The sequence below is a fragment of the Macaca nemestrina genome, chromosome 6 (assembly GCF_043159975.1).
Source record: "Macaca nemestrina isolate mMacNem1 chromosome 6, mMacNem.hap1, whole genome shotgun sequence".
NCBI classification, from domain to species: domain Eukaryota; kingdom Metazoa; phylum Chordata; class Mammalia; order Primates; family Cercopithecidae; genus Macaca; species Macaca nemestrina.
The window spans coordinates 154946129-155018217 of record NC_092130.1 but is presented as its reverse complement, the minus strand read 5'-3'; positions in this window follow the sequence as shown (position 1 = coordinate 155018217).

Genomic DNA, 72089 nt, shown 5'->3' with positions numbered 1-72089 from the left:
GATGGAGTCTTGCTCTGTCACCCATGCTGGAGTGCACTGGTGTGATCTCGGCTCACTGCAAGCTCAACCTCCTGGGTTTACACCATTCTCCTGCCTCAGCCTCCTGAGTAGCTAGGACTACAGGCACCTGCCACCTTGCCCGGCTAATTTTTTATATTTTTTAGTAGAGACGGGTCTCACCATGTTAGCCAAGATGGTCTTGATCTCCTGACCTCCTGATCTGTCCGCCTTGGCCTCCCAAAGTGCTGAGATTTCAGGCGTGAGACACCACGCCTGGCCAACTTTCTTGTACTTATCTAAATAGCGATATCTTTACCTAAGCTTGAAAAGTTTTCTGTTATTATCCCTTTGAATGAACTTTCTATCCTTATCTCTCCACATTCTCTTTAATGCCAATAAGTCTTAGATTTGCCCTTTTGAGGCTATTTTCTAGATCCTCTAGGTGTACTTCATTGTTTTTTATTCTTTTTTCTTTTGTTTCCTCTGTGTGTATATTTTCAAATACCATGTCTGTAATCTCACTAAATCTTTCTTCTGTTTCATCTATTCTGCTATAAAGAGACTGATACATTCTTCGTTATGTCAATTTTTCAACTCCAGTATTTCTGCTTGATTCTTTTTGATTATTTCAAGCTTCAGTAAATTTATCTGATAGAATTCTGAAATCCTTCTCTATGTTATCTTGCATTTTGTTGATTTTTCTCAAAAGAGTTATTTTGAATTTCCTGTCTGAAAGATTATATATATCTGTCTCTTCAAAATTGGTTCCTAGATGCCTTATTTAGTTAATTTGGTAAGGTCATGTTTTCCTAGATGGTCTTGATATTTATAGGTGTTTCTCTGTGTCTGGGCATTAAAGACTTAGGTATTTATTGAAGTCTGTGTACTCTGGGCTTGCTGGTACCAGTCTTTTTTGAGAAGGCTTTCCAGGTATTTGAATTGGCTTGGGTTTCATGGCCTATGTTTTTGGTCACTGCAGCTGTGTCTGGATTAGGGGACACCCCAAGCCCAGTGATGTGGTGATTCTTCAAGACTTGCAGAGCAACCACATTGGTGTTCTTGGGTGAGATTTGGACAAATTATCTGGATTATCAGACAGAGACTCTTGTTCTCTTTTCCTACATTCTCCCAAACAAATACTGTCTCCCTCTCCGTACTGAGCTGCCTAGAGCTGGGGTAGGGGTGACATAAACACTCCTGTAGCCACCACCACTGGGATTGCACTGGGTCAGACCTGAAACCAACAGAGCATTGTTACTCTCCCAAGGCCCCCAGTAGCCACGACCTAGCTAGTGCTTATGTTTGCTCATGGTTCTAGGACTCCACAGTCAGCAGGTTGTAAAGCCAGACAGGCTAGTTTCCTTCCCTTCAGGGTGGTGAGTTTCTCCAGGCCCTGGGTGGGTCCAGAGTTGCTGTCCAGGAGCCAAGACCTGGAATCCCAAACGTTAGAAATGTACCTAGTGCTCTATTCTACTGAGGCTGAGCTGGCACCCTAACCACAAAATAGTCCATCCTTCTCTTCCCTCCTCTTTCCATAGGCAGCTCAGGAGTGACCACCACCACAATGGGCCTGTAAGAGTACTGCCAGACTACCACTGATGTTCACTTAAGGTCTAAGTGCTCTTTATCAGCTTGTGGTAAATGCTCCCACACCTTGGACTCACCCTTCAGGGCAGTGGACTCCCACTGGCCCTGGGTAGGTCTAGACATGCTGGTCAACTATGAGATAATTAGAGTTTTAGGGTATTAAAGCTTTCTAGTCATTAATATTTTGCAGTTCTGTAATGTTTCTTTATAGAATATAGTAGTTTTCTTCATAAAATTATTGTGCATAGATGATTATGATTTCTATGTATTTAAAATAATCTAGCCTTTCATACGTAAAGCATCTTATTATCTTTAAATAATGATAGTTTTACTTTATGATATTGAATTTAGCCCATAATTTATAGACTAAAACCTCCTTCTGTCTTTTATGAATCAATCAAATTAATTTTCCACCAGTTGCCCAGGATTTCCTATGTAATTAATATAAATATATATATATATGTCTCATAAAATCATACCAGCTCTCAGTTCCTTCACTACATTTTTTAAATGTATATGGTCTCCATTTCAGTCTAGATACCAATGGCCATATCCAAAACCTAGAAGTTTGGAATGCCACATGTAAAAGTGATAATAATTTAAAATATGACAATGGCTATTACCTGAGGTATCATTAGTTTCAATTAAAATGTCCTTCAAAATATATTAATTTTAAAAGATGAAGATTATCATAACTTTTCCTCATGCTGCTGACAAGGTCCAAAACTGCTTCTAATAAAATATTCCCCTGTATGCGGAGCTTACAGTGAGTCGAGATTGCGCCATTGCACTCCAGCCTGGGCCACAGAGCGAGACTCCATCTCAAAAAAAAAAAAAAAAAAAAAAAAAAAATTCCCCTGTAACTAGGGGAATCTGTAACTGCCACAATTTCAATTACCCATTACTGTTTCACTGGCTTTAACCCTAGTTCATAATGCACATCCCTTCACACTGACTTCAGCTTATCTAATTAAGAGTGCTTGTCTGAGCCTCTGGAAGTCAGTCTATAATGTGACTGAACATTCATGAATTGATTAAACATTAAGAGTTTAGAGGCCAGGCGTGGTGGCTCATGTCTGTAATCACAGCACTTTGGGAGGCTGAGGCGGGAGGATCACGAGGTCAGATGGAGACCATCCTGGCTAACATGGGGAAACCCCATCTCTACTAAAAAAAACTCATAAAATTAGCCAGGCTTGGTGGCAGACACCTGTAGTCCCAGCTACTTGGGAGACTGAGGAAGGAGAATGGCGTGAACCCAGGAGGCAGAGCTTGCAGTGAGCCAAGATCGCGCCACTGCACTCCAGCCTGGGCAACAGAGTGAGACTCTGTCAAAAAAAAGAAACAAACAAACAAACAAAAAAAAGAATTTAGATAAGAACTTAACATTTGGTATTAGGGAGATAATTTAGATTTGGATCAATTTCTCCACCTATTGTGACCATGCAACATTTGGTATTAGGGAAATAATTTAGATTTGGATGAATTTCTCCACTTATTGTGACCATGCCAATGTTAGTATCAGCGGAAAAAATTATTCTGATATTGCCTTCAACTACTTAATGGAGATAAGAGAGCAGGGATGGAAGAAAATAGTTCTGAAACTGCACAAACATATGTAAGACACTGCAGTACCTCCCCTTGGAGACAGAGTTTGAAGTGTGAAAGCAAGGTCTACACGATGATGTTGATGGAGTAGAGTTGCAGCCTTCTGGATGGGCAAGTCTGGAGAAATTTGTGATAATGAGGTATTTGTTAACTTGGAATATAACAAATACAGCAGGGGGATAATGGTTTGATGTAGGTGTCTTTATTTCGGTTAGCTAAGATAGAGCTAATCACTTATTTTGGTTAGCTATGATAGGGCTAATCATTCAGCTTTAAAAAATTCTGCACACGTAAGACTTCAGCCTTCTAGCTATAGTTTTCCACTGAGATTTAGTAAAGAATACATCAAAAAAAAAAAAAAAAAAAAAAAAAAAAAAGGAAAGAAAAGAAAACCTACCTTTGAACTTTAAGGTATACTCCTTCTTTTCTCCCGAGTTGGGAAGAGATCTCCAGCCTCTCTCTCTAGGAAGGAAAATGTTGGTATGAAAAATTTTAGGCATTCCAACCTCTTTTACATCCACACCCATTCAAAACATGTAGACCATCTGAATTTTTGCTTGGACCAAGACAATGATTGGACCATATTTTACTAGTAGGCAGAGGAACCACACCTCAAGGACGGAACAGGCTTTATTTGTTTTCTTATCCCTGGGCTTATACATACATTTGCTAATTGTATGCTACTTTCCTTTCCTTGTTGGACAACAGTAAAATATTTTATATAACCTGTAAACTTATGTGAAGGGTCATCTTATAGGAAGAACAATGCCATTTAATTTTGCCTTAATAAAGGAGACTATGAGCCGGAAGTATGATATGATGTGAAGCTGGTGAAATAGAACTGATGTTGTCTTCAGGTCTGTTTATATCTCTATGCACAGAACCAGGGAGAAAACATCATTGAACACATTAAAACACTAGGCATGAAGCTGGGTGCGGTGGCTTATGCCTGTAATCCCAGCACTTTGGGAGGCCAAGGCAGATGGATCACCTGAGGTCAGCAGTTCAAGACCAGCCTGCCCAACATGATGAAACCCTGTCAACTAAAAATAAAAAAAAATTAGCTGGGTGTCATGGTGAGTGCCTGTAATCCCAGCTATTTGGGAGGCTGAGGCAGGAGAATTGCTTGAACCTGTGAGGTGGAGGTTGTAGTGAGCCGAGATTGTGTCACTGCACTCCAGCCTGGGTGACAGAGCAAGAGTCCAGCTCAAAAAACAAACAAACAAACAAAAAAACCCTAGGCATGAAATAGTCATTGGCTAATCTCCAGAATGGGAGAGAAAATAGGTGAAAATTGTAAGTTCATCTCTGTAAATGACGAGCAGGATGAATTATTTGAGTGAATTTAACAAGGGTTTTAGTGTCCAAGGACTTAAATTTTGGAATGACTCCTCCAAAGCAGAGTTGGTGTTTATCAATTTTAATATTTTGATTTAAAATAAGCTGGCCAATAAGAAAAATAAAATTTAGATCACAATCTCAAATAACTTATTTTATATGTATCCTTTTATACAACAAATATACATTGTTAGTATTTTATATAACATCATCGATCCTATACATTTTCCAAATTTATAACATTTTTTCTTTAATGAATTTGGCATAATTTCTAAGTACCAAGCCTATTTCAAAGTGTAGTTAATATTGATAAATATGACTTTAAATAACATATAGTTTCTCAAAATAAATATATCCAAAACAGTTGTTTTTTTACTTATATTCACAAATTAACAAAAAATATTGCATTATAAAGTATTCAAAATTGTATATTTTTGAAGACTGATAATTAGTTTAGAAATCAAATAAAATCACTACAAAATCTGTAACTAATTTAAATCTTATACAAAGTTTATATTTTATAAAGAGATTACAGTAAAAGTCACCCAACCAGGATCTCTTTTAAAATAGCCTACAAATTGACAATAATTTAAAAGATAATGATAAACAGGTAGCCATAGTTTTGTGCCATTTACAGATGTTTTTCAGTCTGTCAACACTAATATGCCACGTTTGGTGGCTCAGACCCACAATCCCAAGTCTTTGGGAGGCCAAGGCAGGAGGGTAACTTGAGGCCAGGAGTCCAAGACAAGTCTGGGCAACACAGTAAGACCTTATCTGTACAAAACACTGTTTTAAAAAAATTATCTAGACACAATGGTGCATGCTTGTGCATGCTTGTAGTCCTAGCTACTCAGGAGGCTGAAGCAGGAGAATCTCTTGGTCCCAAGGGTTGAAGGCTGCAGAGGGCTATAGTCATTCCACTGCACTCCAGCCTGAGCAAAAGAGCGAGACCCTGTCTCAAAAAAAAAAAAAAAAAAAATTAAAATTAAAACCAACAACAATAGCAATGCCTTAAAGTATATTTAATTACCTTAACAAAGAGAAAATTCATTCTCCCTTTATCAAAGAGAAAATTCATTCTCCCTTTATATGAACTAATTCCTGACTTAAGGTAGATCCTTTCATTCAGGAGAGAGACAATATTTTCTCTTACTTGTCTGTGAGACCATGCCATTTAATACTAGTAAAATAAATTTGAAAAATATATATATAACCTGAAGATAATTAAGAAATAGTCTTCTCTTACAGATGACAAATCATATTCTATTAGCAATTGATGTAGTTATAAAACATTGTAAATAATGAATTTACTATGGAGTTAGTCCAAAGATTTTGTCCCAACAAAGGACGATTTACTGAAGTATTACTCTTCCTTTACTGGTTGTTTAACCACAACTTTATATATTAAGCATTAAATTGATCTCACAAGAAACCACATTTACTCCAAATATCATTAACTTTGCTCAGAACTAAACATTCCAAAGCAAATATTGAATCGTCTGCCAGACTTTCTCCATGAAAGCATCAAAACTCAAGATGTCCTGCCTCACCTACCTATTTATTTCATACTTTATCAAAAATTAATACTTTCAGATCATCTATCTCTCGGCAACTCTCATTCTCGTACCAATGTGTATAGCACCCAATTGGAACCATTTCCCCAAAGCTCTACATCCTAACAAAAGTTTCACTGTGCTGTTTGGAATGATCCCTAAGCCCCTCTGTATTTTCATCTTCTCAGAATGTTTCCTTTACCTACTGCTCCCAGGAGAAAACCGTATGCTATGGAATAGGCCTTCAGTCTTTCCTGCTGAGAGGTTTATCATCATTTTTCACATTTTATGGCAGAAGATAGACTGCTTATCTTAAACATTTCTCATTGGCACTTCTAAGGTACTCTTATTCCTTTATTTGAAGCTCAGACCATCTAATTATGCATTACCACTACTGTTATCTTCTCATGAAGTTTACAATCTAGTGGGTGGAGGAAGATGCTAAACAATGAAAATAAATTAATAGATTTTTAAGAAAATAACTGTTGTAGGGGAAAAAAGTAAATTATGGCAAGGTAAGATGTGTAGTTGGAGATGCATGTTTGAAATTTTAAGTAGTGTAGTTTATGTAGCTCTCAGAGAGAAAGTACCTTTGAGCAGAGACCAAAAATGGCCAGATATTTTGGAAAAAGCGTTTCAAGTGATAGAAATAGAATGAGGAAAGGAGTAGAAGAAGAAATCAGAGAAGTAATCAAAGTAAAGATCATAGCTCATTTTGGAACTCACTGGCAATTTAAAGAAGTTTAGTCACTCCCTCTCCTTTTTAACTCTTTTTAACTAATGTTTGCCCCGTGACTGATTAATTCTTCCTCCCTACTCTTGCCATCCTTCATAATGATTTTGGACTAATGTGGTTGGCCATTACAATAACACATCAGTCCATGTAATATCTTCACCTTTAATAATTGAGTTTTATCTTTTTCTTACACACCCACTGCAGGGGGTCTCTATATTCACCAACATCTGTGTCTCCTTTAGTGAATCATCATCCTTACTAGCTAATAAAGTGCCTACCTCTACAGCAAACTAATGTACTTCCAATTAAGAAAAAAAAGGAGAGAAGCTTCCATAATCCGTAGGACCTATACCTGTTTCTACTTTTGTATAGGCAAACTCCAGTGGCTTTTATTTAATTTTTTTTTAGATGAATTCTCACTTTGTCACCCAGGCCATAGTGCAGTGGCACAATCTCGGCTCACTGCAACCTCCATCTCCTGGGTTCAAATGATTGTCCTGCCTCAGCCTCCAGAGTAGCTGGGATTTAGGCACACACCACTATGCCAGGCTAATTTTTATATTTTTAGCAGAGACAGGGTTTCACCACGGTGACCGGGCTGGTCTCAGACTTCTGACCTCAAGTGATTCACCTGCCTCATCCTCCCACGGTACTGTGTCCTTCATCCAAGTCTCATTTGATGGTGACCCTTACTTTAGCCAACTGTTATTATCAGATTAACTGAAGGCTCTATCCTCACTGTCTGCTATTCTTTGTGGCATTTGTCCACCAAGAAGAGATAAAGAGGCAAAAGATCAGATTGCAATGCAATAAGATAAGGACTTTATTGTAATATTTGGAATTGCAACTTGGGAGACAGTGATTCAACTATAAACCTAATTGTATTCTTAAGAGACAGTGGGGAGAAGAGTCTTTTTAAAAGACAATAAAAAGGAGGGTGAGGGTGATTACACAGTTTTTTTGAAAGAGTTAGCATTGAGTGAGATGGCCAACTTAGTTCATGAGTTCATAGTTCATTGATTGTTGCTGTTCACGTGTTGCAGCACTGGCAAAATTCCACTGTTTCCAGTGTGTTGGGGTCATTGTGATTTGACCCAGTCAATGGTTCAAGTTTAGTTCCTAAATTTTTTGCAAGTTTGTAGGACATGCAGGAAATCCTTCTTAGAATGGGTTCCCAACTCCGTTTTAGAGCTCTGAACCACAGTGATGCCATTTTCTGTATCACACTTCACATATTCAGTCTCATGATTTAATGTGCCATTATGTGATGTATATGTTATCCTTTCCAGGTTAACTTTATAATGCTGTAATCATGTCCTGAAAGATTTAAAATTTTTGTTTGATGGCATTTTTGTTATGTTTAGAAGTGAATTTGAGGCCAAATGGACAATTTTCAGTAATTATTTATCCCCAAGGAAACATGTTATGATTTTCTATATTGTCAGGTCTTTTCATTTTTAGTAAGAAATAAAATCACTTAAATCTAGTCCTTTCATGTTACTGTTTCTCACACTTGCTAGTTTTATTATCATATTGGTTTTGGCCAATTAATTGAACTCGTGTAATACTTTCAATAAATTAGCAGTTGTTTTGTGTTTACAAGTTAGGTGATGATGTCTTCAAGTAAACTGTGGCAATATTTTCCTTTCCATTATTTACATATCCTTTTCTTAATATAGTTTAGTGATGAAAACGGAGTATTTCTGAAGCATATATATTAATTATGCTTTGGAAATCTCAAAAGTTTGCCAAGTTGTCACTGTATTGTGTTTGGAAATGTAGCATATATTTACTGGTAACATGTCTAATTTTCACAAAAGTATATTTACCCACAATGCTTTTTGAACAATGGGTAAATACAGTTTAGTCCAAGAAAATTAATTTTCATAATTGTAATACCTTACTTCCTATTCATAGACTTTTTAACTTTAACCATTTTAGTGAGTATATGTTTGACTTGCACTGTGACTAACTTGCATTTCCCGAAAGATTAATGTGTTTGATATCTTATCCGTACTTAGTTGTCATCCACGTATATTATCTTTGATGTGTGTTTTCAGATATTTTGTTCATTTATTTAGAATTGTTTTATTGTTGTCAGTGTTTTGCTTGCCTTTTTCTTGTAAGACAGTATTCATCGAAGAGAAGGAGATTCAAAGTTTGATAAAGTAAAATTTATGTTGTTGAGTATTGAAATTTGTTGTATCTTTCAAAGAGTGTTTGATTTTGTTCGAATATAAAATCACTTGGGATATGTTTAATCTTTTAAACGTGTGGCTTATAAGATTATGGCTTCCCTCTAAGGTTTGCTAGAGTGAGTCTACTACAATTTTTACTCAAGGATTAATTTAGACCTTTTATAAAAATTTACTATTTTGGATTCATCATCAAAATTTCCGTGTATTATAAGATCTCTCCACTTTCCCTGGTTGAACTCTGACTATTCCCACTATCTATGAACTCCAAAAATTGTGTAGTCAGTGTAAACAAAGAAAAAAAAAATGATAAAACCCGCAATGACTGAATTAACCCAAGCCTTCACCACGGGAACACAAAGAAACCTGAAACACTTTTTCAGGCCCTGATGGGAAGGAGAGGTCAAACATGCTTTATTTTATTCTCCTCACTGTAGAGTTCAGTCACAACTAACCAGCGTTAGCAAGAAAATAGAGATTTTTACAGAACAGACACTTTGTGGCAATAAGATACCAATTCCAACTTGACTCTGGTATAACATCTCATGAGGATAACACATCCTAAAAGAAAATCCAAGTATTTTACCCTAAAATATTTTTCTTTGACATCTTTTTAAATGGCCCTGCAAAACTTTCTCTTGTGGGAAAAATTTGCATTCTGTAGGGAATTTTCATTCCCTACTAGCTTTCTCCACAGAATCTCACACCTTTGATAAGAGACATTCAATCTGAAGCCTGCTACCTGTAGGCTTCCTCTACGTGACAAGAACTTTGTCTTCCACAATTCCTTCCCTTTTATCTTAACTTGAGCTGATTTCAACTCTTTAGGCAGAGCTTAATCCTTTCAACCAATTGCCAATCAGGAAATCTTTGAACTCACCTATGAACTGGAAGCTCCTGGCTACCCCACCCCACTTCAAGATGACCCACCTTTCTTGTCTGAACCAATGTATAACTTACATGTATTGATTTATGTATTTGCAAGGAACTTTGGTCTCTCTAAAATGTATAAAATCAAGCTGCAACCTAACCACTTTGGACACATGTTCTCAGGTGCTCCTCAGGCTGTGTCACAGTTCATGATCCTAAACACTGGAAATATAAACTTCTAAATTGATTGAGATCCATCTTAGATACTTTTCAGTTTACATAGACTGCTTACCGGTGAATCCTACACTATCATCATGGAGTTACTCTCCACATATGTACGCTTGAATCTATAGCCAACGATTCAAGGAGACCCAATAATTGACTTCTGTAGCTCTCTTTGAATCTCTCTCTTCCATGATATTCTGCTACACAAATTCTTGTCATGTTACCCTCCCCGAATCTGATTTCTGTCTTCTCAGCTCAGTGAGATCATGGGGCACTGTTTCCTTTCTTTCTGCTGTGGTTTGGAAATTGCTTTCAGATAGTAAGTTAGGTTAAACACAGAGCTTACATATTTCATTTATTTCAGATATCACAGACCTGCTCTGCCTGTTGAGCAAACTATAGGCCGATGAATACAGGATTCTCTGTAATTGACCTAAATTTTGGCTATCCAGATAACTTTACAATGTCTTTCTTATGATTACTGTTTTTCTTATAACTTTAAAAAATGCTTCTACTGAATAAACATATTCTAATAGGATGTGTAAATAAATATTAAATTGAAAATGGTAAAAAATTATACATATCAACTATTCTTTGAGAATTTAGATATATTTTTCATTTATAATTTTTAAGAAAATTATTCAAAACTTAGAAGTCAAATTGTATACAATTATGCTTTAAGTATGACAAAGAATACCTCAGTTCACAGAGCCTCCCCTCAAAAATTTAAGCCTCTAAGAACATTTACCAATTTTTTCACTTTGCTATTTATTATTTAATTATAACCTAAATATTACTTTGTGGATTTCTGTCTAACAAAGATATATCTCCAAAAATATTGATATTGTTACCTGGTTAGATATTAGCCAGTATTGTATTAAGCAAGTTAATTTAAACACTCTTTACAATTACTGAATACATAAATTTCTGTTCCTCTAATATATATTTGAACCAGTTCACAAATATTACCTGTTCCATAACCAATTAAAGGGTTAAATAAATTTCAACATTAGCTTCTTCTATTTGGTATGAGAGTCATGTTTTTAACTTTTTGAAAATTGTACTTGGGCAGTTTTACAGGTCATCTCCCAAGATATCCAAGTGGACTCAGCTGTCAGAACCAATTTTACCAGGAAAGTCAACCTCGTGGACTTTTCCAGCACAGATTCCCTCAATCTTTCTCTCTCTCTGTCTCTTTCTCTCTCTTTCTGCCTTTCTCTCTCCTTTTCTCTCTGTCAGTCTTTTATCTCTATCTATCTATCTATCTGTCTGTCTATCTATCTATCTATCTATCTATCTATCTATCTATCTATCTAGTGTCTTGATAGTTCAATTTAACTTCTTTTGTAGAGATAGCTAATTTGCTTATTTATTTATTTATTGTTTTGTCCCTATAAGTGAATGCCAAGTATTTTCAGTCTTGAGTCAAGATTCATTCTAATGTATGTTTGTACATAACAAATAATTTCATATAGGTGCCAGAATATTTGTGAATTAATATTTTTGGTTTGACCACATGGTGACCTTCTTTCTGGATGATAGTTATCTATTCTCTCTCAGAGGAAAGACAAAATGAAAGTGGTGTGTTAGACTTTTTCTGGTCTGTTAGTCCATTTGTGAGAAGAAAATATTTCAAGCGGCCCTTTAATATCTGGTATATTTAGTTTTTCCTCTCAGTTTATATTAAGCCATAGCTGAGGTTAAAGAAGTAGGTAGGAATGGCTGCTATTAAAAGTTTTTTTCTTGTGTGTGTATCAGTTGAGGTTTTTTACTTCTGGATAATATTGTTAAACTGATTATTTAAAAAATCTCTCAAAATAAACTTTGTTGTGACTTTCATAAAGATTAATATACACTTAGATAAATCTAATATTTACAGTATTTCCAGAAAACTAAAGAAATTAAATCTTTTATATTTACATATATTCAACATTAATAAAATTTATCCTCTGAGATAGTGAAAGTTTAGATTGATTTTTAATAAAAACACACGTTTTTAAAATTAAATTGAATCTTTGTACAAATCAGACTTTAAAAATTATTTTGTAAAATTCAATAAATACACACCTGTGTGTCTTTCTCTTATTTAATCATTGTAGGGAATAATTTAAAAACATATTTTTTATCATGTTATAATAATTGAATTGTTTTCTCATAAACACACTAGTTATGCTTAACTTCCAAAATTCTAATACTGGTTAATGAATTAGATAAGCTGAAATTACTATTATGCAATGTTTAACATTATAAAATAGTAATGTTGCACATGATAGATTTCAAATTGCACTAGAATGAGTGATATCAATAGTAGTTAGGTTCCAATGTGAGTCAGCTAAAAGATAATTTTTAAGATTATTAGTTAAATTTAAAACTTTAGAATAGTATTTCCTTTAGTAACAAATACTTTTTTAGATATTTGTTTGATTTCTAATTAACATAAGTGCCTGAATGTATTGGTCTGTTCTTGCACTGGTATAAAGAACTACCTGAGACTGGATAATTTAAAAAGGAAAGGGGTTTAATTGAATCACGGTTCCACAGTAGTCTGTAAAAGAGGCATGGCTAGGGAGGTCTCAGGAAACTTATAATCATGACAGAAAGGTGAAGGAGAAGCAAGCACATCTTCATATGGCAGCAGGAGAGACAGTGAAGTGAGAAGGCTACACACTTTTAAACAACTAGCTCTCATAAATACCTATTTACTATCATGAGAACAGCAAGGGAGAAATGTGTCCCCACGTTCCAATCACTTGCCTCCAGGTCCCACCCCCAACAATGGGAATTAAAATTTGACATGAGATTTGGGTGGGAGCACAGAACCAAATCCTATCATTCTGCCCCTGGCCCCTTCCAAATCTCATGTCCTTCTCACATGTCAAAACACAATCATGCCTTCCCAACAGTCCCCTGAAGTCTTAACTCATTCCAGTGTCACCTCAAAAGTCCCAGTCCAAAGTCTCATCTGAGACAAGGCAAATCTCTTCAACCTTTGAGCCTGAAAAAAAAAAAGTACATATATATATATATGTGTGTGTGTGTGTGTGTGTGTGTGTGTGTGTGTGTGTGTGTGTATATATAGTTACTTCCAGGATACAATATGGATACAGGCATTAGGTAAATTCCCCTAGTTCAAAAGGAGAAATTGGCCAAAACAAAGGGGCTACAGGCATCATGCAAGTCCACGACCCAGCAAGGCAGTCATTAAATCTTGAAGCTCCAAAATAATCTACTTTATATCCATGTCTCACATCCAGGCTACACTGATGCAAGTGGTGGGCTCCCAAGGCCTTGGGCAGTTCTGTCTGTGTGGCTATGCAGGGTACAGACCAAGCAGCAGCTTTCATAGGTTGTTGCTGGGTACCTGCAGCTTTTCCAGGCATACAGTGCAAGTTGTCAGTGGATCTACCATTTTGGGGCCTAGAGGATGGTGGCCTTCTCACAGCTCCAACAGGCAGTGCCCCAGTGGGGACTCTGTGGGGGATCCAACCACACATTTCTCCTCCACACTGCCCTAGTAGAGGTTCTCCTTGAAGGCTTCACCCATGCAGCAGGCTTCTGTCTGGACATCTGGGTGTTTCCACGTATTCTCTGAAATCTAAGGAGAGTGTCCCAAACCTCGACTCTTGCCTTCTGTGCACCCATAGGCCCAACACCATGTGGAAGCTGCCAAGGTTTGGGGCTTGTACCATCTGAAGCAATGGCACAAGCTGTACCTTAGCCCCTTTTAGCCAGGGCTGGAGCTGGAGCAGCAGAGACACAGGGGCACCAGGTCCCAAGGGTGCACAGAGCAGCAGGGCCCTAGGCTTGGCTTAGAAAACCATTTTTTCCTCCTAGGCCTCCTGGCTTATGATGGGAGGGGCTGCCACCAAGGTCTCTGAAATGCTCTGGAGGCAATTTTCCCATTGTCTTGGCTATTAACATTAAGCTCTTCATTACTTATGCAAATTCCTACAGTCTTGAATTCATCCCCAGAAAATGGGTTTTTCTTTCTCACTGCATAGCCAGGTTGCAAATTTTCCAAACTTTTATGCTCTGCTTCCCTTTTAAATATAACTTCTAGTTGCAACTCATTTCTTTGTTTATGCAAATGAGCAAAGGCTCCCAGAAGCAGTCAGGCTACATCTTGAATGATCTGCTGCTTAGAAATTTCTTTTGCCAGATGCCCTCAATCATCTCTCTCAAGTTCACAGTTGCACAGATCTCTAGAGCAGGGGACAAGGCCACCAGTCTCTTTGCTAAAGCATAGCAAGAGTGACCTTTGCTCCAGTTCTCAATAGTTCATTATCTCCATCTGGGAGCACCTTAGCCTGTACTTCACTGACCATATCACTATTAGCATTTTGGTCAAAACCATTTGGTCAAAACCAAGTCTCTAGGAAGTTCCAAACATTCCCTCATCTTCCTGCCTCCTTCTGATTCGTACAAACTGTTCTACCTTTGCCCATTACCCAGTTCCAAAGTCATTTCTGCATTTCCAGGTATCTTCATAGCAGTGCTCCACTTCTCTAGTAGCAATTTTCTGTATTAGTCTGTTCTCACATTGCTATAAAGAACTATCTGACATTGGGTAATTTATGAAGAAAAGAGGTTTAATTGTCTCACAGTACTGCAGGCTATACAGAAGGCATGGCTGGGGAGGGCTTACGAAACTTACAATCATGGTGGAAGGGCGAGGGAGAAGCAGACACCTCTTCTCATGGCAACAAGAGAAAGATAATGAAGGAGAAAGTACGACACACTTTTAAACAACCAGATATCACGAGAACTCACTCACCATAGTGAAAATAGCAAGGGGGAAATCCACCCCATGATCTAATCACTTCTCACCAGGTCCCTTCCCCAATACTGGGAATTATAATTTGACATGAGATTTGGGTGTGGCCACAGAGCCAAACCATATCATTGGATCTTTAATAATCAAACAGTTTTTTCATTCTTGTGGCTTTGCTTCTTACTTTTATATCTCCAGAGATCCTATTATTTTTGGTTCTCTTAATGAGTATATTCTATTCTGTTGCTTTAAACAAGTGAAAAAGACTTATGTATGGAATTGGATGATCAAATGATTAGTCATAACGGGCTTTGCTAATCTGATATTTACACAGTTATTACACATTATACGTATTCATACAGTTACATACATCCTAGTTTTCTCCTGGAAAGAAAAGTAAGTTGCATAGGGCAAATGATAATTGATGTGGTTGGTTGATAACATACTAGAAGCACTCACAACAGCTGCATATTCTGTGTATCCAATGTAAAAGGATGTATTTTGCTTTCCAAGAAAAAAAATGCAAGTCTTCTCCTAAGGTTAAATGATATTTTCCACATAATATTAAAAAAAATAGTGAAAACAGTGATAGATTAAAGCTAAGCATCAATGGCCAATTGTAAAATACATGACAAAAGCAAATTTTATTTACCTTCATTTATAATGCCTGATATTAAAAAAGTGGAATGTGTTCAAATATTGATGGGAAAAAAAGTCTTTTGATAGCGATTTTTGTAATTTGTTAAAGTTTGTCGATTTTTCCAGATGCATGTTATGAATAATATATTGTATGCCTTCCTTTTATTTATTAAGAAAATAATGATCCAGTTCATCAGAATTAATTGTTACCATGTTTCTGAAGAGACACTCTTTCCATTTTGACAGTATTGGTTAGTGTAACAAATTAATCATTACTATATAGTTGTATCATCCAGCAGGTGGTTTACTCTTTCCTTGGAGGTTTGCCTGGAGGCTCTGCTATAAGCTCCAGGCAAAATATGTGTCTTCGATAAATAAGGCTGGTCTCTTAACATCAGGGAAGGTACAAAGTATACTGATACTTTAAAGGACCTGCTCCGAGAAGGAAACTCCCAAGCTGAGTTAAGATTCCTAGGACTCATTTAAGTCCAGAAACAGATGAAATGACCTCACATAAAAAGATATCTATACTAAGATAGAGTGAAACAGAATTTATTACATAAGACTGAATCAATTGATGAGGGATATATATATATATGCTTTTTAATAAATAATAAATAATCATAATATATTTATATATTTGTATATTATAATAATAATAAATATTAAATGTTATTTAATAAATAATAAAAAGGGATATATATATGCTTTTTAAAACATAATTGGAATTATTTTTAATGCTCTATTTTCTGATGATATATGCAGTTAGGGGATTTTGTTACTGAGCAAAAAAAAAAAAAAAAAACAATCACAACCTCCCAGTAAAACAGAATGAGCTTTTTTTGGAATGGTATTTTGATAAGTTTGCATAGAAAGAAGTGTCAGTCATAGCAGCAGACTTTCCAGAGACAGTAGCATGAGGCCATCACTCAAAAAGACCAGAGGCAAAGAAAGTGCTGAAGGAGAGGGGAATTAGAGAGGAGGCTTACATAGAGAGGTGATAGTGCACAGCGGCAAAATTATAGAGCTCTGAAGGGTAGCAGTAACTTAGAATCTTTTATAGCCTCACGGATGATCTTACCTGTGCCTAGAAGATGTGCTTATTTGATCTATATGCAAAATAGTTAAATGTGTTCAAATTTGAGTTTGGTGCTGGTGAACATTTGACCTAACAGTCTATAATAACTGTGTAACAGGGGTCATTATTGTCCATCTATACAACATTTGGGTATGTAAGAAAATACTTCATATTTGTTAGCTGTCTCTAAATCTTAGTAGACTTTAAGCTAAAAGAGAGATTGCTAAATACTATCATATTTTTACTGAGTTCTCGGTATTCATACTTCAAAAGAAAAATTATTTTATGAGGTCTCAGTACTTGGGAAGTTGAGTATATTTAATAAGAATCTCTTTTCCTATTTAACAGGAAATAGTTGTTCTAATAATTTTGAACCAGGAATCAAGGCTAATCCTGGAAGGTCATATGGGGAATATAGCTCATTCAATCAGGTATGAGCTTGTGGCAGGCCAGGTCTTGCTAACTCAGGCCTGCATAACAACTATTTCAGTACTGAGTAGTTAAGTTAAATATTGAAAGCTGAAAGAGCCAGCACCCTTATACAAAGGCTGGAATGTAACCAAAGCCCACCAGGAGTTTTACCTCAGCCTTTCCTGGGCCTTAAAGCATGACGAAATAACAAAGGAATTCTTAACAGGACCCCTTTAGGATTAAACAAGTTTTATTGGGTGGGGCGGAAGGGGGAATCTGAATAAACTCCTCAGGCCTCCACAAACAAGTTTATTGGGGGTCTGAAGGAACTCCCCACACCTCCATGATTTAGCAGGAGCCAAGATAAGGGTAATCACCCCAGCACCTGGACTCATTTAGATTAAATAAATTTACTGAGGCTCCGGAGGAATGTCTTCAGGACTTAGACCTTACTTACACATTAAAAGAAATTAATCACTTATGTCTTTAGATGAATGCACACTTACAAATAGACATAGAGCTTGGAAGTATATAAGCTCTAGAAATCTTTGTAATTTTGAGTTGGTCTGGTGATATTTTCCAGGCCTTCTCCGTGTAACCAGTTACAGAAATAAGAGCTCCCTTCTCTCCCAGTTCGGCTTATCTTGTTATTGGACCTGTATAATAAGCAGCCTGACCCTCGGTTAGGTCCGGGAACAAGCTGAGTTCTGAAGAGCAAGAGTGTTACATTATGTGACTCATGACTTACAAAGCCTTTCCTGAGAAACTCACCTGGTATCCAAATTACGGGGATTCAGCCTCATAATTTGTAAGGAACACTTGCTAGTGGTCCTGGGGCCTTCAAAGTTTTGAGAAACATCAAGAGGAGAAGATGAATTTCCTCAAACGTATTTACATTTCTGTAGGACCTTCTGAACAGAGATTCTTGAATGTGGTTACATAGCCTTGGGACAGAAGAGCCAAATAATAGAGTGATTTTAACATCCAGCCAAGATTGCTTACAAAAATTTCTACACACAGGTTAACTTTCTCGTCTCAGTTTGTTCAGTAAGTTATTTTTGACGAGCTTCATATGTGCTAATTATCAGTTTTTGCTGCACCTGTGAAAATAATTGTGTACAAAATAAAATGGGACCAGTGTGTCCTCTGTGTGTGTTTGTGTGTTTGTGTGACAGTTAATTGTTATGTGTCAACTTGATTGACTAAAGGGTGCCCAGATAGCTGGTAAAGCATTATTGCTAAGTGTGTCTGTGAAGATATTTCTGGATTATATTGGCATTTGAATCAGTTGACTGAGTAAAGAAAATTGTTCTTACCTATGTAGGCAAGCATCATCTACTCCATTGATGGCCTGAATAGAACATAAAGGTGTAGGAATAACAATTTGCCCTGTCTCTCTGTTTGAGCTGGGACATCCATAATCTTTTCTTCTTAGAGATCACACTCTCAGATTTTGGGCTTTTGGAATCAGAACAAAATGTCTACCATTAACACTCCACCATTGATTCTAAGGTCTTCAGCCCCAGATTGCATTGCTATTGGCTTTCATGATTCTCCAGACTGCAGGTGGCTGACTGGGATTTCTCAGTCTCCATAACTATATAAGCCAATTCCCATAATAAATGCATATTTACATACATATATAGGTTTCAAGGTTCAATTACACTCACATACACAAAAACTACCTTTGGAGATTCCATATGATCACAAAAGAGGGAGAGAGGTTGTTAATAAAAGTTTTCAAAAACTTTGAAATAAGAAAATGAATGTAAAAAAGTTTATTTACTAATAATATAAACAACTTCAACATATCAGCTCTTTTCTGATCAGTTCTTTTTCATACTTTTTTTTCTTATCGTTGCTAAGGAAAAATGTAATATTTAAAACTTTGATATCCAGAGTAAGTAGGTTCCTATATACCTTCCTGGAAACTACTTAATAAGTCTATTCCATATTTGCTTAATTTTCTAAGAGGAGAGTCCTATGTTTGACTTTGCTATTCACTATTTCATTAAATCCCACTCACTATCAAGTTACATGTAAACTTGTAGATTTTGGTGAGTAGGTATTCACTATTTGATTAAATCCCACTAGTTACCAAGTTACACATAAACTTGTAGATTTCTGTGAGTAGGAAAACAATGCTGAAGTTTATAATTTTATTACCTGGTATTTTTGTTAGAAAATTTAGACCAGCATGTGTTTGACAGACTACGCAAAACTCCATAACTTAGGTTTTCTTAAACAACAGCTTTATTGAGATAAAGTTTTCTTACAAACAATTCACTCATTTTTAAATGTTCTAAAAAAGCCCACAGCCATTGTTATTAACCCCCCCAAATCTACAGATTAGCCTATTCTCGATATTTTATATAAATCAACCCATACAACGTGTAGGTTTTTCCCACTGATTTTTCTAACTTAACATAACATTTTCAAGGTTCATCTACCAATATCAGCATGTATTAGTATTTCTTTTTTACTGCAGAATTTAAACCAGATATACTATTTTATTAGTTCCATGATTTATTGCTGAATTGAATAAATGTTTTATGTGTGTTCGTAGTCTTAATTTTATTTTGCATTTGTAGCTAAACACAATATTAAGGAGTGATTTTATGTTTCAAATTTCGGATTTTTGTTTTTTATTTTTCTGTTTTAAAGAATAGAAATATGTACATAATATCAGAAAAGCTTACATTCAAATGTACTGAAACAAAACAAAAAATCAACAAACATATATCATTTTTCAAAAATATAACTATATAAAATATTCAAGAATCATCAACCCTTACAAAGAAAATAGCATTGTAAAAATTCAGTTTTTAAATAGTTGAGATTCAGACATATTTCTGAAAATTTTTTTTTTTTTTTTTTTTTTTTTTTTTTTTTGAGACAGAGTCTTGCTCTGTCACCCAAGCTGGAGTGCAGTGGCACAATCTCACCTCACTGCAGCCTCTGCCTCCCGGGTTCCAGTGATTCTCCTGCCTCAGCCTCCTGGGTAGCTGGGATTACAGGTGCACGCTACCAGGGCTGGCTAATTTTCCTATTTTTAGTAGAGACCGGGTTTCACCATGTTGACCAGGTTGGTCTCAAACTCCTGACCTCGGGTGATCCACCCTCCTCGGCCTCCCAAAGTGCTGGGATTACAGGTGTGAGCCACCACTCCCAGCCTTGCTGTGGTTTTTTATGACCCTGTGAAGCAGAAAAGAAATGTCAAGTTGCACATTTCGATAAATTTTATATTTATTCATTTTGTTCATTAGAAACATGTAAAAGGCATTTGACATTGTTTGTATTTTTGTAGTTGTTTTCAATAATTTTTGTGAAAGTGTGAAATTTGTTGATTTTTCTGTGACCAGCCCACGAAATACATGTCTAACTGCTTGATACACTGGCTTCTTAGCAAAAAAATGCTCTAAATAAAAGATATGCTTTGAAATGCCAAACATCCTTCTTACTACATAAATCTAATCAATTTTTTTTTTTTCATGAAAATGAGAGAACTGGAAATAGATCTCTGGATCTTTCAATTCTATATGAACAAAAAGCGTTATAACATTATTACTTGAATGTGAGTTAAAAATGCAGAAAATCACTGTAGTTTTGTGTTTTGCATTTGTTTTTTACTAGTCCTAGGGTTTGACCACCATTGTACTGGGTTTTTCTAGACTTTTAAGTCTTTTTTCTTTCTATCCCATTCCTTCTTATGTCTATAAAGATCTAATTATAAAACATATACCCTGTGTCTGATATTAAAGTTACTCCTCTAAACTTGATGTACAATTCAGAGTAAATATATGTGGCTGATTTTTGTCTTCTAATCTGAATTAATTTGTTACTCAGTATATTAATACTTAATTAGCTTAATAATGTTGATTTAGTTATTATATAATCTATCAAAGCGCTCTTATTTGTGTATTTTTACAACCTAGCTACAAAAATAGTATTAATCTTACTCAAATTATTTGGTCTAGTATTTGTATATTTTATGCGGAAGGATATCCATAATTATCTCATATTTCCACGTTTATTTTAAGATAGCATGCTTTAAGATAATTAAAATTCTTGCCATGAAACATTCAAACAATACTTTTAATTAAGTCGTATATTAGATTGCTTATACGAGGCAACTGTTTTGAAATTATTGAAGTGTTATTTGTTAGAAATATCTTTTTCTACCATTAAGTTAAATGTGTCAATGAAAAGATGAAGTGAGACAGTGGCATTTGGTTAATTCATCGGAATCAATGATGTTTATAAATTTTATTAGCAAATATATCAGGCTGAATTGTTCAGTTTTGTTACTAAAACTGATGAATTCTCTAGGAATATATTGTTAAGTTTAATTTGAGTTTTCCTCCTTTTTAAGTGTATCTGAAGCTAAATTATCAATTCTGTTATTTCACTAAGTGGTGAGTCTTTTTCTCCTAGGAAATGAAATAGATGTTCAAACTAAAAGACTTTCTCCCAACTCTAAATTTTTTCAACAGCCAGCATAAATATTAATAAGGCTAGTGCTTGTAATAAAAGTTGAGGAAAAAAGTACTGCAATTAAAAGTAAAGAAGCATAAAGCAAAGCCTACCCCTTGACTACTAAATAGCTGGAGCCTTGGCAATCTTGGCATAATCTCTTTTTTCCTTAACCTTTTACATCATTCACATTTATTCTAGCAAAGAAAAATTGAACCTATAGATATATCTTGCCCTCATTTCTCCAAGCTGTGTTGTGGTATTGCATGTTAATTATTGACTGCCAAATTAGTCATGTGATGCAAATTACATATATATATATATGTATATATGTGTATATATACGTAAATACAGTAAATACTGTATGTGCATGTTTGTATATAGTTAATCCCATATTATTTGCAGATTCTGTATTTGCAAATTTGCTTACTCCCCAAAGTTTATTTGTAGCCACAAAATCAATGCCGGGGGTACTTTTCAGGTCATTCATTTTTAGAAATTTGCAAGCAGTAAAATAAATTCAGTAGCCCCATGCACATGAGATCCCAACAGAGGTTGAGTGAGAAATTTGTCATCCGATGAACATGTGCATTCCCAGCTGAGGTTGAACAAGGCAATTGTCTGTCCTTTTGTTTCAGATATAGTGCAAACAATTGTCTTTTCTGTGATCCAGTTAGTGCCTGGTTTTTGCTTTCTTTGGTTAATGTTGTCGTTGGTTACCATTTTACTGATATTCAAAAGCCATTGAATTTCCAACACTGATTTGTCTTAAAAAGAATATCTGTAGAACAAATTAGAGGGTTAAGAACTGAAATGTTTGTAATAACATATATTGCTACTAAATGAAGACAGCATTTGATAATATTAAATGTTATCATTTCTATTTTTTCACTGTTTTAATTGTATAATGAAAACTTAGACACAATACCTAAAAAGATCCAGTTGTGATTACAGTAGTCCTGAACGCTATTCTTTAACTTTTCCTATTTTATATTTCTGACTTTTTTCATGCAAATTCAGTTTATATGCTGAAAATGAACACATTTAGACTGTGAAATAGGTAGCCAAAATATATTAAGAACTACATTTATTAATCAATACTTCCTTTAAAAAGTGATAAAAAACCTTGGAAAAAGCAATTGAAACAGGTTTATTCATCAGCTAAAGTATTTTAAGGCATTTGAGTTTGAAGCATTTATGTATGTTGATCTACTTCTTCCCTTTAGACTACAATGAGAGCCATGGAATTTCTTTAACTTACGTTAAATAACAATTATTTCTGAATCAAGTTTTTCCTGCCGAAGTAATTATCTCTGTCAAAGCAGTTTAACTAAAAAGAAACCATTCACTTTTCCTGGAAATAGTTCCTTTTGAATTTAATCATATTGAAATTCTATTAATTGGAAAAGTGTACTGTTGAAAGAAAAGCTTGTATAGACTTCAGAAATAGAAATTTTAAAATAGAAGTTGATTCACATGAACACATGGATAGTTTAGATTTCTAAGAATACACCAAAAATACAAGCGAAAAAGGAACTAGAAAAATCTGTTAAATATGTTTTTCATCTCTTGTTGTAGCGTTACAAGTGTCGTCTTTTCAGAGAGGTCTTTCTTGACATGCTATGTTAAGATGATCCTCTCTACCTGTTATGTTTTCATCACACAGTTGGTTTATTGCTTTAGAATTTCTTTTTACAAATTTATCAGAAAACTATAGTTGTAATAATAATATTTAATTATTTGCTTATTTATGTATCGTTATTAGGCTAAATATCAGATACTTATGAATAATACAATTGAATGAAGTTTAGAGTATGTATAACTATTTATCCATAAGTTTTCATCTATTACATGTTATCTATTATATATATTTATCTATCTATATATACATAAATATCAATCAACCAGAAGGACATTTCATGCCACCAGTACCAAAGAGCGAGCTTTTTACAAGTTCTTGGTTCAAAATAAAACTTTGACCCAACATTACTACTGAGGAGGATGAACTTAAAATACTTAACTGACCATGAGAAGCATTAGTAATGTCAGAACCTACAGAGAATATGATGATTGTCAACCTGAGTGGGCTAAAGGATGCAAAGATAGATGATGAAACAGTGTTTTGGGGTGTTTCTCTGAAGGTGTTTTCAAAAGAGATATACTTTAGTGTTAGTAGGCTCAGTAAAGAAAATCACCCTCTCCAGTGTGATGGCATCATCTAGCTTGTTGAGGTCCTGAATAAAACAAACAACTCAAAAGAAGGACCAATTCACTTATCTGCTTGAGAAGCTAAGACATCCATCTTCTGATCTCAGACAGAAGCACTTCTGATTCTTGGGCCTCCAGACTCAAAACAGAACTTACACCTTTCCCCCGAGCCCCAACACCCTGTGCTTGAGCCTTCAGACCTGTACTACTACCTATGACACCTTTGTCTCCCCTTGTTCTTAGGCCTGAAGGTTTAAACTGGAACTATACCACCAGCTTTCCTGGGATTCTTAGTTGCAAATAGCAGATTGTGAGACTTTCATAACCAGGTGAGGCTATATGTCACAATGAATATTTTTTCTGTATTTCTGTATCAATATCTAACTAGTTCTGTTTCTCTGGAGAACCCTTATACAGAGTCAGAATGAAATCTGCAGTTGTGTTATATGTAATGATATGCACAGGGAGTTCTTTGAATTATTTTCTGCAAACTCTAAGGTGGAGACGATGTGATATACACAAATCACCTGTGCTCTTCTAAAATGTTACATGTTGCCATTGCTCTGAGAATGGTGCTATGCAAGCAGATCAAAATAGCCTGGATAATTTTGATCAATATTTTGCTTTATTTTGTTTTTTAAAGCTCAGAGACCAGTCAGAAGATTTGAATTCTTAACAATATATTTCAATTATAATTTAAGACATGCTTAGAACAAATATGAGATAGATATTGGTAGATATAATAAAGTTTGTCAGGTAGGTTTATTATATCCATCACCACAAAGGGAGCATCTTAAACTAGCCAGCAGAAGAGTGTTTTTTGTTGTTGTTGTTTATTTGTTCGTTTGTTTGTTTTTTTCCTCTCATAATGGGTTCAGGGAAAGCCTGTGGGATTTATTCAATAAATTAAGTGGGAATTGATGGCCGCCAGGGTAGAGACACTCAACTCTTTAGAACAATTTATTGGGCATTCTGCATTACCTTCCTCACTTCAATATCAGATATTTCAGGAGCTCTTAAAAGCGCCTCTGCAGTTAAGTTTCATCTTCTATTACCACTAGATTTTCTTTTCTCTGCTATTGCCAAATTCCATTGATCCAGATTCTAAGATTAGGCTGAAGCCCTCCCAATGTGTAAACATGTAGAACAAATTAGGATTTAGGAAGCAAGGTTTTGCAAAATATTTCTGGGTAGATGGCCCATCACAAAATGAAATACAGAAATCTGCTGATCATGACATACTCGGCCTGGTTCAAATTGAGTAGTTGGTTGTGTTGCAGGTGTTCCAAATTTGAGTGTTGAAGTTAATGTCTCCAAACCTTAAAATATACACAGGGTGGATAAGAGACTCCTGCTTTCACATAAATGTTTAACCTAAACCATATATTATTTTAAGGCCAAAAGAAGAAGTCAAAACTTGGGTCAACATGCAAGAGATTATGATTTTCCAGCTAAGTGTATGCATGGCTTTATTCACAATGTCAGGTAAGAAGTGAAAATCATTCAATTTAACAGTGCAGTTCTTCATGTGTATCTTACTCTTACATCCCTCACAAGAACAAGCAAGATAAAATATTAAGAAAAAAAAATACTTGTGGCTTACAAAAAATCACCAGAATGATTACTTTTCTTTTATTTACTTGAGTTGTTAGTACCATATATCTGTTCATATATTCTATTCATATATCTATTCACATAGCTACCTTGGTGTCATAATATTAACTCTATTCTTGGAAAGGAGATAGCTCAATAACTTCAACTCCAGGTGGTCAAATACACATTTCTGTATTGCAGAAGCAGTCGCAGTCAAAAACTGCTAAAACTAGAGACTTATGAAATATCAGCTAATAGCAGTAGTGTTAGGATACAAGCTAAGCAAACCAAAAAAATTAGTCAAAAAGATCTACAAATTTTTCCACAGACAAAATAGCATCAAAACATCAAACATAATGCCTTTAGAATATTGGCTTTATTTAATACTTTCTCAGAGAGATACAAAATCATGCAAAATTCAATGTTGTCATTCTTCAAAGCCCCTTAAGCTTATCATTATTATGGAAGTTTGAAAGGAGGGACTACAAAGAAAATGAAATAGATCAATACAGAAAGATATACTATGATGTTGTTTGTTTTAAGATAATATGTGGACCCTTTTGATTGGTGGTGGAATAATTTATATGCCCTGCAGTAATGATTCTTGATGTATTAGAAACTGATTAATAAAATAATACTGCTTGTCACAGCAAAGACTTTGGACAAAGACTTTGGACCTTGTTGTATGTAAAGAAGCTCCTTAGCATTCCCATTTGAGAAAACTCCATGGATGATATAATTGTAAGGAAACTACAACCATGGAGTGGTAAGCAGAAGTAATGTAGGCAAAATTAGAGGCAGATGTTTAAGGGAAAGACAGCAATCTAGGTTTGTCCATGTAGTGGAAAACGAGGTCATGGGGCGTCAAATGTGGAATGTAAACCACAGATCTGTATGAAAGCACTTTTCTGACAGTGTCCAAGTCAAAGTGATCCAGCTTGCAGAACTTGAGTTATGTGACTTGTGGGGGCCACTTGAAGAACATCGATATAACAAACAAACATGAAATTAACTCATACAATTTTTAACACTTTTTCTACAGTGAGAATTCTAATTAAACGATGTAATTGAAGTTGAAAAGTGCCACAAACAAAAACGCAAAAAAAAAAAAAAAAAAACAGATTCTAAAATTATTATTTAAATCCCTGAGACATCTCTGTAATCCCTTAAATGTTTTTCTAAATTTTTGGCTGCCTACTCTTTGATCATCTGTCCAACTGACAAAAGTAAAAACAGAAAAAGACAGGTTACTATTATTAAATTGATGCTTTGTATATCCCAGAAAAATCTGGCTTCCTTATTGTGTTATTCACTGCTCAATTTACCATATGATTATACAAATTTTTAATAAATCTTAGTAGCATATATGTGGCAAAGCAAGTAAACAGAAAGAAGCTCGTATATGATAATAATCCAGATTTAAAGAGAAAAAATCATTAAAGTTGTGTCCAATGTCTATTTGGATATCATTTAAGTATTAAGCATATAAAAGTCATTACGGAGGCACCTTTGGTATATAGAACTATTTAATTACATATTATTTCATATTATTTTATATGAAATAATGTTAGGAGTGTAATATATCACTAAGAAAGGTTTTTTTAAAATAATGGCAATATTAAAAAATATTTAATAATTGCAGAATTTCACAAAACACACATCAAATTCCTTTGACAGACTTTAATAGTTGTCCACCAATATATTTATAAATTTTCTATTTTTATGGACAAATTACACAAACTGCAAGCCAGAAATAGGAAATAGGTGGGCATAAGACTGTAAATTTTAGGAAAAAAGTTGAATTATGATAATTTGAATAGGGAACACTGCAATTTTGAATTATAAACTTTTATTCAATATTCTAATACAACTGTTTTGTAACAAGACATGTTCAGTGTCAAGAGTGGTAGAAATCTGTATTTTGTTTTATCAAACTAAACATTTTTACTTTCTTAATTACTACATGGACGTGGTTCAGATAATACTTGAACCAGAAACAACTATACTTTAAAAAGATATCTTTTAAATTATTTGTTAGGCTACATTAATCTTTTTAGCAATGCTAACATTCTTAACCTAGGTGTGGTTTTCCTATTCTCCAACTTGGAAGATTTGTGGATATTTTATACTTTTGTGAAGTGTCTACACTACCAGTGAGAGAGATGAAAACTATCTTAGCAAGCAATGATGAATGGATTCAGTAAAGTTGATTCATGCCACCTATTTTTATACTCCAAGAGCAGCATTCCACTCTCCATTCAATTGATACTATCAGCACAGATTTATATTTTTTCCTGACTTGCCACAGTAAGCAAAATGAATGCTGCCTAGGAATTTATTGGGCAGTGAATAACTTGATTTGAGACGTCATCTATGCTGACTGATGTTTTTAAAAATATTTGATTTAATGGTCTACCTCCACGTACATCATCCAGTTAGATTATTTCTTTATTTATTTTTATTTATTTTTAAGTTTTTTGAGACAGAGTCTCACTCTGTCTCCAGGCTGAAGTGCAGTGGTGCAATCTTGGCTCACTGCAACCTCTGACATCCTGATTCAAGTTATTCTCCTGCCTCAGCCTCCCAAGTAGCTGGGATTACAGGCGTGTGCCACCACACCCAGCTAATTTTTGTATTTTTAGTAGAGACAGGGTTTCATCATATTGGCCAGGATGGCCAGGATGGTCCCGATCTCGTGACCTCGTGATCTGCCCTCCTGGGCCTCCCAAAGTGCTGGGATTACAGGCGTGAGCCACGAGGCCAGGCCAATAATATTTTTTTTATACATGCTATGTAAGCTTCTCAAAATCAAATGCTTGGGCCTGCGTGAGTGTGTGTGTATGTTTATATGTGTGCAAACACATAAATAGACACTATAGTTACCACATAGATATTTTAGTAAATACCATCTGAGTAGGCACTTATTATCATGCAATGTAAAGGTAATGAAATTTTTTTTTGTATATGTCATCCATGCAATGTTACTAAGTACTTTATTATCCAAAGCAAATCCCCAGGGCACACTGGTGGAATAATTTATATGTTCGATTTGTGTGAGAACAGGGATTGAGATCTCTAATCTCTGAGCCTCATCAGATCTTGATTAGGAAGTGTTACTATGAACCACTTTTTCTATTATCAAAACACAGGGTCAAAAAATAAAAAAGAGGCCAGGTGCAGTGGCTGATCATGAGAACAGCATGTGGGTAATGACCCCATGATTCAATTACCTCTCACAAGGTCCCTCCCACAACACTTGGGGATAATGGGAATGACATTTCAAGATGAGATTTGGATAGGGACATAACCAAACTATATTAAGCAACAAGCAACTTTTGTGGTTTCTTTACCTGTTGATCAAAACTGGCCTGACATATTTGTAATTCAGGAATACAAATCAGATAGGTAAATGATAGTTGATAGATAGGTAGTTAAATAGATAGAACATATTAACTTCCTAGGGCTGACAAGAAAGAACCGCAAACTGGATGGCTTATAAGAACAGAAAATGATTTTCTCACAGCTCTAGAGGTTGGAGGTCTGAAATCAGAAGGTTGGCAGGGTCAGTTCCTGAGGGTTGTGAGGGAGAGTCTGTACCATGTTGCTCTCCTAGCTTCCAGTGGCTTGCCAGCAATCTTTGACATTTCTTGACTGGCAGATGCATTGCTTAAATCTTCCGCCTTTCCCTAATGTTCTCTCTGTGTGTCTCTCATGTAGTCATCCCTTTGTGTTTGTCTGACTCTGTCTTCGTATTTCTCCTTATTTATAACGATACCAGTCAGTTGGGTTAGGGTGCACTCTAATGACTTCATTTTAACTTGATTATCACTGTAAAGATTTTCATTCCAAACTAAATCATATTCTGAGCTACCTGTGGTTAGGACTTCAACATATATTTATTAGGAGACAAAATTGAACTCATAACTGATAGGTATATGTACAGATAGATTGCTAGATTATATTAAAAGGGACATGGAAACTCAGATTGTTTTTGTATTCTTTACGCATGGAGGTGGTGTCAACCTTATCAATTATGTGTTTATTCAGATTGTTAGGTCTCAGAATAAAAGATAAAACTTTAAAGTTGCTTTTTAATATAGGCTATCTTGTTTTTAACAGTTGATGAATTAACATGAAAGTATTATGTCCATCATTTGAAATGTAGAGGAAGAATTTATAGATCAAAATTTCTGCAATTATTTCAACATGTGAAACCTCATGATAAAACTTAATAATAACTTACGTTTTTGGTAACTTAAATCAATTGAGTTATTAAAACCTGTTAGAATATGTCACATTCCAGTCATGTAAAGAAATGCTATAAATATGAAGAATAAAGTATAGTTAATAACCTCAAGAAAAAAAAAGACAGTCAATAAAAACAGAATTGAGTGCTAAAAAGTTTGCAATTCATAGAATAAACTATCAAAAGTTATAGGAGGTTTTAAATGGGAAACAGAATTTTAATAAGAGAATTATCTATGTAAGATAGGTGAACACTGGTAGAATATAGAGCTTCTCTCTTTTTTGTGTGTTTTTGTTTTTATAAATAACCTAGAGAAAAGAAAAACTAAATGTGTTTTTAGATGACCTTTCCCTGGCCAATAAATAGTTACAGTGGAGTTGATATTCACAAGCTATGGTGACTAATTACATGTGAGAAATGTGGAACGTACACGAATCTGCCACGCATAAACCCAAGTTACTCAAAACTTCATTCTGAGTGTAGTTACCAGGTGACGGTACACTGTTACATGATGAAAGAAAAGTTAAAATCTAAAACGCTGGAACACAAAAATATTTTGTTTCTAACATTTTGTTGAAATTTTTGCCTGTTTTTATTTTTTTCTTTGTTTTTTTAACTCTGAAAAAAAAGATAACAAAATTTTAAAATAAGATAAAATGGGAAACTTGAAGATGGGTTAAATGAAAAAAGACACTGGTATGTTTAATATATCCTACAAGAAGTAAGAAAATGTTTTCATGTGGTTCAGAGTGATTGGGAGAGAGGATAAATGAAACTCTAAAAACCAGCATAAAAAAGCTAAAGAAGAAGACCGGCTACCTACAAAAGCATTATTTTTTATAAAACCCCCAAAATGAAAGGTATGAAGAAGATAAGGAAAAAGGCTTGTGACCAGCTACTGGATAGGTATGATTTTTTTTTTTTTTTTTTTTTTTTTTTAAAGACATGAGTCTTATTCTGTCGCCTAGGCTGGAGTGGAGTGGCACAATCTCTGCTCACTGCAAGCTCTGCCTCCGGGTTCACACCATTCTTCTGCCTCAGCCTCCCGAGTGGCTGGGACTACAGGCGCCCGCTACCACCTCCAGCTAATTTTTTGTATTTTTAGCAGAGACGGGTTTCACCGTGTTAGCCAGGATGCTCTTGATCTGCTGACCTTGTGATCCACCCACCTTGGCCTCCCAAAGTGCTGGGATTGCAGGTGTGAGCCACTGCACCCGGCCGGGATAGGTATGATTTTAAAAAGCAAGTTGAATAGAAAAGCAAGAGAATTGAGTTCAGCTATGCAGGATAGTTTGGACTTTGACATACATTGCATTTTGCTTTCTTTCTGAAAGTTTCTGCTTACCGAAAATATAGGAAGTGTTACTTCACAAAATTAGAAATCTGTGTGTCAGAATTATTTACATGACTTTGATTATGTTTTAAAATTTATATCTTCCTTTTGACTATCCCTTTCTGTTCTGTCATGGGGATTAGTGGGAGTTGGGGAAGGAACATGTTTGGTAAAGTCTGTCTCTTATACTGGAAGTAAGTTTCTTATATTTTTGATATACCAACAAATAAATTTAAAAAAAAAAATTGAAACTTAGTGGATTCTTAGCTGCAAAATCTAAGTGAAAGGCAACCAGTCTAGGGTACTCGGGGATTTGCTGGTGAGAGGTGATAACGTGCTAGCAGCCCTCTCTCATTCTCGGTGCCTCCTAGGCTTCTGGGTCTGCTCTGGCTGCACTGGAGGAGCCCTTCAGCCCACTGCTGAACTGTGGGAGCCCCTCTCTGGGCTGGCCGAGGCCAGAGCCGGCTCCCTCTGTTTGTGGGGAGGGGTGTAGGGAGAGACACAGGCAGGAACCCGGACTGCGCACAGCGTTTGCCAGCCAGTATGAGTTCTGGGTGGGCGTGGACTTGGCAGGCCTCGCACTCGGAATGGTCAGCCGGTGCCACCAGCCCCGAGCAGTGAGGGGCTTAGCACCTGGGCCAGCAGCTGTGGAGGGTGCGCTGGGTCCTCCAGCACTGCTGGCCCGCCCACACCATGCTTGAATTCTACCGGGCCTCAGCCGCCTCCCCACAGGACAGGGCTCAGGACCTGCAGCCTGCCATGCCTGAGCCCCACCCTGCCAACGTGGGCTTCCCTGCAGAAGAAGCCTCCCCATGGGCCCGCCCCCTGCTCCACGGCGCCTGGTCCCATTGACCATCTAAGGGCTGAGGAGTGCGGGCGCACGGTGCTGGGACTGGCGCACAGTTCTGCCTGCCGCTCCAGTGCAGTATCCACTAGGCAAAGCCAGCTGGGCTCTTGAGTCAGGTTGGGACTTGAAGAACTTTTATGTCTAGCTAAAGGTTTGTAAACACACCATTCAGCACCCTGTGTCTAGCTCAAGGTTTGTAAACCGCCAATCAGTGCTCTGTGTCTGACTAATCCAGTGGGGACTTGGAGAGCTTTTCTGTCTAGCTAAAGGATTGTAAATGGTCCATGTCTAGCTAAAGGTTTGTAAACATACCAATCAGCAACCTGTCAAAATGGACTAATCATCTCTCTGTAAAATGGACCAATCAGCAGGATGTGGGTGGGGTCAGATAAGGGAATTAAAGCAGACTGCCTGAACCAGTAGTGGCAAAGGCGGTTGGGGTCCTCTTCCATGCTGTGGAAGCTTTGTTCTTTTGCTTTTTGCAATAAATTTTGTTGCTGCTCACTCATTGGGTCTGCACTGCCTTTATGAGGTGTAACTCTCACTGCGAAGGTCTGCAGCTTCACTCCTGAAGCCAGCCAGACCACAAACCCACCAAGAGGGAGGAACAAGTCCGGCTTCACTCCTAAAGCCAGCGAGACCACGAACCCACTGGGAGGGGGGAACAACTCCGGATGGGAGGAATAAACAACTCCAGATCGCGAAAGTCTGCAGCTTCACTCCTGAAGTCAGTGAGACCACAAACTCACCAGAAGGAAGAAACTCCAGACACATCTGAACGTCTGAAGGAAAAAACTCTGGACTAACATCTTTAAGAACTGTAACACTCACCAGGAGGGTCTGTGGCTTCACTCTTGAAGTCATCAAGAACAAGAACCCACCAATTCTGGACACAGTGGTATATAGGTTTATATGAAGGAGAAGGCCTCCTGTGACTAGTGAAAAGTAGAGCTTGTAGAGGCAATACCACAAATTTTTACCAGGAAATGCAACCCCTTTCAATCAAACCCTTGGTTTATCACTTCAGAACTGATTGGTTACAGTGGGGTATGGCCTGGTGGAGTGCTAAAATTCTGTTTGTTGAGTCTAGCAAAAACACTTCAAAATTTATTATTTAGTTTTCTGCTGTCTGACCAGTTTCCCTAGAAACAATTGTTTTGATTCTTTTTTTTTTTTTTTTTTTTTTTGTGAGACGGAGTCTCGCTCTGTCACTCAGGTTGGAGTGCAGTGGCGGGATCTCGGCTCACGGCAAGCTCCACCTCCCGGGTTCATGCCATTCTCCTGCCTCAGTGTTTTGATTCTTTTGTCTGTGGTCCTGACTGTTAGCTACTTTACACCCTTAGGCTCAAGCCTATGCAGTGGGTAAAACTTAATATAATTTTTTTTTGTATCACTGTTTTATTGATAGTTAATGTTCAGTGCCCAGAACAATGCATACCATATTGTACATGTAGGGTAGTTATTTATTAAATGCATGGATGAATATCAAAACTTTTATCATCTTGCATAAACTTGAGCTAATCTGAGGGCTTTTAGTTATCACTGGCTTGGCAATGAAGCAAAGCAGTAGGTTAGAGAATTTACCCCAGGGTTCAGTTGCATGGTTCTCTTTTCCATATCCACTATTTATTAGCTATGCAAATTTGGGAGCTACTTTTAAATTTGTGTGCCTTAGTTTTATCTTCTATAACATAGAAATATTTGGTTTTTGTGTTTATTGTGAATATTAAATTGTGAACTAATATATGCCGTGCAATCAAAGTTAGCTATGAAAAAATTAAGGTGTGTAATGGATATGCTACAATAATAAAACAGCTAGCACAGCTGCAACAGCATAAAACTTTTCACAGAAGCAAGAACATTAATTCAGTGAACATCTACATATGAGAAGGCAAGTCCCAGAGTAATGAAGGACTGACTTTTATCTGGATTCTGACTCTTCTGTTTTGGCCCTAGCACTGCCCTTTACTACCACAGAGGTATGGGATGTATAATACAACCTTTTTGAGTTTCGGTTTTGTCCTCTATATGTAGCAGATAATAATGCATGTTAGGTTTTAGATATTGTGTAGATAATTGTCTCTCATATTTCTTAAATCTGCGTATATCATTCCACTCTCTTGCCATGTGCACAATAGGATTAATTAAATGACCTCTCAACTGGTGAGGTCACCTGCAAGTAGGTCCCTCTTACTCTCTCTGATGCTAAATAAATAGTTTTTATAATTTTTATCAAAACATAGACAATTTATGTTCTTTGAAAAGAGAAAAAGATAAAGGTGAAATGCTGAGGAAAAAGGAATGGAGGAAGGAAGGAAGGAAAGAAAGAAATGCCTGTGATCCCACTATACATGTATAACAATAATGTCTTATATGACGTTAATGGAATTCTATCATGCATGCAGTCTTTCCAGGGTCATTTTTTTAATTGGTGGAATTATCTTACGCCCACAGTCCTCAAGCATAGATAACTGAATTTTTTTTACATTTTGTTTTGCATTTTCATATTCACTTATTCATGTTTCTATATTTATAGTGAATTAGATGTTGGCACATTTCTAGAATTATTGGCTTATATTTAGTTTTATGTTTTTTAAATCTTTATGATTAAGTGTGAGTTATTCGATAGTTTTAATTTTATACATGATATTTTTACATTGGAAGTGCTGGATTGAAACAAGATGAATTAGGAAACTCTATACTTTATGGGGGAAGAGCTCCAAAATAACTTCAGTAATTATAAAATTGTAGCTTCCTGAAAATTTAGTGAGTTGTTGGCTATGGAGCTGCCTGGACTGGTACATTTAAATGTGCATTTTTAATTACTTTTTCTTTGGTCAGTTCTATACTTATAGATCTGTTAAACTTGTATGGTTTTCTTTAGTCAATTTAAATTGTGACAGAGATTCAGCTATTTCCTCTGCATTTTAAAAATTATTGTAGAGAATTTTTAATATTTTCCATATCTATGATTATATCTCTTTTCTTCAAAATATTTTTGGAAGGGTCATATTTTATCTCTGTATTTTATTTTCAATTTTACTAATTTCATATTTTATCTGTATTATGCTTTTCTTACTCCATTTTTATATTGCTTTATTTTTCTAGTTTAAGGTGATAACAAATCCAGTTTTTTGTTTGATTAGCAAAAAATATTCTTTCTACTCTATCTTTTTGCCTTTGAGTAGAGCTTTAATTTTGTCTATTTGGACAAAGGTGCTTGTTTTTGCTGAGGAAGAAACACAATAATTGTAGATGATCTTAATTTGAATATATAACCAAAACTGACAGCATTTTTTTTCCCTTTTATCTGAGTTAACTAGCTTGCAAACTTTCTTCTCAATACAGATCCAGAACAACGAAATTGTCTCCCTCCTTTTCAAATGTTGCTTCACTATTTATTTGTCAGAGAAAATGAGTAAAGAGAATCAAGATAACACCCTTAGCTCTCACCACCAAATCTTTTCCCAAAACTGCACTTGAGCTCATATACTTTGTTTAAATGTTAAAATGTATGAATAGTGTGTTGCTCCTTACTTTACTGGACTATATGTCTTCATTCTGTTCCTGCACCATCATTCATGCACCACCATTTATCCACTCCCTGAGAGATCATTCACATCAACATGCAATCATGATGAATTAACTGCAATTAGAATAATGCTTGCCCTTAACCCCACAATTCCTTCACACACTTCTTGAGTCTTCTTTATAGCAAAATCCCTAAGTAGCCCTCTATACTGGCTGTTTCTACTTTTTCACATTCCGTTTTCTAATTAAAGTGCTCTAATTAGGATTTTATCCCAGCACACTATTAATCCACCCTTGTTAAAATGACAACATTCATTCTGCCAAATCCAGTAGTCAATTCCCAAACTTTGTCTAAATTTTAATTTTCAATCCAATCTCCTTCTAGTCTCTTGTCTTAATTAGTGTTGCTTCCCCTTGTTCTTGGTTCCTGTTTCTAAAATATTCTGTGATTCAACTTTGGCTCTTTTTTTTAACCTATCTTACTTTAGAAATGATTCCTGTTCTTCACTGTATATTAGAAAAACCTGAATAGGGCCCAGAAATGGGGATTTTTCAAGAGGTTTACTTTTGTAGGCAGGATTGAGATTCACTATCTTCCAAGAATTCTCTAAGTGATTTTGTCCAAGTTTCAGTGATAGATATTGTATTTTGAATACATAAAAAATGGAAGAAAGTGGGATTAAAGTAAGATAAATGTTCATGTGATTACGTATTTAAATAAAACCAAGAATGTGTTTTATAGAAATGTGCAAAATGGGGTTATAATGATGATATACTTAAATTAAAAAAAAAAAAATCTCCTGCAGTGCCAAAGTCTCTGTAGTTACTTGTGTGAAATTTATCTGTGTGAAGCATCTAAGAACTAAGAAGATATAAATTTAAATAAATGTATGTTTTGAATGTATATTTGACTTTTAAATTTTAAAATTTAAAGTATTCATTTGTTAATATTTAACCTAAACTGTTTTACATATTACTTGTAAGAATACCATATGTAGTTTTGCTTAAATACTCTTTACTAGTGTTACTACATCAACAACCATCACAAATGCATGTGTCTTCCAATAATGCATACATGTCGTTAGAATGCATACTTTCACTCATGGAAGTGCTATTTGTAATAGCTTCAACTAGACACTGTTGAACTGTCCATCAAAACAGAATAGATCTGGCAAAACAAAATTCAAAAATAGACAAATGAGACTAAATTGAACTAAAAAGCTTCTGCAGAGCAAAGGAAACAGTAAACAGAGTGAAGAGACAATCTACAGAATGAGGGAAAATATTTGTAAACTGTTTGTGCAACAAGGAACGAGTATCCAGAATATGTAAAGAACTTAAAAAAAAAAATCCTCAATAGCAAGAAACCAAATAATCCAAGTCAAAGGTAAACAAAGGATCTCAATAAACATTTCTCAAAAGAGGACATACAACTGACCAAAAAAAGGCTCAACATCACTAACCATCAGGGAAATGCAAATCAAAACCATAATCAGATATCATTTCACTCTAGTTAGAACGGCTATCATCAAAAGACAAAAGACAAAAAGTAGCAAATGCTGATGAAAATATAAATCAAAGGAAATTTTTATACACCATTGGTGGTAATATACATCAATGCAGCCATTATTGAGATTCAGAAGGATGGCAAAACACAATCCAAGAAAAACAAAAATTATAATAAAGTGATACAGGAGCTGAAGGGTAAAATAGTTGGCATAAAAAAGAACCTAATGGGGGCCAGACACGGTGGCTCATGCCTGTAATCCCAGTACTTTGGGAGGCCGAGGAGGGAGGATCACGAGGCCAGGAGATTGAGACCATCCTGGCAAACATGGTGAAACCCCATCTCTACTAAAAATACAAAAAAATTAGCTGGGAGTGGTGGTGGGCACCTGTAGTCCCAGCTACTCGGGAGGCTGAGGCAGGAGAATGGCATGAATCTGTGGGGGGCGGAACTTGCAGTGAGCGGAGATCATGTCACTGCACTCCAGGCTGGGCGAAAAAGTGAGAAGCGAGATTGAAAAAAAAAAAAAAAAAAAAAAAAAGAATCTAATGGGTCTGGGTCTGACAGAGCTAAATAACATAAATAACACAATACAAAGATTTCACAATCACAAGTATTGACAGCGTAATATACCAAATTGAGGAAACAATCTCAGATCTTGAAGACTGGTAATCTGAAATAAGACAGACACAAAAATAAAGGAAAAAGAATAAAAAGAAATGAACAAAATCTCTGAGGAGCATGGGATTATGTAAAAAGCCAGAATCTGCAAATCGCTGGCGTCCCTGAAAGGGATGGGGAGAAAGCAAACAAGTTTCTTGGAAAACATATTTGAGTATATCATCCATGACAACTTCCCCAACCTTGCTAGAGAGACCAACAGTCAAATTTAGGATATACAGATAACTCCTGCAAGATTCTACAGAAGAATATCATCCCCAAGACACACAGTCATCAGATTTTCCAAGGTAGCAAAGGAGAGAAAGAACAAGTCACCTACAAAAGGAACCCTATCAGGCTAACAGTGGACCTCTCAGGTGAAACCCTACAAGCTAGAAGAGATTGGGCTCCTAATACTCATTGTTTATATTTAGCATTGTTTGTATTCAACATTCTTAAAGAAAAAAACAATCAACCAAGAATTTTATATCCAGCCAAACTATGCTTCCTAAGAAAAGGAGAAATATGATCCATTTCAGATAAGCAAATGTTGAGGAAATTCAACCACTAGATCTGTCGTACAAGAGATCTTGAAAGCATAACTAAATATAGAAAGTAAAGACCACTACTAGCTAATACAAACACACATGTAAGCACACAGACTAGCGTCACTGTAAAGCAACCACAAAAACAAGCAAACATAATAACCAGCTCACAGCACAATGACAGGATCAAATTCACACACATCAAGACTAACCTTGAATGTAAATGGACTAAATGCCCCACTTGAAAGGCACAGAGTGGCAAGCAATCCCAGAACTCTGGGTGGCCAATTTGGGCAGATCATGAGGTCAGGAGTTCAAGACCAGCCTGGCCAATATGGTGAAACCCTGTCTCTACTAAAAATACAAAAATTAGTCAGGCATGGTGGCATATGCCTGTAATCCCAGCTACTCAGGAGGCTGAGGCAGGAGAATTCTTTGAACCTAGTAGGTGGAAGCTGCAGTGAGCCAAGATTGCACTGCTGCACTCCAGCCTGGGTGACTATGCAAGATTTTGTCTTGGGAAAAAAAGAAAAAAAAAGCAAGACCCAATGGTATACCATCTTCAAGAGACCCATTTCACACATAGTGACACTCATAAGCTCAAAATATAGGGATAAATAAAAAAATGTACCAAGCAAATGGAACATAGGAAAAAGCAGGGGTTGCAATCTTAATTTTAGACAAAACAGATTTCGGCCAAAAAAGATCAAGAAAGACAAAAAATGAATATTACATAATAATAAAGGCTTTGATTCAACAAGAAGACCTAACTATCCTTGTGTATATGCCCCCAACACAGGAGTATCCAGATTCCTAAAGCAAGTTCTTAAAGACCTACAAAGAGACATAGACGACCTCACAATGACAGTGGGTGACTTCAACACTTCATTGACAGTATTAGACACATTTTTGAGGCAGAGAATTAACAAAGATATTAAGGACCTAAACCCAATATTGGACTAAATGGGTCAGATAGACCTTGACAGAACTCTACAACAACAACAACAACAACAACAACAAAAAAAAAAAAAACCAGAGTATACATTCTTCTCATTGCTACATGGCACATATTCTAAAATCAACCACATAATTGGACATTAAAACAATCCTCAACAAATGTAAAAGACAACAGCACAATAAAAAAAGAAGTCAAGGCCAGGGGCGGTGGGTCATGCCTGTAATCCCAGCACTTTGGGAGGCCGAGGCGGGCGGATCACGAGGTCAGGAGATCGAGACCATCCTGGCTAACACAGTGAAACCCAGTCTCTATTAAAAATACAAAAAAATTAGCCAGGCATGGTGGTGGGCACCTGTAGTCACAGTTACTCGGGAGACTGAGGCAGGAGAATGGCGTGAACCCAGGAGGCGGAGTTTGCAGTGAGCTGAGATTGCACCACTGCACTCCAGCCTGGGCGACAGAGCCAGACTCCGTCTCAAAAAAAAAAAAAAAAAAACCAACAAGACTAAGAAACACTCAAAACTATGTAACTATATGGAAATTAAACTACCTGCTCCTGAATAACTTTTGAGTAAATAATAAAAATATGGCAGAAATCAATAAGGTCTTTGAAAATAATGAGAACATAGATAAAACAAATCAGAATCTCTGGGGCAGAGCTAAAGCAAGGTTAAGAGGATAATTAATAGAATTAAATGTCCACATCAAAAAATTAGAAAAGTCTCAAATTAACAACCTAATATCACAACTGAAAGAATTAGAGAAGCAAAGAGAAATCAACCCAGGCTAGCAGAAGACAAGAAATTACAAATATCACAGTCAAACTGAAGAAAATCAAGACATGAAAAACCATTAAAAAGGTTAACAAATCCAGAAGATGATTAAAAATAATAATAATAAAATAGGTCACTAGTTAGAATAATAAAAAAGAAAACAGAAAAGATCCGAATTAACACAATTAGAAATAATGAAGGGACTATTATTACCAACCCAGCAGAAATGAAAACAACCATTGGAATCTACTATGTACACTTTTAGGTACACAAACTAGAAAACTGAGAAAAGATGAATACATTTCTGAATCCGTGTACTCTCCTAACACTGAGTCAGGAAGAAACTGGAAGAAACTGATTCCCTGAACAGACCAATTATGAGCTCAAAAATTTAATCAATAATAAATAGCCTACCAACTAAAAAAGCCCTGTACCTGAATTCACAGTCAAATTCTACCAGATGCACAAAGAAGAGCTGGTACCATTTCTATAGAAACTATTTCAAAAAAATTGAGGAGAAGCATCTCCTCCAAATTCATTCTATGAGATCAGCATCATCTTGGTACTAAAACCTAGCAGAGATTTTTTTTAAAAAAAATTAAGGCCAGTATTGTTGACAAACATTGATGTAAAAATCCTCATCAAAATAATTATAAATCAAATCCAGCACATTTCAAAAATCTTATCCACCATGATCGAGTTGGCTCTGTTCCCAGCATGCAAAGTTGGTTAAACACATGCAAATCAATAAATGTGATTCATCACACAAACAGAACTAAAGACAAAACCCACATGATTCTCTCAATAGATGCAAAAAAGTCTTTTGATAAAATTCAACACCACTTCATGTTTAAAACTTTCAATAAACTATTAATAGGCATTGAATGACATTCCTCAAAATAATAAGAGCTATCTATGACACACCCACAGCCAACATTATACTGAATAGGCAAAAGATGAAAGTATTCTCCTTGAGAACCTGCACAAGGTAAGGATGACTTCTCTCACAACTCCTGTTCAACATAGTATTGGAAGTCCTAGACACAGCAATCAGGCAAGAGAAAGAAAGAGCATCCAAATGTGACGAAAGGAAGTAAAATTATCTGTCTTCAGATGACATGATTCTATATCTAGAAAATGCCATAGTCTCAGCCCAAATGCTTCTCCAGCTGATAAACAACTTTAGCAAAGTAGCAGGATACAAAATTAATGTACAAAAATGACTAGCATTTCCATACATCAGCAACAGCCAAACCAAGAGCCAAATCTTGTATAAACTCCCATTCACAATTGCCACAAAAAGAATAAAATACCTAGAAATATAACTAACCAGGGAGGTGAAAGATTTCTACAATGAGAATTACAAAATACTGCTCAAAGAAATCAGAGAAGAGACAAACAAATGGAAAAACATCCCAGGCTTATGGATAGGGAAAATCAATATCATTAAAATGGCTATACTGCCCAAAGCACTTTACAGACTCAATGTTATCCCAATCAAACTACCAATAACATTCTTCACAGAACTAGAAAAGACTATTTTAAAATTTATATGGAACCAAAAAAGAACCCAAATAGCCAAGGCAATCCTAAGCAAAAAGGATGAAGCTGAATGCATCACATTACCTGAATTCAAATTGTACTATAAGGTGGCAGTAACCAAAACAGCATGCTACAGGTACAAAAACAGGAATATAGACTAATGGAACAAAAAAGAGAGCCTAGAAATATGACCACACATCTATGACTATCTGATCTTCAACAAAGCTGACAAAAACAAGCAATGGAGAAAGAGTCTCTATTCAATAAATGGTGCTGAGATAACTGGCTAGTTATATGCAGTAGATTGAAGCAGGACCCCTTCTTTATACCATACACAAAAATCAACTCAAATGAACTAAAGACTAAAATGTAAAACCCAAAATCGTAGGAATCCTGGAAAACAACAAAGGCAATATCATCCTAGACACAGGAATGGGCAAACATTCAATGACAAAAACACAGAAAGCAATTGCAACAAAAGCAAAAATTGACAAGTGGGATCTAATTAAACTTAGGAGCTTCTGCTCAGCAAAACAAACTATCAACAGAGTAAACAGATAACCTACAGAATGGGAGTAAGTATTTAGAAATTATGCATCTGACAGAAGTCTAATACCTAGTATTTATTAATATTAGAAATGTAAACAAATTTACAGGAGAAAACAAACAACCCCATTAAAACGTGGGCAAAGGATATGAACAGACATTTCTCAAAAGAAGACATACATGTGGCCAAAAAGCATATGAAAAAAGCTCAACATCATTGATCATTAGAGAAATTAAAATCAAAACCACGATGAGATACCATCTCACATCAGTCAAAATGGTTATTAGAAAGTCAAAAAATAACAGACGCTGGGGAGGTTGCAGAGAAAAAGGAACACTTATACACTGTTGGTGGGAGTATAAATTAGTTCAAACATTGTTGAAACCAGTACGGCCATTCCTCAAAGCGCTACAAGAACTACCATTTGACCCAGGAATCCCATTACTGAGTATATACCAAGAGGAATGTAAAACATTCTACTATAAAGACACATTCACACAAATATTTACTGCAGCACTATTCACAATACAAAAACATAGAATTAGCCTAAATTCTTATCAATGACAGATCAGACAAAGAAAATGTTGTATACACCATGGAGTACTATGCAGCTATAAAATGAATGAGATCATGTCTTTTGCAGGAACATAAATGGAGCTGTAGGCTATTATCCATAACCAACTAATGCAGGAACAGAAAACCAAATGCCACATGTTCTCACTTATAAGTGGGAGCTAAATAATAAGAATACAAAGAAGAAAACAACAGACACTAGGGTCTCCTTGAGGGTGGAGGGTGGGAGGAGGGAGAGGAGTAGAAATGATAACTCTTTCATACTGTGTTTAATACCTGGGTGATGAAATTATATGTACCATAAAAAAAAATGACATGTGTTTTCCTGTAATGAACTGTTACATATACCTCCAAACTTCAAATAGAAGCTAAAAAATAGGTAACTATATTTTTTACAAATTCACATTGTTCATATCTTAATTGATTATTCTTGTATTGTTTCTGTGTTCATATATTGATATATTGAATAACCAGATAAGAGGATTTTTAATAAGATTTTTGAATATTCTCTAGCTCTATCTTCACCAGTTCTGACCTAATACAGTGAGTAGGTTCCAATATTTGGGTATTTAGCAAGTTCTCTGGAGAAATCTGACATATCTAATGACTATGTTTCGAGAAAAAAATCAAACTTAACAAAAAAATTGTAATGTCTCTTTTATCTGAGTAGATTTTTTGTACTTCTTAACATTGCTGAAGCGTATTTTTTTGCAAGTATTTCCTTACATTAAAAATGAATGTGATTTATATATACATATTAAAATTCTTTTTGCTGTTTATGAAGTAGAAACTTATTAGGAAAGACTATAGAGTACACAGAATCAATAAAAGATTATGAGAATCTTTTGAGCCAGAAAATAGTCTAGAGATTACAGAGCGATATTAATTAACACTAAAAGGAAATAAAAGTTTAGATGGATGTTTTAATTTATTCTAAATGTAAAAATTTGCAAATGTAGAGAAAAGATGAGGCAAAAAGCTGTAATATAACTGAAACTACTAGGAACTACATAATTTGAATTGGGTTTGTGACATTAGACGACATGAATTGAATGTTTCATTTACTTTTTTAAAAGATGCTTCAAATTACTTCATTTTTTAAATTAATCATGAGTTACAATACAATTTCCTATATTCAAGAAATTTTATCTCCTATCAAGGGCATATAAAAATCTTACTGACCCATTTAGTGAAATATCACTTTCTCTAAATAAATCCCATTCCTGTTGCCTTTCAGGAAACTTTTAGTTGTTAAAACCACTGCTTACAAAAAGTAATCTTAATCAATTACATTTCAATATACTCACCCGTGGCACTCACCGCCTCTGAACATATATTGCTGTTAATATGAAAAGTTCAGTTCAGATATTCAAAGCAGAAATCAAGTAACAGCTGCAAAATTCACAAAAAGAATAAATTTGAGTGCAAAGGATCAACATAGGTATATTTTACTCTAAAAGTCTATCATTGAATCGAATCTATAATTTAAAATATAAATTTAAAATCTATAATTTAAAATATAAAATGATAGCTGCTGTTTATTAAGAACTTGAGTGAATTGTTTCAATTGTTTGGCTATCCAAAACAATCATGAAGGAGGGTTAAAGAGGCAGACACTAAAACTTAGACATATTCAGTATGTTGTCCAAGATAAACATTCTGATGCAGAGTACAGCTCCACTACTATGCCTCAACTGGTATCAACTCTTATTCTTCTGCCAGTCAGTATCAGGTGCTTTATTCATTACTTTTTTCAGGTAACATCTTCCAGAATGAAAACCACCATTGACCTTATAAAAGAGGAGCTAGTCATTTTTCTACCCAGCCCAGAGGCTCTGAATACTTGCAAGTTTTACCTTGGGACTATAACCTAGATAAAATTCACACATGCACACACACATATGTGAAAAAAACATATATACATAAAATATATATTTTTTCACATATATAAGATATACATTTGAACTATATGGGACTATATGAATTTAACCTATGTGTTATACATATTCATATGTATTCATATATATGTATGTGCATTTATTTAATCTGTTATAGTCCCAAGAATTTTTCAGATGTTAAATAATTTTAGGCATACTTTCAACTCCCTTCTCTAGGATATAAGCAAATAAACAACCTAGAATAATTCCTAACATGTGACTCATTTTTTAAAAATTGTTAGTAAATGTTCCTTTAAACTTGTTAGGTGAGTGAATTTGTACATAGGACAGAGCAGAAGAGTAAATTCATAAAGAGAGTACACAGAAGACAGAATAAAGTTACAAAAAAGATGGAAAATATTATTAAAAATTTTAATAGTCACATTACGAAGAAGATAGTCTAATACTAATCAAATTGCAACTGTAATTTGAGTAGAGAAGTGCAAATACAAGAACAAAGATATTTGAACAGATAATGCCTGAGTAGACATTGAGAATTTTCTAAGGTTGTTGGAAGAATGAATCTTTAGATATAGAAAATAAAATTCACAAACACACACACACAAAATAATCAATGATCAATTTGGTTTAAATTAATGGCTGAAATAAAAACTCTTCAGCAGTTTGCAAACTTTGTTGTAAAAGGCCAGATAGCAAATATCTTATGAACTATACTTTGCCTTGTCCATACTCCTAAAGCAGTGATTAGTAACACATAAATGAGTGCATGTGGCTATGTCCTGAAAAACAAAAACAAGGCATGTGGGCTATAATTAGCCAACTTCTGGTCTAAAGAAATATTATAATAACTCGCATGAACTCTAATTTATTTTCCAAAATATGAGAATTGGAATTGTGGAATTTATGTAATTAAAGTGCTAATATGAAATAACTGGAAAGTAACGGTCAACCTAGAACTGTATTCTCATCTTTTTGGAATTATGCAAATCCAAATTATTTGCAGAAAAACACAAAGACATTTTACCAGAGCAGAGCTAGCTCATGAAGAAAATTTTTTAAACAGTATTTTGGAAATAATAAATATTATGCCATATAAATTATTCTGAGATGTAAGGTAAAACTTGATAAAATATTGACTAATATGTTGATAATTCTAGGCAGAGTTTGGCCACCTAACGTCAATAATCATTATTTTTATTTGAAAACTGAGTAAAAGAATCACAGAACTGAAGTGCTGATTGTTAGTAAAATGTAGGACAGAAGAGGATTAGTCAAAGTTAGTATTATCTGGTTTTCTTTTTCTTTAGTAAAATTAATTATTGCAATTACATTTCTTTAAAATGCTTAATGAAAATATTAAAAGAATTATAGTTACTTTAAGACTGCAGTAGAAAAGAAATACAGAATTTAATTAAACAATAATGACAGTCCAGGTGCAGTGGCTCATGCCTGCAATCCCAGTTCTTTGGGAGGCCAAGACAGGTGGACCACGAGGTCAGGAGATTGAGACCATCCTGGCCAACATGGTGAAATCCCATCTCTACTAAAAATACACACACACACACACAAAATTAGCGTGGTGATGGGTTCCTATAGTCCCAGCTACTCAGGAGGCTGAGGCAGGAGAATGGCGTGAACCCGGGAGGCAGAGCTTGCAGTGAGCCAAGATTGCACCACTGCACTCTAGCCTGGGCAACAGAGCAAGACTCTGTTACAAAAACAAAACAAAAAAAAAGATAAAACTGAAAAGTAGACTTAGGTAGTGAGTACATAAATGATTCTGATTATATCAAGGTAAATTGGTATTCAAAATAATGATTATTGGGCTAAAACTATCTCTCAAATTACAGAGAGATAAATATATTGGATAAAAATTTAAATGTATGTTAAAATTTGATAAATAATAAAAAGGCATTCTCAAATACAGAAGAGTACCAGATTCTAAATGAAAAAAAAAAATGGATACATCTAGAAAATGCCACCTAAATTTAGTGTTTTTATCTGAATATTTTATATTTATGTGTAGTGATGAACACCAAATTTAGAATGGTGACCAGGTCAGCTGGAGAAAAATGACAATGTAATTAGGAGGTATTCATGAGCCTTCAGTTTAATTGCCAATATTTTATTTTCTAATTTTGCAAAAAAGTGACCAACCTCATTTATAACATGAGGGATACAAACTATAAGGGAACACAATTTTTCATCTATTAGATTGGCAGAAAACAATAAATTACATGATGTATTGCTTTGCTTTATCATATATTACTGGATTGAGTAAAATCTGGTATCACTTATCAATAACACAATATCTATTAAAATGTAAAACGCATACATTTATGTGTTATCTATTGCCTATTTAATAATGTTATTTAACAAACCACCCCAGAACTCAAGGAATTAAATACAATTAGCTTTGAACTCTCACAGGACTATAGGTCAGTGATTTACGGTGGTTCCTTACAAAAGCCAGCAAACTCAAACTTGAAAGCAACTTTCAAGCCTCTCTTTGCATCCCACCATCCAACACTGCACTGACCCACAATTACATGGCTGAACTCAGAATCCAGGATGGGGGAACAAACCCTGCACCCTCACTGAGATTAATTAGAAAGTCACACAACAAAGGACGTGGATACAAGAGACGGTGAAGCATTAGAGAAATCAAAGCAGTCAATGTAATATATTCTTTGATGCAACCATTTTATATACAGAATTTTCCCCTACAGTTATACTTGGACAAATGTGGTATGATCTAGGTATAATAATATTTAGTAAAATATTACTTATATCAATAAATGAAAAATACCTAGTGTGAAAAATATCATTTATGTATCTGTAAGGGATAAATTTAAAAACTACCAAAATTCCATGCAAAGGAATGCTCTGTAGCAACTGAAAATCATTTACATAAAATATTTTTAAGTAAAAAAGCTACATGAAAAATGGGTTATTGTATGCTATCAGATTTTAAAATAAATAATATGTGCTTAGGTATTTCTTGAAGAATAGTTTAAAAAGTGCTAAAAATGGGTGGTTGCCATTGGAGAGGGGAACAGGATGGCTGAGCAACTAAAGTGTTCATAATCGTATTAAATACAATGCACTTTTCAATTCATTTAAAATTCTGCAGCATAGGCATACATTACCTATTTTACTTATTGAGTGGTTTTTCACACAACAACTTATAATTTTTTTGTGTGTGTGTATCTGTATTAGTCAGTTTTCACAGTGCTATAAAGATATCACCTGAGACTGGGGAATTTATAAACAAAAGAGATTTAATTGAATCACAGTTCCACATGGCTGGGGAGGCCTCAGGAAACTTAAAATCATGGGAGAAGGTGAATGAGAAGCAAGCACCTTCTTCACAAGGCAGAAGGAAAAAGAGGGAGAGAATGTGTGAGGAACTGCCATACTTTAAAATCATCAGCTCTTGTGAGAAATCGCTCATGATAATGAAAGCATTATGAGGGAAACTGCACCCGTGATCTAATGACCTCCCATCAGGACCCTCCCTCATTATATGGGGATTACAGTTCTAGATGAGATTTGGGTGGGGGCACAGAGCAAAACCATATGAGTATCCTACATCAATTAATAGAGAGCAACTCTGTAATAATTCATTCCAAGTAGGTAGATATTTCCAACATGCTTCTGATATATCATCATAATCATTGATGTTAATGTCTTAAAATGGAGTCACTCACATCAAGTGGTGCTAACCCTACAGTGAAGTTGTTCTCCACTCAAAGCGATAAGCATATATGGTACAGAATTTTAAACAGATTGAAAGGTACATTGTATTTAGTAAGAGACCTAAAACTAAGAAATAGAAAGTGAAAGGGGGATGAGAGAATGAGATAATGAGAACAGACACATCTGCAGAGGATTATAAAAGAGCCAAGACCCAGCCTTGTGCAACACACTTTTGGAAGTCTTCTTCTGACTTTGGTGGATACTGCTTTTCTCAGCTGAAGAAAGGCAGTGGTCTTACCCCAAGGTTCAAAGGACTTTTGTACCCAGTTGACTTGTCTGTGGGTGCATTGGTCTCTGAAGCCATCTCTGTGGTTCATTAGCCTCCATTAATTAATGCCTGTGGGCTGAATATTAATTACATGATTTACGATGTGTGAATGCCCCACAAGCAAAAGATGAATTTGAGCAAATATAATTGGCTATTGAGTCTTTGTGAAACCTAGGAGTTACTAGGAGTTAGCACATCTGTATAGCAGGAAATAAATTAACGTAATAATTTTCCACTCTTTAAATTATTTCATCTGAATTAAGATTAAACTGCACTATGTGAAATAGATGGCTTGAAATACGTAAATTTCACATAATTCATATGAATTGCAAAAGTTTTGTGTGTCTATATTTGAATTAGTGAATGTGGTTTATACATCTTTTCAATTTCTTATTTTGGTTATTTTTTCTTCATTTAGTTTTGCTAATAAGATGACAACTCTTCTTTTAAGAAAGAAACAATGTTTTATATTTTGTTCTCTGGATAGTTGCTTAGAGAGAGAAGCCATATAACACAGTAGAAGTGCAACAAGATTCTGAATTAAAGAGAACTGCCACAAATTGTCAGAAGGTAGAACCATTTGATCTTGAGCAAATTGTTTAATTTTTTTTTTCTGAGCATCAGTCCCATTTTAAGGGGGGAAAAGGGAAGAAATATTGTCTATCAACCAGTGGTAATCTGAATATTTCTCTTTCTTATTTGTGTTCTACCCTATAAGTTGTTGGTTGTTAATTGCGATATTTTATTGTTTGACATTAGTAAATGTATTCAGTATTTATTAGACTCTTCTCCATAATGATGACTTTTTTCCTGGTTAAAATAAAAATGATCCTGGGAAAGGCAATATATTTTTAAATCCGCTAATGGTTTGGACAATTTATATGAAATATTTTCTATTTTAATGTACAAACAATAAAATTTAATACAAACAAATCACACTGGCAATATTTTAGACTGGTCTCTTGCTGTTTGTAAGACAGATGGCAACATTTCTAAAGTTATAAATATAAATTATAGTGTATATGCCATTGGGTATTCAAATGCATAATTTCAAATATATTTGACTACTTATTTTTCATAAATATGTAAACTTTTTTTTATCTTTGGGGACAAAATCAATGTATTATATTCAAATAATAATCCAAAGGGAATAAATATCTCTTGAACTTGGTTCCAGAATTTATAATGAACATACTTTGCCAAAGTAAATGACTTTCAGGATCTGACTTTTCAAAGTGAGTAGCATATTGCAAGGAGAAACTGTTCTAACTGATATTAGAAGCTAACAATATTCTGTATTGGCTTTACAATGGGAAAATAGAAAATAACGAATTTGAAGATAATGACCAAGAGACAAAAATGGAAAGAAAATCTAATAAAAACGTATACAAACAAATCTCATTTATCAGGTTTTTCTTTAATGGGTTAATTGTTTTTTAAAAAAGCATTTTATTTAAAGCTGCAAAATTGACATTTTCAACATTACCTAATTTACCTAGAAGGAGAGCTTATGTGTAGATAAAATCAAAGATTGTATTACAGGCTAATAGCTTACTTTCTCTGTATGTATATGTGTCCCTATAGATCAATTATATTATAGTATTTCTGAGTTCAACAAAAGTTGTCCTTTAGTGAACTTTATCTAGTGTCATGTACACAAGGTTCTCACATTCCTACCCAGATGACAATAAATGTTATTAGATCTTAATGAAAATCAAAATTTCCTACATTCAGTAATTAGCTAGTAAAACTAATTATTTGAGGACCTACAAAACTAGTGTTAAAGGTGATTAAGCCAAGTTAATGATTATAAAAACAATTATACATACACAGTGAACTTCAGAATTCTAATTGGACTGTCTATCCCAGTTAATTAGATAATTAGCTCACCAAGATTATTGAAACACTTTGAGCAGTTGGGAAAGTGCATTCTTTAGAAATCTTACATTTACATGTGCTCTTGAAAATGATTTTATATCACAAATCCTCCAAAGTTAAAAGGTAACCAAATACTTTTCATTATTCATAATAATTAGTAGATATCCAATTAATGTTATTCTTATTTTCTTTCCATTTTAAGCAAAATTTCATCAAAATTGCAACGAACTCCAAAAATACAAACTAAGATTAGGTGAATTTGTTGCTTGGTTGCCTCCAACTGAATAAATTCTGGAAGCTTATACTATATTCCGTTAAGTATTCCAGGTAAAAATTAGATCATCTATCCTGAATAATTCAATTATAATATTTTACAGAAAACTGTTTTTAGTTTGGTCAATTTTTGGCAGTTTTGACAAGTCTTTCTATTTCAAGTGATTGGAGCATTGTCTTATGTATAAAATTATTTTAATGTTGCTATTTTAAAAGTATATACCTCATCAACTCACCATTATTTAGATCTGTTGAAGCCCAGTGTGAAATAACTGAGTATGGTGAACTGGGACTGGCATAATTAGCTTCACTCACACACACACACACACAGACACACACACATATATATGTTTGTTGGCAATGACTTACACACACACAAATAATAATAATAATAAATGAATTCTCTACTTCCATAATAATTATGTTTGATATTATAATTATTTGTTCAGAAATTTTCTCACCCAAAAAATAGATTGTTCTAAAGAGTAGACCCAACATGTTTCATATTCACAATATTTTTCTGTAATGCTTTGCTCTTAGAAGAATCCCATTAAATATTTGTTGAATATTTGGTTATGGTTTAGAAGAAATCAAGAATTCTTTTCCAATTAGACTCTCATAAAGTTTTGATTTAAAAGTTATTCACAATTTGTAAATTTAAAAAGGACCCATAATTTTGGTAAATACTTATTTTCAAATTTTCCTATCCAGGAGGTGACTATATGTAACAGGGAACATTTTTAAAATTTATCATTATAATACAGATGTATTGAAATTGCTTCTTTGATTGGAGTTGTTATTAGTTAGTTATCTAGATCTTTGAGAAGGACAAACACAGAAACCTCTATGGATTAGGTTTCCAGTATAAATTCAAACTTTGCCCAACAACCAACAACCTGAATTCTTAGAATAAAGAGAATTCAAGTTCACTGCCAACCAGTGGCACAATCAAATATGGTCTTCCTAAGTTCAATCAGAAAAACAGAGTCATTGTAGGCATGAAAAGAAAGTGGATATAGGTTCAGAATTAGGGGATCCATGGATGCAGGGGAGGCTAGTGGAGTGAAGTTTGTGTTGGCTGTATGCAGGTCTTCTTTTGAGAAATGTCTGTTCATATCCTTTGCCCACTTTTTGATGGGGTTGTTTGTTTTTTTCTTGTAAATTTGTTTGAGTTCTTTGTAGGTTCTGGATATTAGCCCTTTGTCAGCTAAGTAGATTGCAAAAATTTTCTCCCATTCTGTAGGTTGCCTGTTCTCTCTGATGGTAGTTTCTTTTGCTGTGCAGAAGCTCTTTAGTTTAATTAGATCCCAATTGTCAATTTTGGCTTTTGTTGCCATTGCTTTTGGTGTTTTAGACATGAAGTCCTTCAGAGAAATGCAAATCAAAACCACAATGAGATACCATCTCACACCAGTTAGAATGGCAGTCATTAAATAGTTAGGAAACAACAGGTGCTGGAGAGGATGTGGAGAAATAGAAACACTTTTACACTGTTGGTGGGATTGTAAACTAGTTCAACCATTATGGAAAACAGTATGGCGATTCCTCAAGGGTCTAGAACTAGAAGTACCATATGACCCAGCCATCCCATTACTGGGTATATACCCAAAGGATTATACATCATGCTGCTATAAAGACACGTGCATACATATGTTCATTGCGGCACTATTCACAATAGCAAAGACTTGGAATCAACCCAAATGTCCATCAGTGACAGACTGGATTAAGAAAATGTGGCACATATACACCATGGAATACTATGCAGCCATAAAAAAGGATGAGTTTGTGTCCTCTGTAGGGACATGGATGCAGCTAGAAACCATCATTCTCAGCAAACTATCACAAGAACAGAAAACCAAACACCGCATGTTCTCACTCATAGGTGGGAACTGAACAATGAGATCACTTGGACTCGGGAAGGGGAACATCACACACCGGGGCCTATTATGGGGAGGGGAGGGGGGGAGGGATTGCATTGGGAGTTATACCTGATGTAAATGACGAGTTGATGGGTGCAGCACACCAACATGGCACAAGTATACATATGTAACAAACCTGCACGTTGTGCATATGTACCCTAGAACTTAAAGTTTAATAACAATAATAATAATAATAATAAACACTGCTGTGGGCTAGTTAGAGCAGTGAAGAGCTAGAACAGAGAGAAATAAATCTTGAACAGAATGAGCCAAAGCTTTTTGAAGTAAGTTTGAGGATGAGTCTGAAAATTCTCTCCAAAGTGGAAAGTGGTTGCAAGGTAGAAAATCGAAACTAGTGGAGAGGTCCTAACGCCATTGTCTCTGCACATCAGCAACTCCAAAGAATAATGCCTTTTGCCTCCTTTCCACCTTCCAAGTTGATGACAGTTTCTGTCCTTGCAAATTCTAACCCTGAGTCATATAAAAAAGGACATTTGGAAATAGTTTCTTACGTTGAAAGGAAATTGCACTGGTGCTTCCTTAATAACAGACAAATCTGAAATAAGCCTAAAAATACATGAACATAAAAATATATGTATCAGAAATTATTAGTCAAGATACATAGATGCTTACTGACTGTGTGTGATTGTTGACTTCATGTGATTATAATCATAGAACTGTTCAAGGAATTCAGTGATTGTAAATTAAAACAAGGAGCTATGACTTTAAAAGAGACCATTTTTCTTATTTGCATGACTGTCTTAGTGAACTTTTCCATTCAAATGTATGATGTTGAATGTGTTAGATAGGTACAAAATAGAACATTATTCAATAGGGGGAAGTTCATATGCCAAAATGATGTAATTCAAACTACAGTTGGTTGGAATATGGGGAAAATCCTAGATTGAGAGGAAGGACTGGATAGGCTATCAAGATGCAGATGGGCTAGGGCTTCCCTGGAGTTACTAGGAGTCTAAGACACCAAATCCAGAGAGCTAAAGTAAATTCAAACCCGTAAGGCTCAGCAACATTTGGTATTCAAGTGGTCTGGTCCTAGAGATTTGTGTGTGCCGAGGTTTGCAGGAGCCGATTTGAGTTGTGCTAGTTTTTGATCTCAGATAGATAAAGCTTTTAGTCCTAGAAAGATCTTTTGGGCTTTTGGGGTGATATAAAAATATGGTAAAATAAATACATTAGTTCAGATGTATGGTTACGAACTGCTTAAATCCAGGGGAAAAAAATAATTCCTAATGAAAAAAAAAAAACTTTATAGGAGAATGAACAAGTGCACTGAGAGTAACACAAGAAAAGTAAATGTAATTCCTGTATTGAAACCCAGACTGCCCAATTCATACCTTGTTCATGAGACCCAATATAATGGCTGCACAGACTCATCCAAGAGCAGCCACTTAATGTGAATAAATAAGAAGAGCCAAGGTTTCTTCCTCTGCCCCAGTTTTTCAGACTGAAGACTTGACTATTCATGAAACCCAACATGAGAGTAGCAGGTGTCCATACTCCCAGTGTGAGGTGGGGTTTTCCCTAATACATCTTGTCGTGTTGGGTTTATAAGGGGATGCTTGTCTTTAATTCACATAGTGTTGGGACTGCCAGAGAAAACACAACAAAGCGTGCAAATATATCTGAGGAGAAAGAGAGAGAGAGAAAGAAGCTGTCCTACTATGTCAGTGTAGCAAGGGTTCAGAGCATTTTCTTAATTAAAAAATTATAGTCCAAATGTAAGATTCAGTTTCAGTCAAAAGTATATTGATTTTCAAAAGTATTAATATTTTCAAATGTATCAATTTTAGAATTCAACATTGAAGCAGATTACAAACATTTTTCTGACTCATGATTACTCCACAAATATTTGCTGAAAAAAATAAAAGACTGACTGGGCGCAGTGGCTCACGCCTGTAATCCCAGCACTTTGGTAGGCCGAGGCAGGTGGATCACAAGGTCAGGAATTCAAGACCAGCCTGGCCAACATGGTGAAACCCCATCTCTTTGAAAAATACAAAAATTAGCTGAGCATGGTGGCACGTGCCTGTAATCCCAGCTACTCAGGAGGCTGGGGCAGGAGAATTGCTTGAATGAGGACCCAGGAGGCAGAGGTTGCAGTGAGCTAAGATTGTGCCACTGCACTCCACCCTTGGCTACAGAGCAAGTCTCCAAAAAAAAAAAAAAGACTATGGTTAGGGGAAAAAAAGACATTATTCAGAAAAGTGCCAGGGACATAGTATTAAAGACAAATATAGTTAAGAAATTGATTAAAATATGGAAATATGTATGAAGAATAATTTTAGTGTATACTATTTTTCTGTTTAGCTATAATACATTTACTTAACTTTATACAAATGTGTTACTTTTTTAGAGTGAACTTGATTTTGTAACATCATTTTAGAAAACATCTATATCAAATTCTATACAACCAGTTTTGTAACCAAAACTTATCAGAGATTTGGTGTTGGTGATTTGCTTGCCACACAGAAATCCAATCACCGAGATGATGAGTATTGTCAGGAAAGAAGTCTTCATTCAGGTGCCAGTGAGAACAGATTAGTCTCAAATCTGTCTCCCATACCTACTAAAATTGAAGGTTTATATAGTGGGCGAGGAATGTAAAACAGGAATGAGGGAGAGGAAGGAAGCAATCATGATACATGAGAGGGTCTGATGTCTCATTTTCTGCATGCAGTGATCTGTTGAGTTTCAGTCCCTTGTTTCATGGTCAGTTTCCTGAGGGAGGAGCTCAGGTAAAGCACATGTAAATTTCAAGTTTTAAAACCAGGCGGGTCAATTTGTATGTGTGTTCAAAAACTCATTAATTTCTATGAAACAATTGGGCCAGTTTCTATTGTCCAATACATAAATACTTCAAAAATTACATAATTTTGTTTTTACTCTCTACTTTTAGATGGTAGATTACATATTTATCCAGCCTGTAAATTTTCTGCTTAGCATATTTTTAACAGCTCGTTATTGCTGATATTTATATGAGAATCTCATGGAGATATCTGGATTCCGAAGGGTGGATTCTTTATTTGGACCTTTTATTTGTCTTTGAACAGGGATGAAGTTATACATGTCTTCAAGAAAGTTGCTTCTACAGTTTGGAATGTCTTGCTAGTAGAAACTACTGAAAGATTTACTGGCCACAATTATATTACTTCAAACATGGCACACAATTTGTTATAGGATTTGTTTCAAACATTTATTGTCTTAATTTACCTTGGTGAGGTGTAGTGGAAGCCAGAAAATCCCCTTGAAACTCCAGCTACTGCTCACTGAGATGCAAATCAGAACAAGCAACTCATTGTCACATACCCTTGAGAAACTCTGGTTATCTAAGGATGCCCTTATCATTCTAATACCATTCACTTATTATCTTTATGAGTGATGGTCTAGACTACTATTGGGACTAAAAGTAAACTGAAATAATACATGATCATCAAGAAACTTGCTATACCAAATATTTTTGTTTGGAGCTTATTTTATTTATACTTTTTCTTACACTATTAAAAATAACATGTATAGAGTCATATTTAATAATCCCTAATCTTGCTGATTAAAATAGTTTGCTCCTACTATAAGGTATTTTTATATTCAGCAAATATATGAGGGGTATCTATGAGTAAGAAAATGTTTAGATACTTACTAGTGACACAGAAGTAAACAAAACAGACAAAAATCTTCACCCTGGGGGGTTTAAGTTTTAGTGAAAAATTTTCATTTAATTTCACAGTAGAATAGATCAGAGAAATGTAAGTAAGAAATCCCAATATCCAGTTAACCTCCTTTTATCCATAACATCAATGTTGCTTGCTGGACTAGGCCCTCTGAGAATAGTTGTGCTCAATCCACAGGCTCCTGCCAAGTAACAGGAATGATATTGATCATTAATTTATTCCAGAACTATCTAAAATCTGCCCACAGATTTCAAAGTTGATTTTATTATGTATATGTAAAACATAGAAAATCTAATAAAAAACATTTTGCCTGAACAAAATTAATGTTTTTCAATATTTGCTTCACTTAAAAATAAAATATTATAGATAAACTTCAATCTCCTGTGGCTTTCTTAATCCCATTGCTATGCCCCTTGACAGATTTAACACTCTGCAATCACTAGGTAATATCCCTCTCCTGAATTGTTTTATAAGTTTAATATATAAAGCCTTCTTAACAAAGTCATTTGTCTACTCTGTATGTATGCACATACACAAACACAGACTTACAGGTACACATACATGTATAATGTATCCATGCTGATACGTATAACTATCATCCATTCATTTAATTCATTTACATGAATATATCACAATATATATCTAATATTTTATAACAGTTAAGGTAATTTACACATGTTCTCAATTACACTAATCTTGGGGTACATATTCTTAAATATAACATCTTGAGTGAATGTGTTAAATATTTTCACAGTGCATTTTGCTGGTAGATTTGCTCTTTTATGGTATTCGTATAAGTATGATATAATTTATCACAATTTGCCGCCAATTTTTTTTCTTTTTTAACAACTAGCATACAGGTATATTTCATTTTCTCATATCCTTACTAATATATAAACATTAAAAAGTTGCCATATTTATGAGATAGAACATTTTAGTGTTAAATATTATTACCTTGATTACCAGTGAGGTTGAAAATCTTTTGATAGCTTCATTGAATATTTAGTTTTCTTCAGTTCTGAATTGTCTGTCGTATTTATTACCTAATATACTATTATCTTACTTTTCTTTTGAGATTTATGTATTAGAGTTTTTTATATATTGCGAAAAAATTACAACATTCACTTAACCATAGAGGAATCATTAGTGAAATCTTATCAGATGCATTAATACACACTAATTTCTTAGTTACCACTGTTGAAAATTGTTGGCTTTGGTTCACTTTTTCATCAATTGAATCAATAGTTTTTAATCCTGGTGTATATGAAAATCACCTGGGGAGCATTTAAAAGCTACAATGTCCTCTTCAGAGATTTTGATTCAATCAATCCATAATAGGTCTTGAGCTGTATATGGCTTTAGAAGTTTCCCAGCTGATTGCAATGTGAAATCTTGGTTGATAATCACTAGATTAGATGTGGTCAAGTCTTTCTCTTATTATGCTGAAGAGAATGCATAAAAATCAGTGGTGTACATTCATTTCTGCTCAGAGAAAGAGTTCTGATTTACAATTGTTACCTGCATTTCTGCTCCTCCTCCCACTCCTTTCAGGTGTGTGAATTTTCCTTGGCTCTTCAGGACCTTGGCTTCTCAGTCAGTTCCTGCCCTTGGCATGTTTTAATTCTCCTTTGAAAACCCATTCTTAAATAAACAGACTTCAAGTATTCCAATATTTCAAATATCTTATTATTTCTTTTATTATTATACTTCAGGTTCTAGGGTACATGTGCACAACGTGCAGGTTTGTTACATATGTATACATGTGCCGTGTTGGTGTGCTGCACCCATTAACTCATCATTAATGTCATTATCTTTTTCAATTTCTTCCTTTGATCCTTTCCATTTTATATATATAGAGACACACACACGCATATATATACACACATATATAACATAATTATAAATACACACATATGTATATGTACAAATACACATATACATATGTGTGTATTTATATAATTATGTATATAACATACATATGTAATATACATATACACTTATATATAATTATATACATACATGTGTATTACATATGTATGTTATATATGTATATTACATATATGTCATATATGTATTTTTATATATGCATACATACATATGTGTATATATAATTATGTATATATAGATTACATATATGTCATATATATGTATTTTTATATATGCACACATACATACATATGTGTATATATAACTATGTATATATGTATATGTGTGTATATATATAACATATATAGTTATATATATACAGAGCCATTGAAATCCCTGTACAGGTCTTTAAATCAAGTGGGCTCTAATATCATGACACTTTCTGTACTAGATCCAGCCCTAAAGAGATCACCCGCTCTTTTTTCTCCCAGATAAGGATGATTAGAATAAGACTCACCAAAATCCCATATTTTCATGTTAATCATTGTAACCAATGAAGCCAAAATCAACTGGGGTTGACTTTCTATATCTGTATCTATCTATATCTATATCTATATCTATATTTATTTCTATGTGTCCTAACATGACTAAGTGTGCTATAAATTAATAATACTAAGAAGAAATTTTTATGGATGAAAGAGTATAACAAATAAATACACTTTTATATGATATGCTAGTCTTGAAATTCAGTTATTTCTGATATTGTATATCTCATATAGTTGTGAATATTATAATAATTACATGGAAAATTTCACGTTAGTATTTTAATAATAACTGTCATTATCTAATAATGTTCAGTGTTAACCCACCTGACCTTCTGTCTTTATAACTGTTAAAAAGATAAACTGAGTCCCTATTAAATTTTTAGAGGTTTACTTGAGCAACCAGTGATTCATAAATCATGCACCTTCAAACCAGAGGTGGTTTGGGAGCTTGGAAGAAGAAGCCTAATTAATGGACAGCCTTTCATTGTGCAAATGTGGAAGTCAAACACAGAATTCATTTGACTGGTCACAGTTATACAGTTGCCTTATGTGGTCTACCCCACTGGAAAGTTCCTAGTTAAAGAATTATAAGTTTGTTGGCTGCTTTTGATTGGATGAGTTTAAGTTCTGCTTTTCTTTAATGTAGACATTTATTTAAAGAAACTCAAGTTAAGTTTCTCTTTTGTTATCAAACCAAGCAAAGTTAAGGTCACTTATGAGGCCTAGCTAGCTTTGTCTGCTGAGGGATTCTTTAGACTTGGTCTCCATTTTCATTTACTTTCACATTACTAATCCAGGGTTTATTTATCATCTGAACAGGAGCCATACTGATATTGTCTCTATGCACCAATATATTTGTGCTTCTAAACTTCTATTCTGGCTCCCTCTCCCCTTTCCAGGCTCACCAGGCTTCTTGTATAAATTATTGTGTACACTGCATTTACATGTCTGTCGTCTTGCCTATGTTATTTTTTTTTTCTCAGTATGACAGCCTTTTTCACATACATCTTATTTAATTTTCAAGGTTCAGCTCAAATCCAGAAATTCCTTCCTGAGGCCTATACAAACATAATAAATAAATATCATCTTAATTCTCTGTAGTCTTACTTTGTTCTCCTTTTATACTTCTTAGATAGAAAGGTATGCACTTGTAGATCCACTGCCTCTATGTGATTCTAATGTGAATAACAGCATTAATTCACCATTGTCTTCACAGAACATAATATGTAAAGCCTTGGCAATAATAGTTGTGCAACAAATATTTGCCTATTAAATGGAATTGAATATAACCCAATCAAAAACATAAGACAAAAGAAAATATGTAGGATCAGGTATACACTCATTCAACACTTATTTGTAGACAAGTTGATGCATATTTTATTTGGTTTAGAAGAGTGAATTAATCAATATTATCAATAATTGTAGTTATTAGAAATTCTATATTGGACAAATATTACATAAATTTGTACAAGAAAAACAATAGCTATATATAGTTTCATAATACTACACATATACAGATATTCTGAAATATGAGATTATACATCATACTACTTCCATGTATAATTTATTTTTTGGACTATTTCTGCCTTGAGTAATAATAAAGTATACTTGGAAAATGTTATTAAATTAAATTTGGTATGATTAAAATCGTGATTAAGTGGCTATAACAAATATAAAAATAAAAACAAATCACTAGAAGTGGCATTATATTAATTCAAAGTAATGAGTAAGTTGAAATAGTTTAAAAATGCAAACTTCCATTATTATGAAGCTTATTGCTTAATACAATAGACTCATCATCAAATATATCAAATATATTTTCCCTTTAGATAAAAGGCACAAACAAATGGATTAATCTAAAAAAGAGGTGTTTGTTTGGAACCTTCATTGAATCAAACAGATTCTTAAAACATAATGAAAAGTTTTTAAATTCCATATAACATTTTCTCTCCAGTAGCTCACAAATCATTAGGAGTGCTAATGCAATATATATGCAAGCAGCCATCCTGGCAGAGTGGTATCAGTGCTTGACCATCAAGCTTAGTGGTCAGTAAAGATGCAACTAGCCTTCTTATTTTTGCTTTTGTCCAGGATAAGCCTACCAGTCATCTGGCCAAAGCACTCCTGCCAAAATCATCATCTAAAGATCAGCAGCACTGGCATCCTGTGCGGGATTTGCAAAAACCTCAACATCTTGGGGCTTCTACAGACCTCCAGAACAAGAATCTGCACTTTAGTAAGATTCTCAGGTGATTTGTGTGGGTCTGAAAGTCCGAGAATGACTTGTTACACAGCAACAAGATCCCTACATTACTTATAATTTATAACCCAGATAGGTAACACTGATATCCAACTTTCCCTTGAAAAGCCATCTACTGACTGATAGTACTGCTTTTCGACACCAATTTTTTTTCCTGTTTGTTACCACTTAGATCATTTTCTTCATAATTTCTTTGTCTGCTGTTGGCTGCTTCTTGAGATACTACTTTCCTTCAATTTCTCCAAGTCGTTGCTGATTATTTTCACACACCAACCCAATGGCCTTTGTGCTCAGCAAGGGGCATCACAATTTAGTGCTTGCCTTGTGCATTGTTACCACTTCCAAAGTTACTATTCTGCTCTCTCAACATATTTTTGCTTTGTGGAAACCCATAACATAAAATAAAATCAAATCCCGGCATTAGAGAACTAGCTCATGCAGGCCAATTGCCTACAAAGCCAATTGGCTGTTACAGTTCAGAAAGCAGAATAGCTTAAGGGCATCTGTCAAATTAATTTTATTTTATTTAAAACCTGCATTGGAACCTCCACTTCTGCTGCTTCTAAGGTCCAACTGAAATGGCATCAATTCCAAGCTCTGATCTGCTGGCTAAAGCCAGAGCAGTAGCAATAATTCTACTAATTTTACTTCCAAGAAGACAAACACTTGCTTATCCAAACATATAAGTCAAAACAAAACAAAACAAAGCAAAACAAACAAAAAAATATATAAGTCAAGTCAGAAGGGCTTGCTTCATTACTGGTTACTAATTTTTAGTTAGTATACCAGGATTCATACTAAATGGACTTTCTTTTTCGTATTTTGAGAAACAGTCACATTTGAAAAATGTCTGTGGCATAAGGTCAGTAATATTGAGCATAGCATGTAATTGTCCAAGAGAGGCATATTAAAAATACTTCTCCTCTGTAGATTTGAATGTATCTTATAGGAGGAGGGGCCCCTCACTGAGCATTATTATGTTATTTTATTATAGAGTTTCATGAAAGTATTAGTCTGTTCTTGCACCGCTATAAAGAAATCCCCAAGACTGGGTAATTTATAAAGAAAAGAGGTTTAATTGGCTCAAAGATCCGCAGGCTGTACAGGAAGCATGGCTGGGGAGGACTCAGAAAACTTACAATCATGGTGGAAGGCGAAGGAGAAGCAGGCACGTCTTATATGACTGGAGCAGGAGGGTCCGGTGGGAAGTCACACACTTTTAAACAATCAGATCTTGTGAGAACTCTATCACAAGAAAAGCGCCAAAGAGGGAAATCTGCCCCGTTGGTCCAATCACTTCCCACCAGACCCCACTTCCAACATTGGAGATTACAATTTAACATGAGATTTGGGCAGGGACACTAATCCAAAATATATCAAGAATGTTGTATGATTAGGAATATTGGAGGAAGCTCAGTGAAAGTGGACATAGATTTTTTTTTAAATTGATTTTAGTCTACTTTAATTTTCTAGTTTAGGTTGTGCTTAATCACACGGATAATATTGTAGTATTTCTTGTTAACATAATCCCTACAGGTCTCTCTTTTGCCTTGAAGATAATATTACTCAGCATATTATAAAGATTCTTTTACTTTGTGCACTTTTGGAAAATCTTGTGGATCCATTTTAATTAACACACTCATTTTTTGCATCCTTAATTTTAGAGGATATCACCTTTAACTTCTTAATGGGGAAGACAAAGACTTAAGATATTGGCATGACCATTTACTGTAGACAGAATATATACAGAATGTAGAAATGTTTAGAAATATATGTTTAATTTCAAATTGCACTTATGCCACCCTTCTTTCAATTCTGTGATCTACTGCATTAATTGACATTGCTTATGAACCATCATAGTCATATAAATAATATTCTCTGGATACCCGATCCATCTATAGTATCCAAAAGGACATATTTGAAGGCAGGTGCAATGTCAGGTCTTTAAACATAGCTCCCATATGTGGAAATCTAATGAATTTGTCACTGGTTAAATGCTTTGGGTTTATTTGGATTTATAACTCAACTTGATTCAATATATACAGTCAATGAAATCTAAAGTATTTCTTTTGATATCTCCAGTTCAGTTGATAAACAGTATGCATTGATTTCACATGTCAGGTTGGCAACTAGTGGAATTTAACCAGTGGCCCACTTCATATTCCTTCCAAATAAATTATGAGACAAGAACAGAATACTAAGACAGTTTTTATATAAAATAAAAAGAGTAGATCATTGTCATCCTCATATCAATAAAATTGGACCTGTGGGTCAGGTACACTGGTGATGAAAATGGTGCATTAGCTAAATTTAAGATTGTATAGAGCTTGCCTGGGGCTAGGTTAAATTCTTTTCCAAGTTAAAATAATGCCTACTCTTCCTTTTGTAATATTGAGAATATGTGACCCATATGGAAATAGTTCACTGTGAATTGATATATTTCATATGGTTACTTTATGGACCTAACATGTTAAAGGTGTTAATTTATGGTGGCACAAATCAACCATTTTTTGCCCTTATGAAATAACTAAAATTAATTGATTGTATTATAACAGATCAAGAACATATATCACCCAAAGACTTATTATGGAACTATTTCTGTAAGTTGAATTAAAAATTGCATGTGACAAAGTTTTTATGTATGTATGTATGTATTTGAGATGAGGTCTCACTCTATTGCCCATGCTGAAGTGTAGTGGTGTGATCATAGCTCACTGCAGCCTCAAACTCCAGGGCACCAGTAATCCTCCTGCCTCAGCCTCCCAAGTAGCTATGATTACAGCCCAAGCCACCATTCCTGATGACAACTTGAATTTAAGAAAGAGAGAGGCCGGGCGCGGTGGCTCACGCTTGTAATCCCAGCACTTTGGGAGGCCGAGGAGGAAGGATCACGAGGTCGGGAGATCCAGACCATCCTGGCTAACATGGTGAAACCCCGTCTCTACTAAAAATACAAAAAATTAGCCAGATGTGGTGGCGGGCACCTGTAGTCCCAGCTACTCGGGAGACTGAGGCAGGAGAATGGCCTGAACCTGGGAGGCGGAGCTTGCAGTGAGCCGAGATCGCACCACTGCACTCCAGCCTGGGCGACAGAGCCAGACTCCGTCTAAAAAAAAAAAAAAAAAAAAAAAAAAAAAAGAGAGAGAGTTACAATTAGGTTATTTTTCTTCCACGTATATACCTTATTTGGTAGTTTTTCAAATTATTGGTGCAATATTGGAAAGTACTTTTGATGCTCATAAAAAAGCTGGAATATTTACCCAATTCTAATGTATGGTGGTACAGGCATCAGATCTTAAATCTTGATAGGATCTATGGTTCGTATATTCTGAAGACTCACACTACCAGTAGTAAAGCAGGAGTGTCTGAAATCTCCTTGGAACCTTACTCCTTCTGCCATAAAGTTTAGTCATAAATATGGATTCTGCAGTGCAGTGACCATAAATACACCTTCTCTTCCCAGACTTCATTCTATCACTCAATACCAAATTTATGGCTGTTGGCTTATATATCAGTCATAATTGTGTTAAGTGCTTTTGTTTCAGTCTCCGTAGTTACATAGTTTAGATCAAAGAGCTATAGGAAAATGCTTTTTAAGTCCTTAGAAAATTTCTATTGTTAGCATGTTGACTCTGGTCTAAAATATTCGTTATAGGCTATCCTCTTAGATAGGAAGTCGATTAGGGTCCTCCTTAAATAGACTTACGGTTTAAGGTTGTGTTCAAAGTGTTATATCAGAGGAACAATTGCCTTCTGAATGTTGATAATTAGATTAATAAAGGGATGAAATGATGATGAAATCGTTCATCTCTGGGTTAATGTCAGTGGATAAGTTTCCTGGATATAGAAGTTCATACTCTTTTAATCATTTCAACTGTTCCTTTGCGTCTTCGTACTTACTCAGTGATGTAAGCATTAATTCATTGGAATTCTAAGCATTAGCTCACTCAGACTGTTAAAAATCTTCTGAAAGTATGACTGGGTTGGAGTTAAAGTTAAGGTTGCAGTATGAGATAATATACTCTTATGTGACTTCTTTGACTTATTTTCTATTGTTCAGATGTACGCCAAAGATGCTGAGATATTATCCAATACTTTTGGCAAGGGTTTAGCAAGACAATAAAAGGTTAGGTCATACTCTCCCTGTTATTGGTATTCTACTTTTTATATCTTGTTCTCTCCATTCTCAAGACATTCCACCCCCCAGGCGATTGCAAGTGCATCTTGCAGAAGTAATTTAATTTTGCTCTCTTTGCACTTTGTTAGTTGGAAATCTGGATTTACTACCTGTAAATTAATTATATATTTTTCTGTCTACCCTTTACAACAAACCTTATAACTCTGTATAAATTTTCTCCTTGGCAGAGTTCATCCATTAGAAATTAAGTGCTGCTTTTTTACTGAAAAAAATGTTACTAATATTTATTTTAAACTCACTAGGCCAGTCAGGAAGTTTTCCTGTTGCCATAAAATTAGAAAGCCTTCTATAGGGATGTTATGGGCAACAGACTCTTGGAGGTAACTTAGCTTCTACCCAGTGTTTTCGAGTCCCTCATCCTTCATTTTCCTATTTCCTAACTTTCTCAAACTTCTCAACTTTGACAGAAAGCCAAGACTTTTACAATGCACTGAACTCGGAGATAAATTCAACAACAGCTATTTTAACTACTATTATAGTTTCCTTTTCAAAAATCCCAACACTGAGCCAAATTTTCTGGTGGCCATGAACTGATACTTAGATGTGACTTTCTCATGTCTTTTTGGATAACACAGCATTTCATTCCTCAGTGGGGTATATTTCCTGTCATAATCATGATTATTGTGAGATTCGTAAACAACCTTTGTATCAGCCCTGCACAGCAGATCATCAGCGGTTATTTAGCATGGAGGTTGGCAAGATCCGTGAAATATAAAATGTTTCTGCAATTTATTGGCATTACTGTAGCCCATCCAGCTACTTATTGTTGGGGAAAAAATGGTGAAAGGTAGAAACATTGAAGAATTCGACCATTTGGTTATTCTGAGATCTTTTGTTATCTTCAAATCTTCTGCCTCTGGCGTTACAATCAGGTTGTCAGACAATGTGGAATTATATTCATTTGAATGTTAAACTGAAAAGAAATAAGCTCATTCACTTATTATTCTCATGAATTCTATCAGTGCCTACTGGCTGATCATGCAATGAAAACTGCATATATGATTTTCTTTTACATTTAATTTATTTTTGTTGTTAATAACATTTTACTGGAAAATAATAAACACTATGATGTAATATTGCTCTTTGAAATATGATTAAACCTGGAATTATCATAAAAAAGCATTTTTTCATTCCCTAAGTTTTATAGCAACACTATCGTCAAAGGGCATTGACAGGGCTATGATGAATTAGAAATCTCTTGTTTATTTTCTTTCAGGCTTTTTTTTACCTGTTCAGAAGAAACAGTCTAGAAAATTTAGTAGTAAGCAGTTTGTGTAATAATAAGGATGTTAGAAAAGCAAAGGTCCCTAGAAGACATAATTTAGTTCATGCAGAGAGTATACACATTATCTAAGTTCATGGCCTAAGCAATAAGGCTTTAATAAATGTAAAGTTTATCATGTACCCAGCTTATGTTTTCACTGTGCCTGAAAAGCAGTTCTAATATATCGCCGAAGGTAAATATCTCAATATTTTTGTAATGCTCCTTAACATGGAGAATGCACTTAGTTTTATATACTTCCTATGAAATTCTTAATCATTTAGTCTTTGACAAAATAATTAAACAACTATGAGCATGCTTAAAATCATGTAAATCAAAGTATAATATCTGCTACTATTCTTACAAAATAATATAATGATTATGTGTATAAGTGTAATGATTACCTTAATATTACTATATGACTGGCTACTATCTTCATTATTGTGCTATAGCTTTATTTAAAAATATCTCCAACTAAATGAGGCTTTCTTTTGGGGGGATTATTAATAAAAAAAAAATTAGCTTAAAATGTGATAGATTTTGTTGTGTGACCAAAAATGAAACACTCCCGTATTTAACAGTCGATTGCAATATATATTATCATTATATTAGTTAATAGCATACAATGAAATTTAGCTAAATTAACTCTCTCGAGAAAAGCTTTGGGAAGGAAAACAGAATGGTAAGTGGTCAAACATTATAGTCTCAAACACGAAACAAAACCTCACAGTCTCAAAACCTGGGGAGTGAGAACGAATAAAAGAAAAAATACTGAACAGAACAATCTGAGGTGTTGTTAGAGTCTCTTAGGAAATCATATAACAAGATTCAGGAAAAAAATTTAAACCTCCAAAAATGGAGAGTTAGTGATAATAAAAAACTGAGAGTAAATTATTGGTATCTGAAAGGGTAACATGTAAAGTGGGAAAAACAGAGCCAAGGACAGAAGAGAGAACTAAAAAGGTAACCCTTTCTCACCATTAGGAAACCAAACATAAATCTTAAGAAATAGGAGAGAAGAAAACGAGGTGGGAGGAAAAAAAGGGTAAGAGGAGGAGGAGCCACTGGAAAAGGAGGAGTAGGAAAAGTTTAAAAATGAATTTCTAACATACAGCATGGAAGTGAAAAATAGGAATAATAGAAAATGTCAATTACTGCTTTCAATAGAAATTTCTTATGATTTGAGGTTACAAATGGCAAATGATTATTATTAGTTATGGGGAGTTTGTTTATAAACAAGGTAGAATGGATCATTTATGTCTTACTAATATCTTGTAAATTTGAGTTCCAGTAGTATAAATTGATCTACATTGAAAACTATATAATAAATGCATTTAATAGAGAGGCTTACTAATATGTTACATATATATTTCTGATCTATCCCTTCTTTTCTGTAATGAAACAATATTTAAAATACACAAGTGTGTTCAGTATGCATTAAGAAAATGTGAACAAATAAAAGTTGCTCATGAATTTATTTTTTTAACATGGAAATATTAGATAATCATAACTTTTCATTATTACTAAAGGTGCCAATATGTCCTAGTGATTTTAAGAGCAAAGTGTATTATAATATTATGAAAAACAATTAGATCTTTAGAATGCAGAATCAGCAGTAACACATTTGATATTTATTTAAAGAAAGCCAGGGATCAGAGTTTTTGCTGTGATCCTTAGCAAGTGGTAAAGGAAATACAAAGACACAATTTTCTATTCATTAAATTGCTCGTATTTCAAAGGTTACTATCGATAATTCCAGCAGCCATTGCAACAACAAAAATAAACCTAGGGAAGCAGTCACTGAAAATTACTTACGGTAGAGCAAAATAGTTTTAAAAAAAATCATTTGAATTTCAACATTTAAAATAAATTATATACATATATACGTGTATGTATACAGTCACATGTCACTTAACAATGGGGATATGTTCTGAGAAATGCTTCTTTAGTTGATTTTGTCATTGTATGTACATGTAATAGTGTACTTACACAAACCTAAATGGTATAGCCTCCTGCCTATATAGTCCGTATAATATAGTGATTACTGTAGGCAATTGTAACACAGGGGTAAGTGTTTGTGTGCTTAAATATAGCTAAACATAGAAAAAGTACAGTAAAAACACAGTTTAAAAGGTAAAAAATGGTACTCATTTATAGGGCACTGATCATGAATGAAATCTGAAGGACTGGGAGTTGCTCTGAGTGAGTCAGTAAGTGTTAAGCAAATTGTGAAGTCCTAGGATATCACTGTTTACTACTGTAGACTCTATAAACACTCTACACTTAGGCTACAATAATTTATTTTAAAAATTCTTTTTTAAATAATAAACTAACCTTAGCTTAGTGTAACTTTTAAATTTACAAATTTTTAAGCTTTTTAAAGTTTTACTCTTTTATAATAACACAGTTTAAAACACAAATTTACAGCTGTACAAAAATACTCTTTTTATATCTTTGTTTTATAATATATTTTGTATTTAATTTTTTAACTTTAAAAAATTTTATTTTTTGTGGAAAACTAAGAAACATCTTAATTACAGATCAGGGTCATTAATATCACTGTTTCTGCCTCTACATCTTGCCTTACTGGAAACTCTTCTGCGGCAATCAGGGTCAGGATCATTAATATCACTGTCTTCCACCTCTTCAGCATCTTGTGCTACTGGAAAGTCTTCCAGGGCAATAACACATATGGCGCTGCCAACTCCTATAATAACGATGCCTTCTGGAATACCTCCTGAAGTGCCTGCCTGAGGCTGTTTTACAGTTAACATATTGTTTTTTAAATGAGTAGGAATACACTGTAAAATAACAATAAAAAGAACAGTATAGTCAATGCATAATCCAGTTACAGTGTATTTTATTATAATTATCAAGTATTATGTACTGTATATAATTGTATGTATGTAAAGTTCTATACTTTTACAGGACTGGCAGGGCAGTAAGTTTGTTTTACAATGAACATGTAATTAATACCTTGTGTTACAACTTTGTGATAACTAAGAGGTCATTAGGAAGTAGAATTTTTTTTTTGCTTTTTTATAACCTTGTGGGATCGTCATTGTGTATGTGGTCTGTTGTTGACTGAAACATTATTATACAATGCATGATGATAAAATATATGATACATGTATATATAGTCACATGTATACATGCATATATACATATATTTTATAAATATACATATCACATTGCAATACTCACAGGATCTTTCTGATTAGAATTGGCCACATAAGGTATTTTTAAAGTTGTAGTTAATCTCTTAATTTTTATTCTTAATCATAAAATACGTTTTCAAAGGTATATCTGAATTTGCAACATAGATTCCCCTTTAAGTAGCATTTCCAGTTGTCCCACACTTAGTGTATACAAACTGAAATAACTATAATGCAGATTTCATTAAAGTTAGGAGACAATTCAGTAAAGCCATTTCTCAAGGAATTACATTTCTTTAGCTCCTACCAACAGAATGACGAATTCAAAATTTACATACACATCCAACAATATTTCGCAACCTCCGTAACTTCATCCCTGTATCTATTGGACATTTCTACATGGATGGCACATGAGCACCTAAAATTTTACATTTTCATACTTCAAAGATGCCTATCCTCTATAGTTCATTCCTTAGTCGATGACTCTACAATCCACCCAGTTATCAACTAGTCTGAAAACATCCTAGTCAGAAAAGAAGATATCTTACATGCCTTCCTCTTTTTTAAAAAATTTCTATATTTCAATGAAGTTGACAATTTTGTCTCACAAATTTCTATTGTATCTACTTATTCATATCTAAGTCCATGCTAGTACTTTAATTCAGGGCCACATCTTTACTTTCCTGGCTTCTTATCTAATCTTGTCTCCTCACACTCCTTTTTACACTCTCATTAAAATATCTTCTCATTAACATACATATTTAGTCTTGTTATGCCTTTGCTCACAGTTTTGAAATGGTTCATTTTAACTTTGAAAACTCATCAAATATGACATCACATTCCTTCATAGTATGCACACAACAAAGTTCTTTTTTAAATTTCTTTGTACACTCAATCACTCTCAAACTTTTGGACTTTGATTTTCCTGTTGCCTGCCATTCGACACGTTGTTTCCTTTGCCTTAAACACCTACGTTGGATTTTTTCATTGAGTCTCAATAAAACCATGCTCTCTTCTGTAAAGAATTTCCTAATGTTGTTCATGGAAGCCCAGAAAAAATTCCAATTTAATACACATTGTTTCTCTTACAAACTTCCTTTATAGTAAGAGCCAAAATGTATTAGACTTTTCTATAATATTTGTGGGATATACCCTCATGCAAAAATGTAGACAACTCATTTTATTTGGAGTCTGAAGGCTTCTAACTCAATGCCAGTATTCCCAACTATATTGCTATCATTCCCTCTCCTATGAAGATAATTTTCTTTGTGAAGAAAAGGAGGCAAATTCATACTTTTTAAAACTTCAAGTGCCTCCTGCATGAACTGTATGCCATTGGTAACATTGTTATCAAATCATCAGGCATTCAGTCTAGCTCCTGCTGCTCACCACACAGACAGACAATCACTGAGACAATGAGTATCGCCAGGGAAGAAGGCCTTAATTAGGTGCTGCTGTTGAGGCAATGGGAGATCAGTCTCAAATCCGTCTGCCTGACTGACTAAGCTGGGGGGTTATATAGCAGGGAAATAATGTAGCTACATTCCAGTAAACAGGAATTTGGGAAGAGAAAGGAAAGCATGACGATATGGGGTCTGGCATCTCATGGTCTGGATCTGGTGATCTGGTGAGTTTCAGTTCCTTGTTATTATCTGGGATGACTGAGGATCTGTTCCTGAGGAAGGAACTCAGATAAGAGAAATGTAGTTTCAAGTTTTAAGTTTGAGAAGGTCAATTCTATCTTTATTTTAAAAGACTGTAAATTCTATGAGACAATTGGGCCAGTTTCAATATTTATACTAATACAGGCTGAATTTACTCTAAAAATCATCTATATATTTACTTAGCTGTTTACACAGGATGCTTACTAACTTGATGGAATCTATGGAACCATTTTTCAGAGATATATTAAATATGTTAATGACCTCCAGTCTTGTTAAAGCCCAATTTATTTTTCCTTCCATTATCTTCGATGTGGCATATAAACAGAGAATCTGGGGCATACAACTTGATTTCATCTTTCTATACTGGTTAATGCCCTTGGCTTAATGTATCTGATGTACCAACCAAGCACACACTATGGCAGCATCACCATAACTGAGACATGCTAAAAAATTGCTTTTCAAATATCAGAAAGGGAATTAGTTACCTTTTAGTACTTAGAGACACAACATTGACTACCCTTGTGTTATCTTCAAGGTATCTGTTGTTATCAGTTGGCAGAAATCTAGTTTATCAAAGTTGCTAAATGGTTACTAAGTTTTATAAATATCACTGGTAATTCAACCTCCACTTCTACTTAATCCTGTAACCCCCAAATATAACCTTCTCATGCAAGGGAATTATGTTAGCTGAAACATGGCTATGCCTACAATTGTCTTCTCAAATAAAAGCCTGTAATTCCTTATCTTTATTTTGATTTATCTCTCCAGAACTCACTGTTACATCAACAAAAATAATAAATTCAACATCACAATATGAGATGTCACATATGTCTTTTACAAATCCGTTTCCCCAGAAAGTTGATTCACACCAACATCAATGACTTTTTGTGAGAGTAAGAAATTCTTGGATAGCAAGCTGAAACTGGACATCATAGGAGACAGAATTGGGGGAATTTTAGAAGATCAATATTTGCTAAGTGCAAATAAATTCAAACCCAGATCTCTGTGACTGCAAAGTCTATCTTCCTTGCAATGAATTTCCTAGTACTTGTGCCCAATATTCTTAGACAAAATCTGGAGCAAACCTAGGCAGTTACTAAAGCCCA